At 40.6% G+C, this 72089-nt stretch overlaps 1 protein-coding gene and 1 non-coding gene across 2 annotated transcripts; one reads left to right on the top strand and one right to left on the bottom strand.

Moving 5' to 3' along the window:
• Window positions 1-33870: 33870 nt before the first annotated feature.
• Window positions 33871-50289, bottom strand: KRT23 (keratin 23). The gene is made up of 8 exons (XM_043469591.1): window positions 49759-50289; window positions 42331-42413; window positions 41508-41664; window positions 40062-40223; window positions 39852-39974; window positions 36645-36865; window positions 35796-35827; window positions 33871-34226 (listed from the first exon to the last, which is right to left on the bottom strand). The coding sequence occupies exons 1-8, from the start codon at window positions 50152-50154 to the stop codon at window positions 34153-34155; spliced, it is 1248 nt and encodes a 415-aa protein (XP_043325526.1). The 5' UTR covers window positions 50155-50289; the 3' UTR covers window positions 33871-34152.
• On the top strand, window positions 44125-44197 carry TRNAG-UCC. The gene has a single exon. It is a non-coding gene; the product is annotated as a tRNA-Gly (tRNA).
• Window positions 50290-72089: the final 21800 nt, after the last annotated feature.

Genomic DNA, 72089 nt, shown 5'->3' with positions numbered 1-72089 from the left:
TGTTATGTGTTCTTATATTCTTCATTATCCATTCATCCATTGATGGACACTTAGGTTTTTCCACATCTTGGCTGTTGTGAATAATGCTTCAATGAACATGAGAGGGCAGATATCCCTGAGACAGTGATTTCATTTCTTTTGATTATATACCCAGAAGTGAAATTGCTGGATCAGAGAGTAGTTTTATTTTTAATTTTTTTGAGGAACCTCCATATTGTTTTACACAGATGCTGTACCAACTTACATTCCCATCAATACAGCACCAGTGTTCTCTTTTCTCCACATCCTCACCAGCACTTGTCATCCTGTCTTTTTGATGATAACTATTCTAATAAGTATGAGATGATATCTCATTGTGGTTTTGATTTGCATGAGAACAATGGTATGGATAAGTCACTCTTCAGAATCTCTGTTCTATGCTTTTTGGGGGACTAAGTTTATCCTGTTAAAGGGTCATATTTTATAAGACAATTAAAATACTTCATACAACCACAAAATCTCAAATATTTAAAGCAGGAATAAGACACATACTTTTGGAGATATAATTTAGGGAAATGAATTAAATGAATGTAGGTGGATAGATGATTTTGAAGTCCCCCCCCCACCAATTGTAATGTCCTAAGACTAAACAAAGAGTTTAACTTTCTCTGTCATTGCCTGGGTTTAGGTCTTCTTCTCTAGAATAGAATAGATACTATAGAGTTTGCACCTGACCTGGTGAATGGGGACGTCTCTCTCCCTGGGTAAGGTCAGTGTGACACAGTGTGACAGACTCTGCTCCAGCCTTCCTAAAGCTACAGCTGCTCCCTCCTAAAATCCTCAGTGGATTTCACCTGCAGAAGCTTCCACAGAAGCCAGATCTTTCCCACATGTCTCCACACTGACAGCATGAGCAGAACAGTTCCAGGTGCAGGAAGGAGTATGTGCAATGCCTTGTGGCTGCACGCTGCCTCCACCGTTGGACTGGAAGCCACTGCAGGTGTGTTGACCTCCATACTCACTTGAGCTGGGGGTGTGGTCTCACCAGTGGGGATCTGAGGAACGGAATTTGTTTGCTCCACCTCATTCAAATTCCCTGACCAAAAAAAATTCATACCTCCCCTGAAGCATTTAGATTATTTCCTTCATCATGTTAAATCGAAGGGATTGGAAAAATCACGGAAAAATCTTCATTGATTCAATCTGGATCCTTGAATTGAACTGAGATTTGCATATGATTAAAGCAAGCAAACAAACAAAAAAATAAAAACCTAAGAACAGGCACATGCAAAGTCCCTGCACATTCTTTCTGAAGATTTTGGAATTTACTTGTATTAGTGGCTTGTTTTTGTTGTTGTTTTTTTTCTCTCTGAAACCAATAGATTTTTTACCTTTGAAGTTGAATTTTTTTTTTTGCAAATATCTAAAATAAGATGATACAATATTATTTCTCTCTTATAAACGGTAAACTGCGTTTGTTTTCATTGGAGTATAATGGCTTTACCATGCTGTGTTAGCTTCTGCTGTGCAGTGAAGTGCGTCGGCCGTATGTGTGTATATATAAATATGTATATATATACCCTCCCTCTTGGATCTTCCTCCCACCTCCACCCCCACCCCCACCCCACCCGTTTAGGTTATCACGGAGCACCAAGCTGAGCTTCCTGTGGTTTATAGCAAGTCCCCACTTTACACATGGTAGTGTTCGTGCATCAAACATGATCTCTCAGTTTGCCCTGCCCTGCCCCCACCCATGTCCACATCATGTCATTTTCACTGCATCTCTATTCCTGCCCTAGAAACAGGTTTATCTGTACCATTTTTCTAGATTCCACAAATATGTGTTAATATATATTTGTTTGTCTCTGACTTACTTAACTCTGTTATGACAGACTCTAGGTCCATCCACATCTCTACAAATAACCCAATTCCATTCCCTTTTCATGACTGAGTAATACTCCATTGTATATATATATATATATACACACACACATACATATATACATATAATTAATATATATTACATTATATATTATATAACATATTATATATTAATGTTATATAATATATATTATTATAATTAATAATATAATACATACATACATACATACATATATATACATATATATACCACATTTTAATCCATTCATCTGTCACTAGACATTTAGGTTCTTCCTGGCAATGATAAATAGCGCTGCAGTGAACACTGGGGTACATGTGTCAGTTTGAATTATGGTTTTCTCAGGGGATATGCCTAGTAGTGGGATTGCTGGGTCATATATTTTTAAATAATACTATGTATTAGACTTCAGTTATGAAAGTAAACATTACAAGACCAAGTTAAACCTAGTTCATGCACTTTATGGCATATGTATGGACAGTTCTTACTGATATTTTTATCCATTCAAATATGCATCAGTCAACACTCACTGAGAGTTCACCAAAAATGACTGCATACCCTGCTATTTATTATAGAGCTGAAAATGACCCTGTACACAGATGTCCCAGCTAAAATCTGCAGTGAGGAGCTTTCTATAAACTCATGAACTGGGTTCTTTTTATATATGTGTATTCACAAAAATAATGTGGTTTTTTGTTGTTGTTTCATGAGGGAAAGGGTTGTTTGACTGCAGTCATTGGGATAGCATACTGTTTAAATTGTGCAAGTTTTGCCCTGAGTTAGTTTCAGCTAAGAGTTTCATATACTAACATATGTGATAAAGGCAGACAGACACATTATTTAAATTGAGTTTTATAATTAGAAAGGAATATAAAGTACAGTTGTTAAACATGAAAATTTTGTTCTCTTCTTTAACACAATTCTTCCTTATGACTGGAACCAACTTAGTTTAAGTGAAAGAATTAAAATCTCATGAAAATTATTAAAATAATTTTTAATTTTTTGGAGAAATAGCTTTGTTTATGTGTTATTCCACAGATTTTTGGCTAGTATTTATAAGTTTTTGAGATTTTACATTTAAATTAAAATATGATACAGTAAGGTTATTAATATGGGTTCAGTTACCCAATCTACTTGTTTGTTGCAGTAGAAAAATTCATATTTAGAAGATTTCCACATGTTTGTGTAAGAACAGGAGCATTTGCTGTCTCTATTATACCAAGTTTTATGCTTTATATTGGCAGATTATTATATCTTATAATGCGACCATAGGAAATCTGGCTAGTATTTCACAACAATTAATTTTTCTGAATTATACTAAGGACTAGATACAGATCCTATTAACTCTTCTCAATATACAAATCATGAGTTTAGAGCCCTTGATATTCCAGTCTGTTGCATGACTGTATCTGTAAATAAATATTTTTAATATCCCAACTTTCTTGTAACTATTAGGAAGTAAAGTGCATTTTGCCCTCTGAGACAGACTTTGCTAAGGGCGTTAATGATTAATATTTAATTATGGCTGGTAATTTGGCAAGCTGTCATAAGTACGATAGTTTCCAGAGGACTTTTAATTTTTTTCCCATCATGGAGAAGCTATTGCAACCCTGATGTGGTAGGTATAGAGTCTGCAATCTTGGGGAGGTGTGTTGGTGGAGGGGGGAAGATGGAGACGTTCCCAGACCTCAGTTAGGATACATGCTTTCGCTGGTTGAGAAGGATGACGTATAGGAACTGTGGGTGTTTGTAGACACTGTGGTTCTAGACGCCACACGGAGTTAAGTCAGAAAAAAACTTGACCTTCGTGCTCGATGTACTTACAGAATTAAATACAAGTCAAATGATATGATGTCTTCAATAGAAAGGTTGGGAGTATAGATGAAGGAAGTTTGGGTATGACTTATTTGTTGAAGCTAGGAAATGGATATATGGGGATTTATTACGCTGTTCTAACTACTCTGGTATTTGTTTGAAAATTTCTCTAGGGAAACATTTTGAGATACTGAGGTAATAAACTTACATTATTGTATTTTACACAGTTAATCACTCATATTCAAGTTTTTTTTTTAACAAGCTACAAACAGGCTTTTTGGTTTTGTTTTTTAAAAATCTTTTTATTTTATATTGGAGTATAGCTGGTTAAAATGTTGTGATAGTTTCAGGTGGACAACAAAGGGACTGAGCCATACGTATACATGGATCCGTTCTCCCCCAAAGTGCTCTCCCATCCCGACTGCCACATAACACTGCACAGAGTTCCCTGTGCTAGACAGTAGGACCTGGCTGATTATCTATTTTAAATATAGCAGTGTGTGCATGTCGATCCCAAACTCCCTAACTATCCTTCCCCCTCCCATCCTCCCCATCCTGGAAACCATAAGTTCATTCTCTAAGTCTATGAGTCTCTAAGTCTATTTGTTGGAAGGACTGATGCTGAAGCTGAAACTCCAGTACTTTGGCCACCTCATGAGAAGAGTTGACTCATTGGAAAAGACCCTGATGCTTGGACGGATTGGGGGCAGGAGGAGAAGGGGACAACAGAGGATGAGATGGCTGGATGGCATCACCGACTCGATGGGCATGAGTTTGAGTAAACTCCAGGAGTTTGTGATGGACAGGGAGGCCTGACATGCTGCAATTCATGGGGTCGCAAAGAGTCGGACATGACTGAGCGACTGAACTGAACTGAACTGAACTGAAGTCTATTTGTATCATTTCTTTTTCGATTCCGCACATAAGATGTGTCATATGATAGTTTTTCTTCTCTGTATGACTTGCTTCACTCAGTATGACAGTCTCTAAGTCCATCCATGTTGCTAAAAAATGGCATTATTTCATTCTTTTTAATGGCTGAGTAATATTCCATTGTATATATGTACCATATCTTCTTTATCCATTCCTCTGTCTATGGACATTTAGGTTGCTTTCATGTCTTGGCTATTGTAAACGGTGCTGCAATGAACTTCGGGGTGCATGTATACTTTCGGATCATATTTTTCTCTAGATATATGCCCAGGAGTGGGATTGCTAGATCATGTGGTAGCTCTATTTTCAGTTTTTTAAGGAGCCTCCATACTGTTTTCCATAGTGGCTGTGTCAATTTACATTTCCACCAACAATGTAGGAGGGGTCCCTCGCCATATTCGGGTTTTTTAAAATTTTTACTTATTTGGTGATCTTGCCCTGCTGCGCTTCGATGAGTTATTGTCTCACAGTGGGTCAAACCTCGTAGGCACTCGATATAACTTGCCATGTAAATGGTGAACGAGTGAATGAATAAAAGTGCTGATGCCCACCTTGGAGGAGAGGAGAAGCATTTGCCAATATGGAGAGGTTCTTCTTGCTCATTGACTGCTGTTGCTGCTAGTCATGTTAAGAAAGTAAAAGAGTTGCTATCCAGGATGCATGTCACGGAGTATGGCAGACTGGATACATCTAATGCTCCTCTCCCAAGTGTTTTAATGAAATACCAAAGTGCATTACCCTGCTTCCTCCCTACCTTCATCCCTTCCCTCTCTCCTCTCTCTCCTCCTTCCCTCCCCTTTCCTTCTCTCCTCTCTACCTCCCTTCCCCCTCATTCCCTCCTTTCCTTTATCTATTTATTTTTCCAAGCCTATTAAAGACATATTATGAAAGGAAAGATTTTTCAGAGATCAAACAGAAAATGAAAACAGGAATCTTAGGGGAGATGTGAGTGAGAAAGTTGGCTTGCACACTGTGGGTTTCTGCTCAGTCAGAGAGAGATTGTTTTCTTGATGATGTCTATAAGAGCACAGCGGAGATAGAGTCCGACGCCTGCCCAAAGTGGGAATGCTAACAGGGAACATCCATGTAAACCCAGGATCCTGAAGTGGGTACTTGTTTTGTATTGGCCCAAGAGAAATCCCAACAAAATTCCTCCCCAAACGGAGGAATAATTTGTCCCCAGGACAAATTCCAGCTTCTGTCCTTAGACTCACAGTTAAGAAATTATTGACAGTTTAAAAATAGCAGCTTAGAACTTCCCTGGTGGCATGGTGGATAGGAAGCCACCTGCCAATGCAGGGACACGGATTCGATCCCTGGTCTGGGAAGATTCTGCATTCCTCGGAGCAACCAAGTCCTCAAGCTGCAACCACTGAGCCTGTGTGCCACAGCTTCCGAAACCTGCGCGCCTAGAGCCTGTGCTCCACAACAAGAGAAGCCGCTGCCATGAGAAGCCTGTCCGCTGCAATGAAGAGTAGCCTCTGCTCCCTGTGACTAGAGAAAGCCCGTGCACAGCAAGAAGACCCAGTGCAACCAAATATAAATAAATAAATAAAAACATAAAAGCTTCTCTGTTTACATCAGTGGTTCATCATTGTTGAGGTCCACTCTCAAAACACCTATCCACAAATGCACATCTGATTATTTCACTTCCCCGAACAACACTTGGCACTTATGTGGTCAAGTCCAATACGCAACTCTCCAAGACCTAGCCCTTTGCCTACCTGTCTAGAGTCCCCTTCTCACCCCTCAATGCCTCAAACTCTACTCTTCAGTAACACACGCCCCGATACTCCTGTATTCGGTCATTTTGCACACACTGTTCCCTTCCCTTTTTCTGGGTGTCCTTTCTCCCGGGTTTCTTTCTTCATCCCTGCACTCCCCAATTCCTTTCTTTCCAGGACTGCTTAGGACTCCCCTGGTTTTAACCCTGGCAGTCTCACATCCCAGAAAACCTCTCACACTTAGGCAAACAAAGACAGCTGGTCACCCTATTCATCTCTCCTGTGTCCTTGTCTCGAGGACAGCCTGTGTACTCTCCCTGTTGAATGAATGGGTGTGTGGCATGGGCAAAAGGGTAAGAATGATTCCCAGGATTCTGACCTGGTGACTGGGTAATGATGGTGTTAACGAGTCCAAGCTCACTCTGGTTTCCTGCACGACGGGCCAATGAATCTGAGATGAGGTGTTGAGGCAAGGAACATGACTTTATTCAGAGAGCTGGCAGACCAAGAAGATCACAGACTAACATCTCAAAATAACCATCTTATCTGGGTCTGGATGCCAGGTCCTTTTATAGATCAGAAATGGTGCGGGCGGGGGGGGGGGGGTAGTGAGAAAACAAAGTAAAAAAGGCCGTTAATCTCACAAATATCTTCTAGAATGGCAAGCCTCAGGGAGGGGGATGTGTTAATTTCTTCCTTCCTGCCATCTACAGGTGGACAGGGTTCTGAACAAAGGCACCTTAGTTAAATAGTTAGAAAGTGAAAGTGTTAATTGCTCAGTCTTGTCACACTCTTTGAGACCTCATGGACTGTAAACCTTCAGGCTCCTTTGTCCATGGAATTCTCCAGGCAAGAATACTGGAGTGGGTTGCCATTCCCTTCTCCAGGGAATCTTCCCAACCCAGGGGTTGAACCTGGGTCTCCTGCGCTGCACACAGATTCTTTACCATCTAAGTCACTATGGAACTTGAGCCAAGCCTCTGCGTTAACAAACCACAAGTGACTGGGAGAAGCTGCCTTGCGGAGACCTCATTGCTACCTCGAAGTTTTCTCTTTCTCTTGACTATTCTGCTGCATTACCACTTTAGTGAGCATTTCATTCATTGCAATAATGGAAAAAAATGTAGTATTTATGGTGCTTGGGTGTAATTTGTGACGGATCTAGATTTAGCTAGATTGCTGTGCCTAGATTTAGCTGAATGAATGGTAAGGACCAATAAACGTTGAACTTTTGGGACTATATTTTAAGGGAAAAAGTGATCAGTAATTCAGTTTTATGGATGTTGTTTGAACAACCCAAACTTAGTATATTTAGAAGACAAATAAGCACCATGTATTTTTACTATTCCTTGTGTTTATTTTTAAATACAAAGAACTATAAACTCTCACATCTTGAAGGGATCTTAACTGGAATGTCAGGCATCCTCCTCATTTTACAAACAAGGAAGGTGAGGTGTCCATAGATTAAATGATTTGCCTATAGCAACAGTACAAATATACAAAGTTAAGATTAATCAATATAATGTTGTCTCTCTAAATTGATTTTCAATAAGTTTGCCTGACCCAGGAAAGCTGTCTTGTAAACACCATGCTGATAAGCAAAACTGTCACCAATTAAACTACTGATTAAAAAGCTAACATAAGGTATATGCCCCACACATTCTAGTTTTCATCCGTGATCTAAAGATCTAATCTTTCACTGTCTTCCTTCATTTGTTCCTAATAGCACAAAATTGAAACAAGTACTTTAAAATATGCCTATGATCACTGGCTCCAGAATACTAGAGCAAGGCACAGTATACACAGATACATCAAACTAGATGAAGAGATATATTATTAATTAGTCTTTCAGAACATGAACAGTAGATGTATTCTCATTTGGGTGTTATGTCATTAGCTTTTAAAGTGCACACGGGGGAAAAAAGTGTACAAAGCCGGATATTGATTGAAAGAGAAGCTCTAGATGCTTGTATTGAAAATTTGTTGAGGATTCAGAATAGAACTTGAAATTGACACCGAGCAGGACCCTGTGGGGCTCCTGGGCACAAAAGTCTTTCTGGGTCTTCCACTTTTTCATTACAAGAAATGGGCTTCATTCAGCTTCCAAGGAGCAGGTTCAAACAATTGCTAATTAGGGAAGGGAGAGGATACCAGACACGAGAAACAGAAAATTAAGAGAAATAGCAGTGCAGCCCTGGGGCAAGGTCCTGGTTCCCCATCAAGGGATACACACAACAGTACCTTTGAGCTGTTTGCAGATACTGAACCCCCACCAGGTGGGAGAAGTATGCTGCTCATAAGCAGATCGACCCCAGACCAGTTGGAACCAGGAAGTTGATGATGCTAAGTCCCACTTACCTTACCACTATCCCATCAGAAGAATGTCCACAAGCTGATCATGCCCTCTTTGAACTATGAATGGAAAACATCTCACGACCTCCTTCAGGTTGGGACACACAGTTTTAAGGGCATTTGCCCACTGTGACCCCCTTTGTCTGGCAAAGTGATAAAGTTGTTCTTGTCTATTTCACCCCAGACTGTGTCTCTGAGATTTAATTTGGTGTCAGAGTACAGAGGCCAGGTTCAGCTTGAAAATGAGGGGTGTGGAAGGGAGACAGAAAGGGGAGGGGGATAGAGAGAGAGAGAGAGAAATGTTGAGAGAGAATAATCTTTTCCTCATGTCTAATTTTGGAAGAAGCGGTTATAAATAAGTTTGAGGGAAACTTGCCTATAAACATCAACATGCTCTGAACCAAGTAGTTGGAAAAGCATGAAATGACATTTTGAGAACTAGTTTTTGAAAGTAGAAAAATTAGTGTGTAAACGAGTCAGATCATTTATTTTTCAACAAGTATTTGTTGAATGCTTACTTGGTGATCAGACTCTGCTCTCAAGGAGCTTATGGTCTAGCAGAGGAAATACTTGGATTTTAATATTAATGTCAGTGGATAAGAAAGATGAGGAAATGTGGAATGTGACAGCAGAACACTGAGACCCAAGAGATTTTAAAGGTAAAGAATCGGATGAGTTTGGACAGTCTGCAGGCTCCAAAGTCCAGGTTTCAGATTAATTATAGACTTGGGTTGTCAGCATGGAATAAGGTAATAAATCCTCAGATAATCCTACTTGGTTGTCAGTGAGTCAGGAGGAAGCAGTCTCATTGTGAGGAACCCTGTTTAAGTTGATATAGAGAAATAAAGGTAGCAAACCACCATTATCACAACAAGATTCAGCAGTGACAATAACCATTGCAGATAGCATAGCTTTTTGCAGTTTTGCATATTGTTCCTGTGATATGTTTCCTACTCTTCTAACCTGGGGCTTTACACCTTTCTGGGGACCTACTAGGTGTCAGTGGAGACTTGTTTCATCAATATTTTTTTTTCTAAGAATGATATGCTACTACTCAACTCTCCTGATGCAAGTAATATTTTTGACACCTTGTGTTCCACAATAGCCTCTTTGTTTGGTGTTTTCTACCTTTTAAAGCAATGAACAGGTAGAAAAAACCTGGAGCAATTTCTTATGTGTTTGACACATATGTTGAGCGATACTTAATAATTGCTACCCAGGGCAAAATATAACCGAATTTTATGACCTAGTCTTCTGCTGATAGAGTGGACTGACTGGTAGCTACACACAGTTTTTCAAAATAAATGCATCTCTGTAAAATGAGCTGTCAAGAGGACTACAGGTTTTGAAAGTCTAGAGTAATTAAGGGGCAATGCATTGCTTCTGAGGAACTGACATTAAGGTTGACACATGATATTTCTGGGCAATTTGATCTGTACCAATAATTCACTTTGTTTCCTACTGCAGAAGTCATTCTGTTCCTAAGTCATTTGAGGATTTATTAAAAATTTACCCAGTAGCTTTTTAAAAGCACAGTATTTACTGTGGTATGTGTTCAGTTATCATTTATGTTTGTTGAACATTATAAGTATGACATTTGACTAGAGTTCAGGTTTTTAATCTCTAACTCAGATCTTTTCCCACTCCTAGATTACACTGACCTACAGCCTTAACATTGTCAAAATGGAAAACCGATATAGCAAAATTGATCCTAGAAGCAATGATCAACTAGTTGAAGAGTAAACACAAGAATTGATTATTCTGGCCTGCCACACATGTTAAAACTATGATGCTTAATCTGTTTTGTCACAATGATCATCATCACTTTGTCTTCATCATTTTGCATCTTAGTATTCCAGGAGTTTTATCCAAAATTTTTATGTGGAAACTTGAATGAAATATTATTTTGGTTTTAATTAAGATTAAAACCAAATTAAATAAATTAAGATTATTTTGGTTTTAAAATTAAGATTTTAAAAGATTTTGTCCTTTTTATAGTTCTGTCAAAGTGGATTTAACAAGTAGTTCGTATATTATTTCAAAGCTTTGATGTTTGAAAATTGTACTGCAATATTTATAAACATAGGCCATAATCCTCAAAGAAAAAGCTGTCATCACTGAAATCTTCCTTTCTGGATAAACCAGCTTTTTTGATGAGGAAGGAATAAAGTCGCTAGAAAAAAATGGCTTCAAAACTGAAACTGACTCAAAAATATAAAGTCTGTTTTTCAAAGACCATTCCAGTACAAGTGACTTTGCTGTAAAACAATTGAATGGTGTTTGATTTTGAATTATTCTTCCATTTTTTCCGTATAAGCCTATTTGTCCAACACACCACTCTGATATGATTCATATTAATAACTGAAATGCAGCATATGTACATACACACATATTTGTATCAATCCATATATATACATACATGTATGCATACACATGTTCACAACATTCTGGTGTAAAGGAAAAGTCAGATTCACATGCTTCTTGGAGAAAAAAAGATTGATGGCATTTCTCTATTTTCTTATTTACTGAGAAACATGTACATTAAAAAAATAGACTCAGAAAAAGAATTAAAGTATCTTTGCCTTGGTATGGACATGAAAAAGCACTATTCAAAACCATCCAACATCACTTTTGCTTCTTTGCTGCACAGACCATCCTGAACATGCAGCCAGTATTATAGATACCAAGAGTTGAAAGTACAGACTTTGGAGGTCTGGATTTGAATCCTGTCTCTGCTACTTGTTTGCCATGTGAGGTGAGCAAGGTTCTTAACCTCTCTGAGCCTCACTTTCTTCAAAGGAAGGTAGAGGGTGGGGATGTCAAGCAGCACAGTATTGTCATGAGGCTTAAACGAAATGACATTTTCCAAGTGCTCAGTCCAACCCCTGACATGTGGGAGGCACCCAGTGAATGTAGTGATCAGAGTAGAAGTGCAATAATTATACAGTTGGTGATGGTGACATGGGAAGAGCCGTTAAGGCTTACCATTCAATAAATACTAGACTAATAGCATTGTGAAATCGATGTTGATTGATGTAGCTAATACTAGATAAGCTGAAGGACAGATTTCTGGATTAAAATGTAATTGAGGAAGCATGTGCTATCTTTGAAATCTACACAGTGACCCAGAAGTACAATGTCATAAGCAGGGAGAGCTGTGAATGATTTACTAATACATGGAGCATCAATACATCAGACATCCACAGGTTACTTAGATAATAGGCCCTGTGCTGTGCTCTCAGTATAGATAAGGTCCTGTCCTTATGTATTCTCCACTCCCGTGTGTGTGTGTGTGTGTTGGTGTGCAGGGAACCAGGGAAGCAAGCTTGGTGTGGTGAGACCTTGAGAGATGAACTCAGCTATCAAGTTATTCCCTCCCTGTGGTTTCCAGGGCTGGTCTCATGTTCTCATCCCAAGTACAGTTTATAACCAAATGCAGAGGATGGATAAGTGAAGTTCCAACTAAGCTCCCAGAATTATGCTGTCCAATAGTGAGCCACGTAAGTCATTTAAAATTTTCTAGAAGTCACATTTAAAAATGTGAAAAAAGGTGACTTCCCTGGCGGTCTAGTGGCTGAGACTCCGTGCTCCTAATGCGGGGCACCTGAGTTTGATTCCTGGTAACATGCTGCATGCAGCAACCAAAAAAAAAAAAAAAAAAAGAGTTTAGAAAAAAACCCAGGTGAAAGTCTTTTTATTATATACTATACTTAAGCCAATATATCTAAAACAGACAATATAACTCTTCATGAGATATTTTATCTTTTTTATTTTGTGGGGGCTGTCTTTAAAATGTGGTGCTGTGAGGCGAGCAGAAGTAACGCAGCTTAGATTAGGAGGCGAGCAGAAGTAACGCAGCTTAGATTAGGAGTAGACCTTCCTACTTGGTACCACTGTTTGCCAATTAGGACCAATTAGCTTTCACTTAATACTGACCGCTGTTTGCCAATTAGGAAATTAGGAAAGGGGCGGAAACCCCCAGGAAAGCCCTGCGCTGCGAAAGTATTGACCAATGAAATTGCTTTGCAAACGTGTAACCAATCCGCTTCTCACCCTATAAATTTGTGTAACAGCTTGGGCTTGGGGCTCTCTGACTCGCACCACTGCGTTGGTTGCGGGCGGAGAGTCCTGGCTCCAGTCAGTAATAAACTTCCCTTCCTGCGAGTTGCATTGTCTTGGAGGCCTTCTCTCTTCCCGCTTGGGGATTCGGACATCGGGCATAACAGTGCATACTTCACACAGCACGTCTCTGTTTAGACGAGTCACAGGCCTGTGAGGTTAGTGGCTACCTTAGCGGATGGGACGATTCCAGAGCTCCCCTCTTCAGAGTGTGGTCCTCAGTCACATGCCATGGTGCCCCCCGGCCCCTTGAAGAAAAGTGAACGTGTTACTTGCTCAGTCATGCCCGACTCTGTGACCCCATGGAAGCTGACAGGCTCCTCTGGCCATGGGATTCTCCAGGCAAGAAAACTGGAGTGGGTTGCCATTCCCTTCTCCAGGAGATCTTCCCAACCCAGGGACTGAACCTGAGTCTCTCACACTGCAGGCAGATTCTTTACCGTCTGAGCCACCAGGGAAACCTCTGGGTCCCCTAACCACCCCCTTAATTCAGGATCTGCATTTTAACAAGGTCTTTGTGAGCCAATGAAGTTTGAGATGTGCTGCTTGATGACCTGAAAAGTTTGTTACTGGAGATTACACATCTCCTCCTCTAATTATATTTGTGCTGTGTGTTTCCCTATCATAGCTTAGGTAAATTAGCTTATCATAATCAACCAAAGGTAGGGTTCAGTGTAGCTCTTGTTGGAATCAGTAGCATCCAGTTAGGGCTTTCCTGGTGGCTCAGATGGTAAAGGATTTGCCTGCAATGCAAGAGGCCCAGGTTCAATCCCTGGGTTGGGACAGTCCTCTGGAGAATGGAATAGCAACCCACTCTGGTATTCTTGCCTGGACAGAGGAGCCTGGCAGGTTCCATGGGGTCGCAAAGAGTCAGACACGACTGAGCAACTAACTTTCACTTTGTTATATTTCAGCAAAAATGGAAGAAAAGGGAGGCCAAAGATGAGACAGGAATAATTTTTTATTCAATGATACAATGAATGACAACACTGTTCTCAGCAAACCTCTTCTTTTCTGGTACTTTTTAAGAGGGGGAAAGAAGGGAGGAGAGTGAGGGAGTCTGATTAGTTTCTCAGTTCAAGAGTTTTTCATTATGTCAGAGTCTCTTCATTCAGATAGCCTTAGAAGGGCCTGGTGCTTGTTTTAACGCTCAGCTGTTCCAATGTTGAAATTCTTAATAATTTTGAACAACTGCCCCACGTTTTCATTTTGCACTGGGCCCTGAAAATTATGTAGCATGCAATACCTGCAGCAGTAAAAAGGGCAAGTGGATGAGGTAGGTTTTGGGAGGAGCTATTGTTCTCTTTCACTTCCCCATCACCTCAGTCTCTTTATAACCTGAGAAATAAAAAAGCGATATCCCAGGACTTAGGGGGATTTGGATTCAATAGAGCATTAGATAATGGTGTTCTAAAGTTGGAAGCTGTAAACATGTAACAAGACACCATTCACCATGGAACCAAGAGTAAATTTCTCAACCAACATGTATAAGCAGCCCCACCCTCCCAGCCACCCCACCAGGGTTACTATCATCTACACTGTTTGCACAGAGCTTGGGTACATCTGGGAAGCGCCAGTGAGTCAGCTGGGCCTATTTATGTGGGAAGTTTTATATGGATGAGGGTTAAATGTTAACTTGCTTCGGTTTTGTCAAAAATCTTAACAAAAGGCAAAAGTGTACTGGTAACTCTAGTGCTCAGACCCGAAATCAAATGCTTTGAACCAACTCAAAATTTTGGGATCTACATTATTTAGTTTTATACTCTTCTACTTGGTAGAGTTTGTGATGCCTTAACCTCAGTTGGCTTCCTGCTCTAACACATTGGTTTTTTCCTGGGCACTGGCTAGAAATGCAGATTTGGGGCCGTACCTCAGACCTATTGAATAATAACCTGCCTTTTCAAAAGATGCTCGGGTAATTTGTGTGCATATAAAAGTTTGAGAGGGGCTGTAGTCATGGACTCAAAGCTGGTTAGCTTGGTTGGGATCGGGGGCAGGATATCTAACCTTTCACAGGTATGTGAACTCAGTGCCTGAGTCCTCTTGGAGGGTAATGGGGAAGCAGTGTTCTCAAAGTGTGGTCCCCAGATGGGCAGCATCAGCATCACCTGGGAACTTGTTACAAATAGAGATTCTCAGACCCTACCTGGTCCTCTGAGTTAGAGACCCTGGGGCCGGGGCCTTAATCCTCTTGGTGAGGATTAGAAAAGTCATCCTTTTAGGATGACTGCTAGAAAGTTATGGTAGTAGTGACATAACAAGATGTTTCAGTTGGTTGTACGTTTCAATTTCAAATGCTTTTATTTTGTTAAGCAGAGCCTAACGTTGAATCAGGCATTTCATAAAAGCCTGTTCTCTCCTCGAGGATTCACAGTCCAGGCAGAGAGGCTGGCTTAGGGCTTGCAGGTGGATGTGCGTGGAAGCACCTGGCGAAAGTGGAAAATAGGTGGGGACTGGAACAGACAACAGAATATTGCCCAACAGATGCCATCTGGCAGACATGGTATTCTCATCACAGCTGAGTGTTACTTAGTAGTGAAGCAGCTTTCATGTTGCTTAAAAAAATGCTTTTCAAGCCTATTTATAGCCTTTGCTTTTATTCCATGATCACTAAACAGTTTTCTGATATCTAATTTAGTTAGCACATTCATCATGAGACAAAGCTGCAATGGATAATGGAAAAGCACCAATACCAATTCCATTGTAAGTGAATAGGAAACAGTACTGAAACAAACTTGGATCTGTTTGCCCATAGGCAGTAAAGCCAATCTATGGACAGTGGGTTGTAGTGAAGGAAAGTGACCCTAATTCCCTGATGGCTTTCAGGAAAAAGTTTTTTAAAGACAGGGTGAAGGAGAGGGTTGTGGGGTACATGATCAACTTGTCATTTTGCTGACTGGTTGGTGGTGGTTTCTGACCGGGAATCAAAATCAACCTTCTGGTTCCAACCTGTCTGGGGTCTATTGTTTGTGGTCAATATGCTGTTAATTACTTCCACTCAGTGGGGGTTTCATATCCACAAAATAGCTTAAGTATATGGCTTGGAATATTATCTATAGCTCTTAAGGAGGAACTAAAAGTCCTTGACTTTAGTGGTTAAAGTATGGTTTTGTCTTGCTTGATTGTTTTCCTTTGTTTCTGTGTTTTTTTCACTCTCTGTAACTCAGGAAAGGCTGAGGAGGCTAAAGTTTTCCTACAAACAAGAAATAGACAGACATAGGGGAGTCTGTCCCAGGTAGGCCCCATAGGGTCCTGTTGGGTTACGGGATCTCTTGGTAATGGGATTTCTATGATTTCATCCCCTTAGCACCTATCAACCTTGAGCAAACTGATAAAGTCAAATATCTGAACCTTGACATTTGAGGACTGGACCTTTGCCTACAAATGTGTGTTGAATGAGTAAGCCTATAAAGTGCAGTGCCTTTGGAAAGCTCGTTCAGAAATATTCTGTTCTTATCTGCTGTAAATAATATCCTACAGCCACAGGTGTGTAAGACTGACAGCCACATAAGGAACCACAGCACAGTAATAGCCCGTATTGTGTCCCACGAAATATGCTATCTTAAGAAGGGGTTCAAACATCCCAAACTTCAATATAGGGCTATGAACTGTTTAAGGCTTAGGTGGTCTGGATACATTATTAACACAGTAAGTATACGATTGATGGTTAATAAAGGAATGAATGATTGAATGAGTGTGAGGGAATCTAATTTATCTGTTTTAAAGAGGAAGAAGTTTCTTGGCATTTTTCTTTTTTTAAATCTTGGTGCACTGGGCCTTCCTTGAAGCGCTTGGGCTTCCCTTGTTGTGGTGCAAGGGCTTCCTGCACAGGAAATGAGTTCCCTGATCACTGTTTGAACCTGCGTCCCCTGCACTGGCAGGCGGGTTTTTAACCGCTGGACTACCAGGGAAGTCCCTCTTTGTATTTTTCTTAGAAATCCTTCCTGTTTTTATGGTGTCTCTGTATGTGTGTTAGTTGTGTCCGACTCTTTGCGACCCCATGGACTGTAGCCCACCAGGCTTCTCTGTCCACGGGATTCTCCAGGCAAGAATACTGGAGTGGGTTGCTATTTCCTTCTCCAGGGGGTCTTCCCAACCCAGGGATTGAACCAGCATCTCATGTCTCCTGCATTAGCAGTTCTTTACCGCTAGCGCCACCTGGGAAGCTTGCTGTTGCTGCTAAGTCGCTTCAGTCGTGTCCGACTCTGTGCGACCCCATAGACGGCAGCCCACCAGGCTCCCCTGTCCCTGGGATTCTCCAGGCAAGAACACTGGAGTGGGTTGCCATTTCCTTCTCCAATGCGTGAAAGTGAAAAGTGAAAGTGAAGTCGCTCAGTCGTGTCCGACTCTTCGCGACCCCATGGACTGCAGCCCACCAGGCTCCTCTGTCCATGGGATTTTCCAGGCAAGAGTACTGGAGTGGGGTGCCATTGCCTTCTCCGACATGGGAAGCCTACTATCAATTAAAATGTGTTTTGCTATGTTCTCTCTTCTACATAAGGAATTTGATTGCATGTTTCTGTAGGTAAATGAACATAGAAGAATCATTTCATGTCAACTTTGTCCTGGGAGAGAATACAAGACCTGGAGTCAAGAGATGGAAGGTCTTATTCTCTGTGTTACTGCGGCCAAGTTTCTTTACCTTTCAGGAAATAATATCACTGAAGAGAATATGAATCATCTGGACTCTAAAGTCGTAAGATTCCATTTTATGACTTTGAAAGAAGCACTGTGTTTATTTATCTCTTGCTCCCTCTGCTGGATAATTGGCTTTCTACTGTGCTCTTATAACGAACATTCAATGTTAACCGTAAGATTTTCTTTTCTCTTTTTGTACTTGGAAATTTCCAAGCTTATACTGAATTATACCTAGACTCAAGAGAAACCCTTCGAGCCAGTGGTCCCCATCCTTAAGATGGACCTTGGAATCCCCTATTGACTTGATGCTATAGGCCAAGGATATCTTCAGGCTTTTACTGTATTCAGAGTTCCTGTCCTGGAGGCTGGCATTAGTTCCTTCAAATCTAACAACTCTGGGGACTTCCCTGGGGGTTCAGTGGTTAGGGGAACTTCCCTGGTGGCTCAGTGGTAAAGAATCCGCCTGCAATGCAGGGGACACGGGTCTAGTTCCTGGGTTGGTAGGATCCCCTGGAGAAGAAAATGACAACCCATTCCAATACTCTTGCCTCAGGAATCCTATGGACAGAAGAGCAGTCCATGGAGTCACAGAGTCGGACACGACTTAGCGACTAAACAACCAGTGATTAGGACTCCAAACTTCCACTTCAGGGGCCTAGGAGTCCAGTCCTTGGCTGGGGAACTAAGATCCTGCAAACTGTGCAGTGAGGCCAACAAAACAAAGCAAAACAAATCCAACAACTCAGAGACCATGACTCTGTGTGTGTGTGTGTGTGTGTGTGTGTGTGTGTGTGTGTGTTTAACCTGGGGACCACCGCCCAATGGACACTAAAGAAAGTATTGGATCAGCTCAGGATATGGGCACTCTACTTTCTCCAACTTGGTCCTTCAAATAAGTCTACTTGTGTAACAGGGAAGGGTTAATTTTAAATTTAAATTGGATCTGCTCCCACGACTTTAACCCTATTTTGTTATTATAAACATACATAACAGCCTGCCTCAGGGAGATAACCTGAGCCTCCCACCTGTGGGGAACTGTTAAGCAAATAAAACTAACATATTCCCTTGCCTGAGGCTTGCCATTCTAGGGGTTATTTGTAAAGACTGAACAGTCTTTTTACTTTGTTTGCTCACCTCCCCCCAATCCCTGATCCATAAAAGAACCTGGCAACCAGGCCCTGACAAGATGGTTATTTTGAGGCACTAGCCTGCCATCTTCTGGGGTCACCTGGCTCCTGAATAAAGTCTCTTCCTTGCCTCAACCCCTCACCTCTCAGATTTACTGGCCTGTCTTGGGGCAAGTAGAGTGAGCTTGGATTCCGTAACACTTGGAATTTGCTTTCTAAGGCCCTGCAGAGTTGTAAGACTGCTGTGTGACAGAGAATCAGGCAATGTGAGAACATGATGTTAAAAATCTCCTTTTTTCTGAAACTCCTTTATTAAGATGCTTGTGTTAAAAGGGGAAAAAAAAAAAACTAACTAAAAAATGTTTTGTGGAGCAGAGTTTTCTAAATTACCCAAAATACTTAAAAAATTTAGCCTCTACTTTTCATTGGTCAGAGGAATTCAGAGGCTGCCCTGGGGAAAATTGTGAGGCTGGAGGGTTTACGTCCTGCACCCCCAGTCCCGTCCAGAAGGGAAGCCTGCCCCCAGCTCCACACCTTCAGGCTTTCCTGTGTATCTTTGTCAATGGTTGATGAGCTAATTGTATTCAGGCTGTTTGTGCACAAAAGAGTGGAATACCTGCAATTTTATAGGGTTTGACCCACTTTAAACAAAACCGTTCATTAGTCAATATTTTATTTCAAATGAGGAAATAAGTTATTTTGCTCATTGTTAATGGAATTGCTGTTCAATGAGCTGTTGAAGAAGGCCGCAGTTTAGTTTTTATTTTTAGTGAGGAGACAGGCTTACAGGAATGGTAATTACATTTTGGTAGTCGTCCTTTGATACTGTACCTGTCATACAAATTACTGAGATTTGAAGTTGCTATCGTGCCTTGGGCATGAATTGTGAAGAAATTCATTTACTTCCTCAAGAGGCTGTATGGATACCGAATTCGCCTCAACCTGAGAGCCCTGATCACGTAGAATACTGAGTTCAGGCCTAAATTGCCTCTGTGGTCAGCAGGGGGCGCTCTTGCCCTTCATATCGCATCACGGCTAAAGCAACTCTTTCCAGCCCATCTAGGGAAACCTGTTTGTGAATCACCATTACTGCTCTTATTATTCGGTTCAAATTGGCATTTTGCAAAGAGCAGCATTACTTCTCGGTGAGCAACAGTTGGTCAGTCATCTCGAAAAGCATTTGGCAAACGTGACAATTTTAAAAGCAAAAAGCAAACTATGTCCTTTATCTTGTTTTTAATTTTTTTTTCCCACAAGCATGAAAGAACTACACGAAAAAAGCAAATCCGTTTCCATCTTTTATTTTTAAATTATTTATTATTTTTGGTTTTGATGAGTCTTCGTTGCTGCGTGTGGGCTTTCTCTAGTTGCGGTGAGCGGGGCCTATTTTTTTGTTGTGATGTGTGGGCTTCTCATTGGGGTGGCTTCTCTTGTTTCTGGCCACAGGCTCCAGGTGCATGGGCTTCAGTAGTCGCAGCATGTAGGTTCAGTAGTTGTGACTCATGGACCCTAGAAAGTGGGCTCAGTAGTTGTGGCCTGTGGGCTTTGCTGCTCTGCGACAAGTGGAATCTTCCCAGACTAAGGATCTTGTCTCCTGCATTGGCAGGCGGGTTCTCATTCACTGTACCACCAGGGAAGTCCCTGTTTCCATCTTTTAAATTATTACACTACACCAACTATCCGGGTGTTCTTTGAATTGGCCGTGCTTGTGTGCAAAAGAGTCAAAGCCCCTCTCAATTGTTTAGCTGCTAAGTCGTGTCCAACTCTTTGCCACCCCATGGACTGTATAGCCTGACAGGCTCTTCTTTCCATGGGATTTCCCAGGCAAGAATACTGGAGTGGATTGCTATTTCCTTTTCCAGGGGATCTTCCCAACCCAGGGATTGAACCTGGGTCTCCTGCATTGCAGGCAGATTCTTTACCACTGAGTCACCGGAGAAGACCCATGGTTAACAAGAAAATAGTCAGATCAGACTATCTATCTGGTTCAAGTCCTACTTGGAATTGAAATCTGGTTCCCCTTACAACATTCCTGCCAAACATAATTGCTCTCTGCTTTGTTTTCCCCATCTCAAAGCAGTGACCCTGAAGAGCAGAGAGGATGGTAAAAGTCCGTGGAACTTTTAAAGTAGATAGCACAGCAATTTAGAAACCAGTGCTGCTGGAATTGTGAACTTTTAATCTTTTCATTCATCACATCATTTAATCCATATTTTAAAAGAAAGAAGCCACAGAATAAAATAACAGGCACTGACTGGCCTGAAATATCCCAGGAAAATCTGGTTTGAGATTTTTCTGGGAGTTGATCCAAGAACATTTTTCTTTCTGCCTTTTGATCTGTCAAAAGATACACAAGATACTTGGATGCCTTGAAGACATAGATGCCAGTATGGAAATAATCCCTGACAAGTTCTCTTGCAAAGGGAGCCAGCACTTACAACAGGGGATAATTGTAAAGGCAGGAACTGGAAAAAATTTTTTTTCTGCTGCTTAACTTCAAACCCATTTTTGTACTTGTTTTGTAAATGGATTTTGTCTCCTACAAAATCCATTTTGTAGGTAGGTTTGAGGTGAAGAGAGGTAAAATGATTGCTGCCTGCAGGTCTAATTCCTCTTCCCCTCCTCCTAACTCCCCACCCCCCTAACTGCACTTCTGCTAGCCGAAGGTTACTTGCCCTGTCTGTGCCCTCAAAGAAACATTTAGCTGATCATGGGCGTGCGTGCTAAGCTGCTTTTATGACCCTATGGACTGTAGCCCGCCAGGCTCCGCTGTCCATGGGATTCTCCAGGCAAGGATACTGGAGTGGGTTGCCATGCCCTCCTCCAGGGGATCTCCCTGACCCAGAGACCAAACTTGCATCTCTTGTGGCTCCTGCATTGTAGGCAAATTCTTTGCCACTGAGCTGACTGCAGAGGAGTGGAAATGAGAAGAGACCAAGAGAGGGAGAACCTCTGGAGGTGCTTTTTATATTGAGATAATTTTGTATAAGTATATAAATGTCAGAAGTTACTTGCAGGTGCTGAAACAAAGCTTGGGTGGGGGCAGGCAGGATGTAGATATCTTCGGGCCTGAAGTCTCCCCTGCTCTGGGACCCAGACAAGCACAGCGGTGCCTTCCAGACATCATTTGGATCCTTTAAGTGTAGCAGAGACCACCTAGAAGGGGTATTTCTAAAGGGGTATGGAAATAAGCCCTGAATTCTCCCCCTTACATGTTCCTGGTGGGGGAGGTGAGGCAGACCCGATTCCAAGCACTACCAGGAAGATCCTGGAAGAGCACGTTTGTGCATCAAAGCCTTGCACTTCCGGCCCTGGCCGCCACTGTTCCCCCACTTCACATGTTTGTGTTTCCCTCTCTCCCAGCCTTTGCGTGTCTCGACACCCAAAGTGTCTCAGGCTGTGGTTTTAACCCTATTCCTGCTGTAGAAATACCCCGATGCTGGGGAAGATTGAAGGCAAAAGGAGAAGAGGGCGGCAGAGGATGAGTTGGTTGGGTAGCATCTCTGATTCAATGGACATGAATGCGGGCAAACTCCAGGAGATGGTGAGGGACAGGGAGACATGGCGTGCAGCAGTCCATGGGGTCGCAAAGAGTGAGACACGACTTAGCAACTGAATAGCAGCAACAAATGCTGTAAAAGTGGTTTGCGGGCCTGTGCTTGTCCCGGGGTCTTATTTCTTCCTTCTGGTTCCTGTGATTGGGGGAGGGACGTCTGCTCTTAGAAGGTAGCCCCACTGTGGCCTCACTCAGAACCTGATCCTGGTGCCTCTACCCTCTGGTTGGCCCAGGGACAGTGTGGCTGGGGTGGAAGACAGCAGACTCGAGTGCTGTCACCTCCTGCCTGGGGTCATATCGGCTCAGGTGCATCTACATGAGAGGTGGGGGCAGAGGAGGAAGATAGATGATACCTTGTTTCCTGTAGAGAGGTCTCTTCTAGAACCTTCTACCACACCCTTCTAATGTGGTAGAGGGAAGGAGAAAGGACAGAGTGAGAAATGGAATCACCCACATACCCACAATCAGGTCTCTTACCAGTGTTCCTGCCCCTTGTACATGCGGGAATGATTAAAGATGCTACCTCCTTCCCCGGAGCTGCTCATCCAACCCTTAGCACTGTAGCAAATGAAGTTCATAAACTTTTAGCTGACTATTGTCTTTGTGTGTATGTTAGATCTTTCCTTGGAGAACAAAAAGGTCAATAAATTTAGATTTTCCATGGCTTCCCCGAATGCTTGGATTAATGTTTTCTTGGAATGCCCTTATTTGGTCTGTCAGTTGATTATTATTTTTGGAGGACATTAATGACAACTCAGGCGTGATGTCTACAAAGCCCCACATTAAGGCAGCTTGCATGGCAAACCTGCCATTCAGGTAATGACGGCTGCCCTCTGGAAAAACAGGCTGGGGCCTGGTGGGGGAAGGTCGCGTGGTAATGCCTGGATGCTTGGGAAGGGTGTGAGGCCAGTTGTAGGACTTGACTTGGTGAAACTGGGCAGAAGGGTCAGGGATGGCTTTATGAAGTTTTTGTTGAGTGTGGGAGAAAATGCCAAGAGGGTGGAAAGAGATTTACTGAAGAGACTTGCTTTCTTTTTGTCTCTTAGCTCAAATCAATTTCCTTATCATAAAACCAGCAAAGGTAGTAATTATAATGACTACCTACCATGATTATGGGTGCCAGGAATGGCAGTTGGGCAAAAGGACTGTTTTGTATATCTTAATTTTCTTCTCTGAAGTTCTGACTTTACTAACTTCCTTGTTTTGTCTTCCTAATAGTGACTGGCTCCATAGTAGTCACATGTTAGGAATGTCATAAATATTTCTTGATTGGTTCTTATTCCAATTCCTGTGTGAGTTCTTGAAAACAGAGACAATCACGTCAATAACAATGAAAGCAACCAGTCCAGGCTGGGTTAGTTTAGTGTGGAACAGGACATCATTTCACAGAGTTGTTGGTTTCCTTGAAACTTCAGACATCATTTAGTTCTCTGAATCAAAAAATGGTCCTTGAAGATTATTTAGGAAGAATTTTGTAAGTGGATATTCATATGTAAATAGTGGCGTACTTGTTATTGCCATGTTCGCTAAAGCAATAGACAATGTTGACAAGGCATTTTGCATCCTCACCAATGATTCTGGATAGTGGTGAACCTTTCAGGTCCTGTGCTAATACATTGACACCAGAAATAATTTGGGACAAGGTGATGGATCTCCTTAAGTTTCCAGACTATTCTGTTTTCTACGCTTGACTAGAACCAAGAAACACCTTCTTTCAAGGCCTCACTTAGTGCTCCTGTAAGCTTCACTCACTTTGAGAAAGACAGTGCTAATGGGATTCTAATGGTGCCACCTTTCCTGCATGAACTCTGTTGAGACAGCTTAAAGATAAGACATCCAGTTTAGGGGATAGACTGACATGGATTGAATGCATATATGATCTTATGCCTCCAGGTGTGGTTGATAAGTCAGCAGCCTCAGCATCATCTGGGAGCTTGTGAAAATGCAGAATCTTAGGCCCCTAACCCAGACCTGCTAGAAACGCAGATCTGCATCTGTAATGAGTCCCATGTTATAGGTATGAACATTAAGATTTAAGAGGCACTGATATATATATATATATATACACAAAATACATATTATACATATATATTGTATATACATATATATGCATATGTATAATACATATACATGCATATATAATACAATATATGTATATAATACATCATTGTTATATATGTTATATATATATGTGTAAAACTTGGGATTAGATATTGACTCCCAAACTACTACTTCCTAGAGTGTTGAAAATCCTTACAGCATATTTTTGTGATGGGTCTCTGGATAAAATATTTCCAACAGATGACTCTTGAACATATTCTGACTATGGCCCAGCCATCATGACCATCTTCTCTTTATCCTTCTCTTTTTTTCTCATTCTCTGAAAATATGGAGAGAGATATTTTTGGTAGAAAGTAAGAGTGAGTATAAGGTCAGACTAGGGGGTGAGGTTCTCTGCTTTTGGAACTTGCTAAGCTTCTCTCTGGTGTTGACTAGTAGGGTTTTAGGCAAGTTAAGAGAATACCTCTAGTGCACAGAGGAGTGAATGCTTCAAGATTTGGGTAATAGGAAGGGAGTTCTCAGGTCAAAAACTGTTCCTGCCTAGTCCTGAGTATTTCTAACTCCTGTGTATTATTTTAGTACCATGCCCATTCAGATTTCTTATCCCTGGACCCTCACCTTAGATAAAAACCATCAGCAAGAGTTCATCAAAGCATGTTGCCTCTGTCTAGATTTTACATAGCTCTTTAGCAATAATTTTTGACTTTGTGCAACATGGTAGAAAGAATCCTGGGTACCAATGATGGTGTCATCATTTTTAGCTATGTGATCACAGGTCAACAAGTTCACTCCATTTGAGTCCCAGTTTCCTCAACTCTAAAATGAGGATAATAATACCTTACAGGGTTGTGATAAGAGTTAAATGAGGCTATGGGTGCAAAACTCAGTCAAGAAGAGTTGTTACTGTTAAAATTTTTTAAAATATATGTTTGTATGTATATCACATATATGAGTGTTGGGCATGCATACTTTAAAAATTAGCATAAAGCGACTTGTAGTTTTTAATCTTGGTGGCTCAGTGGTAAAGAATTTGCCTGCCAGTTCAATCCTTGGATCAGGAAGATTCCCCTGGAGGAGGAAATGGCAATCCATTCCTGTATTTTTGCCTGGAAAGTCCCATGGAGAGAGGAAGCTGGCAGGTACAGTCTATGGGGTCACAAAAGAGTTGGATATAACTTAGTGACTAAGTTTTTTAAATGGCTCGTAATTTAAATTTCAAAGAGAACTTATGGTGAGTAGGATAGCCCATGTACTGGTATGACTAACACAAACACACATATAAACTTCTTTCGTAAAAATTGTAAGTATGGTTAGGTCATCAGATTGTGAAGTATGTCAGAGACTGTCTTCTTTTCCTTTTTTGCATGACCTCACTGCAAATATATTTTAGAAACCCTCTAATCCTCTTCAGGAAGATGGTGACAAGTAGATGCTGTAATAGAGTAAGTGAGATGCAGAGTGAGTCACACACAGGAATGATCCCAGGCATCTAGGAAGTTGGAGAACCAATGTTGCTATGATACACAAATAACCAACAAAACACTTCAGGGTATCTATCTATCTATCCACCAAAAATCTTAAAAGTATTTAGTGATTAAAGGCCATGTATGAGTATAATATTTAATGTTCAGCATTGTGAAAAAAACATGCCTAGAATGAATGGACAATATTCTAGGGTCTTAATGATTTAAAAACTTAAACATTATAACAACTTGATGATCGTGATCATCTTATTCTGTGCAGGCCTTAATAGTTGTCGGTGAAGCAGGACTTTGCTTACCTACACTGAAAACAGGTCACCTTTCAGTGAAACTCTTGATCTGTGTCATACTTATTGTAATCATAAGTATTTAGAGAGACGTTGTTAATGTCTCTGGAATGAGGAACATAAACACAGAGTTAAAGGAACTGAAACTCAAAGATATGATGGAAAAGAATTTACTTGGGCATCCTGACATGCTCCTTTTTGGGTTGGACTTACATTGCTTGGTCCCCCATTTGTGAAGAGACGCAGAGGGAAGCTGTGAAGATACTTGAGCGTTAGCTTTACTCTGTCCCATCTTTGCAGAGTGAAGACTTTGGCTTTTTTTTGAAAGCTCTGGTGCTTCACCTATGGTTATTGGACCAGGACTTCTGTAGAGATCCATTTCAATGTTAAACTGATTAAAAAGCTTTGTAGAAAGTTGGATGGGATGCTAATAGACCAGTTTCATTTATTTATTTGTATTAAACTTTTTGTTGTGTATTGGAGGATAGCTGATTAACGGTGCTATGATAGTTTCAGGTAGATAGAACACGGATTCAGCCATTCATATACGTGTATCCATTTTTCCCCAAACTCCCCTTCCATCCAGGCTGCCACATAACATTGTTAATGGACTAGCTTTAAGTCAGCTATGTTACTGAGAAAATAATAGACTCTTCTATTTTAAATACTCTGTTTTGTTTGTCCACTGCTGCATGAAAAACTACCCCAACATATACTGGCTTTAAACAACAGCTGTTCTATCTTTTCATAATTCTATGGGTCACAGTTTCAGATTTAGCATACTAAAATGACTTATCTTTGCTCTATGGTATCTGGGCCCTCAGCTGGGTTGGCTTGAATGGCTGAGAACTAGCTGGAATGGCTTGATCTGAGTTATAGGTCTGGGGCTTCAGTTATGGCTTTTGATTGGTTTCTTCAGTTTTCCTTCATGTGGCCTCTCCAGGAGGCTGCTGCGGCTGCTGCTGCTAAGTCGCTTCAGTCGTGTCCGACTCTGTGCAACCCCATAGATGGCAGCCCATTAGGGTCCCTGGGATTCTCCAGGCAAGAACACTGGAGTGGGTTGCCATTTCCTTCTCCAATGCATGAAAATGAAAAGTGAAAGTGAAGTCGCTCAGTCGTGTCCGACTCTTCGCGACCCCATGGACTGCAGCCTCCCAGGCTCCTCTGTCCATGGGATTTTCCAGGCAAGAGTACTGGAGTGGGGTGCCATTGCCTTCTCCGCTCCAGGAGGCTAGCTTAGACTTATTCAGTGTGATAGTTTCAGGGTAAATGAACTTCTTACATGGTAGCTGGCTTTCTCGAAAGAGCAGTCCAAGGGGTAAGGCTAATGTGTAAGCATTTATCAAACCTCTGCTTCGTCATGCTTGCTGATGTTCTGTTGGTCAAATCAAGTCATGGCCCAGGACAAAGTAAATATGGGAGAAATTACAGAAAGGCATGAATCCCGGGGCAGGGCCTGTGTGGGGTAGGGTATTGATGGTGGTGGCATGGATTCATTGGGGCCACCAGTATCTACTGCATAATCAGAAAAAACTACCATTATTTAGTATCCAGTTTCTAAAGTGAAAGGCTAGATAGGTGTATATGTAACCATAATACGATATTACTTGATGTCCATAAAATGTAATTTTGGAATTACATTACTTTTTTCCCTGGAGAAATGGCATGCTATATCATCTGGCACAATATAAGCTTTAAAAAATGTCCATGTTACATATAGTCTATGTAAAAGAATTTATTTAAGACCATATATAGAGAAAATAAAAATATTCAATCTCTAGTACCTATCTTAGGCTTACTTTTTTCTTGCAGTTACTGGCATTTTTACAAATTGTTTCAGCTTAAGAGTTAATACCTTAATTATCTTGACTTTTCAATAGTTCATGTTTAGAATTGTTATTTTTAATTTGCTATGAGTTTGTGGTCACAAAGAGTCAGACACGACTTAGTGACTGAACAACAACGAGTGTTAAAAATTATGTGATGCTTTCTTCAGTTCTGATATTTCCATATGTCAGAGGTGCTATATGTAGGTAGGAATGAGATTTGAATCCCAGGAGGGCTTGGCTAACCTTTCTAGACTTTACCTTCCTCATCTCTTAAACAAGTGGATTCAAAATTGCTATGTTTTCTTCTAAAACTACTATTTTTTTATTTGAACTTATGCATGATGTCTAAGTAAGTGTTAGAGAAATAAAAAAATGTACATGTGGGAAATACTAAAACAATCTGATATTTCTTTAAGGAAAAATTGACTTAGGTGTTCCCAATACTAAACCTTTTCGTTGCTTGGCTTAGAGATGTTTTGCCTAAGGAGCCTCTTATCTGCATATGTTAATATTTTACTTTGCTCTGACAAAAATCTAAGAGGTAAAAGAAATGAAGAGGCTAAAATAACATGGCAAATTTTCATCATAGAATTCATTATAGGAGATTTGGGAAAATATTTGATTAGGCACCTGAAAAGGAAAGATATATCCATCTGAATGCAGATTTCCAAAAAATAGCAAGAAGAGATAAGAAAGCCTTCCTAAGTGATCAGTGCAAAGAAATAGAGGAAAACAATAGAATGGGAGAGACTAGAGATCTCTTCAAGAAAATTAGAGATACCAAGGGAACATTTCATGCAAAGATGGGCACAATAAAGGACAGAAATGGTATGGACCTAACAGAAGCAAAAGATATTAAGAAGAGGTGGCAGGAATACACAGAAGAACTATACAAAAGAGATCTTAATGACCCAGATAACCATGATGGTGTGATCACTCACCTAGAACCAGACATCCTGGAGTGTGAAGTCAAGTGGGCCTTAGGAAGCATCATTACAACAAAGCTAGTGGAGGTGATAGAATTCCAGCTGAGCTATTTCAAATCCTAAAAGATGATGCTGTGAAAGTGCTGCACTCTATATGCCAGCAAATTTGGAAAACTCAGCAGAGGCCACAGGACTGGAAAAGGTCAGTTTTCATTCTAATCCCAAAGAAAGGGCAATACCAAAGAATGTTCAAACTACCACACAATTGCACTCATCTCACATGCTAGCAAAGTAATGCTCAAAATTCTCCAAGCTAGGCTTCAACAGTAGGTGATCTGAGAACTTCCAGATGTTCAAGCTGCATTTGGAAAAGGCAGAGAAATCAGAGATCAAATTGTCAACATCCACTGGATCATAGAAATAGCAAGAGAATTCCATAAAAACATCTACTTCTGTTTCATTGACTATGCTAAAGCCTTTGACTGTGTAGATCACAACAAACTGTGGAAAATTCTGAAAAAGATGGGAATACCAGACCACCTTACCCACCTCCTGAGAAATCTGTATGCAGGTCCAGAAACAACAGTTAGAATCAGACATGGAACAACAGACTGGTTCCAAATTGGGAAAGGAGTATATCAAGGATGTATATTGTCACCCTACTTATTTAACTTATATGCAGAGTACATCATGAGAAATCCCAGGCTGATTGAAGCACAAGTTGGAATCAAGATTGCTGGGAGAAATATCAACCTCAGATATGCAGATCATACCATCCTATGGCAGAAAGCAAAGAGGAACTAAAGAGCCTCTTGATGAAAGTGGAGGAGGAGGTTGAAAAAGCTGGCTTAAAACTCAACATTCAAAAAATGTAGATTGTGGCATCCGGTCCCATCACTTCATGGCAAATAGATGAGGAAACAATGGAAACACTGAGAGACTTTATTTTCTTGGGCTCCAAAATCACTTCAGATGGTGACTGCAGTGATTAATGAAATTAAAAGATGCTTGCTTCTTAGAAGAAAAGCTATGACCAACCTAGACAGCATATTAACAAGCAGAGATATTACTTTGCCAACAAAGGTCTGTCTAGTCAAAGCTATGGTTTTTCCAGTAGTCACGTATGGATGTGAGAGTTGGACTATAAAGAAAGCTGAGCGCCGAAGAATTGATGCTTTTGAACTGTGGTATTGCAGAAGACTCTTGAGAGTCCCTTGGACTGCAAGGAGATTCAACAAGTCCTTCCTAAAGGAAATCAGTTCTGAATATTCATTGGAAGGACTGATGCTGAAGTTGAAGCTCCAATACTTTGGCTACCTGATGTGAAGAACTGACTCATTGGAAAAAACCCTGATGCTGGGAAAGATTGAAGGCAGAAGTGGATGATGGAGGATGAGATGGTTGGATGGCATCACCGACTCGATGGACATGAATTTGAGCAAGCTCTGGGAGTGGGTGATGGCCAGGGAAGCCTTGCGTGCTGCAGTCCATGTGGTTGACTGAGCGACTGAACTGAACTGAACAAGTAATTAATTCACATGAGAGTATTAAAAAATTAGAAATATGGGAAACAGACAAACAAATACAAAAGCACTTGAAGCTACTAAAGCCACAAGTTCTCAAACTTGATTGTACATTGTAATTACCTGGGAATCTTTAAAATATATGGATGCCTGTATTCTAACCTCCAAAAAACTTGATTTAACTGATCTATAAGTTGTCTGGGCATTAGAATTTTTTAATCTCCACAGTTTATCCTAAGGTGCAGCCAAGTTTGAGAACCTCTGTGCTAAAGTAACTTTCTCAGGTCCCTTTCTCTTACCTAGCTTTTCCCACCATAATTTGTGATTCATCTTCTTGTTTTTCTCTCAGCTTTATGACCTTTCTACCGACATAAAATTGCTACATTCCTTAATGATGAATTTTTATGAAGTTTAGTTTCCAATTTCACACATCATTAACAGGGTAGGTATATAAAAAGCATTAATGGGAAAATGAGCTTTTAGTCAAGGCATGCATTTGACTGGACTGAAAAATATTAATGGATCTATCCACTCAACCATGTTATTATGGTACGATTGGAAAATATGTTGACATAAATAGTCCAAAATAATACTTGATACATGATACATCTCTGGATTAGCCAAGTATTTCTTTAATTACATTTTGGGTAATGGAATAGCTGTTATTTACTTGAAGTGTTCCTGTAATGGAAACAATAGAATTTGTTACCAACTCCTTTATGTGGATTGGGTGTGTGTGGGTCAAAACCAAATACAAATGAAAACTTCTCAGTCGGCAACTTGCCTGAACCTACAGGCACTAATCAGTTTGTATTTTGGAATACAATAATCATGGGTATTTTGAAATATTTTTGGACTTACTCAGATGTGTGAGAGAGGTTATTCGATGTTGCCTAGAGTCTGAACTTGTGCAATTGTCTCTTTACTCAGGAAAATGGTTTAATTCCTCTCCACTTGTCTGAAAATTTATATGTTGAAATCTTACCTCCCAAAGGTGATGGTTTTAGAAGGTGAGGTCTTTGGGAGGCATTTAGTTCATGAGGGTGGAGGCTCTGTGAATGGGATTAACACTCTTAGACACTCCACAGAGCTCCCAAGTCCCTTCCATCATGGGAGGGTACAGGCTACGAACCAGGGAGTGAACCCCCCCCAGAATGCAACCCTGCTGGTGCCTTGGCCTTGGCCATCCCAGTGTCCAGAGCTGTGAGGAGTAAATTTCTGTTGTTTTTGCAAGCCACTCAATCTGTGGTATTCTGTTACAGCAGCCTGAATAGAGTAAGGTAAGAGCAATTCTTTATCAATAGGCTGGCCAAGCACTCCAGTTTGCCTGGGACTAAGGGCTTTCCTGAGCAAACCAGGATGAGTTGGTTCACCTTAACTGGTACAGAGAAAATGAATACTTTGGGAGTATTTTAGCTGCTTGACTGAAAATTATCCTTTTTTTTTTTAATTAGAAAATATTTATTTGTTTGGCTGTGTTGGATCTTAGTTGCAGCAGGTGGAATTTTTTTTGCATCATGTGCAATCTTTCATTGGGGTGTGTGGACTTTAGTGGTGGCTTGCAGGGTCAGCAGTTGCAGAGCACGCGGGCTTTAGTAGTTGTGCCGTGCGGGCTTAGTTGCTCAGCAGCACATGGGATCTTAGTTCTCTGACAGGGATCGAACCTGTGTCTCCTGCCTTGCAAGGAGGATTCTTAACCACTGGACCACCAGGGAAGTCCTGAAAAATTATTCTTATGTTTTGATTTATGACTGCCAAGTCTTATGTAAATGATAACAGTAAATGCAAGGTTAGTGGATTATTTTCTGGGGCTAGTATTAAAACTTTACCTTCAGCTTGTCATGTTGCTTTTTAAATATTTCTTCAAAAGATTTTGCTAGCACTGCTAAATTTCACCTTGAGAAGATAAGTATATTTTATGTCTAATATCTAGATTTAAAAAAAGAGATAATGTCTAAAATAGCAGAGTGAATTGCTAAAGTAGAGAAAAAATTAATTTTAAGATATTCCTTGAGACTATAGTACACTGTTAACATGAAGAACTTCTCCTAGTAAAATGAAATAGAAAAAGAGGGCTAATACAGGATCTTTTCTTGCACCCCCCCAAATCATCAAAATTTACACAGAGAAGTATTACACAAAAATTCATTGATGATTTTATAAATTGGTTATTTTTGAAATTCTTGGAAGTAATCACACAGTAAAGATAAATTTATAGTTTTACCCCAGGGAATTAACATATTTCATTTAAACCAATGATACATTTTTGCAATCATGTGAGTATCCTGGATTCCTTTTGCCTAATTTCAAATTGTTAAGGGTTGATTTTCTATTCTTTGGGTATTGAGAATCAGAAAATACCAATTATTGCCTTAAAGGGAAGACTAATCCAGTTTTAACACATGCCCAGGTCAGAAAAATATCAAAAGCACTCCTTTCCAAGGGAGTATTCAAACATAGAGACAAAAAGTATTCAGGGCATTGCCAATGTGTTAGACGAACATGGAACTAAATGTACTTTTAGGTTAACAACTGGACATGGAGTCTAGAGGCTTAGATCTAGATCCAACTGCAATAATCCAGTGAGTGTTTGGGTCCATGCCTTTATTGTCTGGGTCTCAGTTTATTTGCCTGTAAAGTGGGAGAGTTTGACTAGCCCATGCCTGTATAGTGCTGTGCTTAGTCACTCAGTCATGTCTGACTCTCTGTGACCACATGAACTGTACCCACCAGGCTCTTCTGTCCATGGGGAGTCTCTAGGCAAGAATACTGGAGTAGGTTGCCATGCCCCCCTCCAGGGGATCTTCCCAAGCCAGGGATCGAACCCAGGTCTCCTCCATTGCAGGCTGATTCTTTACCAGCTGAGTTTCCAGGGAAGGCTTCCCGGGTAGCTCAGATGGTAAAGCCCATGCCCATGGTCCATTGAATTGTTAATATCCTATTGTTTCATGTATGGCCTTCTGATGATGTCTTAGTGAATATGTGGGTTTCTGTCTTCCTTTTCTCCAGTGTTGCTCCTCTGTACCAGCCTTGGAGTAGCAGCTCACACAGCTAAAATCTGAGAAAAAGACATCTTCTTCAGGGGTAGAGGTGCCTAGTCTGTCTTCTTTAGTCTTTACGACACCTCAACATAATATTCTGGATCCTAATGTTTGCAACTCAGATTTTGGATGAGTTGTTTCCCCTTTTAGGGTCTCAGTATCTATCTGTAATGAGGATTTTCCCCCCTGAATTTCCTTTTCTAGTTTTAACTCTCTTTTAGGCACTGAAGTTGTTCATTTATTCATCTGTGAGATAGAATAGTTTTTGGTCATCTCAGTGAGGCCTTCCTGCGCATTCCTTTCTCTATCCCTGCCCCACCCCAACTTTCCTGCTGGAAGAAGTCTAGAGATCTTGGAGAGCCTTGTGAACCACATCTTGTCCCTAGTTGCATGGCTGCAGGTAACAATTCTGCCCAGTGTTTGCTGCAAACACCTTCAGAGCATTAAGGTCCCTGTCGCTCTTTCATGGACAATGCCCTGAGGATCCATTTTTAGGATAAAGAGGTCTTGTCAAGACAAGACTGACCTTATCTTGAAGTCTTGTCTTGCCTTATGATATTTTTTAAAAAAAGGACATGATGCAGCTGGTGTGGAGTTTTATTGGCTATAAAACATGTACAATGATGGGAATCTGACAACTGTAGTAGTAAAATAGAGCTTTAAGCTCATGAACTCATACTTTGATTGAAAAAGTGCAGCAATATATGAAGATTGTTATGGTGAGATTGTTACAGAGAAAAAAAGTTTCTGAGTTTGTTAACTCCAAGGAAACCTCTTAGAATTCACCTGGGCAAGGACTTTCCATTGAGGGGAAATAGTTTTTACAACAGGCAGAAATTTTTATTGGCCTCACTTGTACTTTCAGATCTCATTCACTTGAGAAAGAATTATTCTTCCATTGACGCTCTCCTGTGTGATGGCCTTGATCTTTGGAGCTGCAGATTTAAAAAAAAGCAACAAAGAGGTCACTGCCATGCTCTTCCCACCATCTGAACTACGCTCCTTTCCAGGTCCCTGTTCTCAGCACCCAAAGGCTCTCTGTGCTTTCCAAAATGATCACTAAGCAATATGGTGGGCTCTAATCGAGTGAAAAGAGATCTTACCAAGGAAGATTTTCCTCCCACCTTCTAGGAAATGAGGGTATCTGAACAGTGTCACTTTCTAGAGGTCAAAACCTTCACCTCAAGTGTTCCTGATACAGAATCTAGTATTTGACCACAAGTGCTGGAGGGGTCCTTTCTGCTTATATGGGCTTTGAGCACTTGCATCATAGACTCTATGAACTTACAGAGCCTTAAATGCCATTCTAGGGACCTCATTTTAAGATCTAGAGAGTATGCCATATGAAAGATTGTGAGAAGCCAGGAATGTTTATCATGGTCACTGTTTTCAAAGATAAGATTTATTTGAATAAGTGCTTTGTTGATGCATCAATACACCGATTCTAGACCAGAGGGAAGAATTGAAGCCAGTAATAGAGATCCAGGGAGAACTTTGTTAAAGTCAAGACTCTCCAATAGTAGATTGTCCACCCGCTCCAGTAATGGGTTCCCTGTCCCTGGACATGACCAAAGAGAGGCTGAAGGACCATGTGTTGGGATCTTGCAGAGGGATGGCAACGAGGCCAGCTGTTCTCTGATGGTTACTTGGACTCTCAGTCCCTGAACCTTTAATGCCTTAGAACATTTTATCACAAACTAATCAGAAAGTACCACCTGTCCCAGACTGTGACTTCTTAAACTTTTCTGTGAGATGTTAAATGTAATCTGAGAAAACAGGGTCCCCCGGTCAAAGGTGTTTGAGAACACTCTGCTAAACAAAATAAATTTTGTTGTGGTTTCTTTCTTTTTCTTCCCTGCAGCAGTATTTGTTCCACCTTCAATACTGAAACATAGCCTGATTCTTCACCAAGAGGATAGTGGTACATAGTATTCCCAGCCATACTGGGCCACAGAACACATCTTTTCATAATACACAGTTAAAATCTCATGGGATGCTAGTGTTCAACAGAATGTAGTTTGGGAAATAATGTGACATCATGTTTTTCTTAATTTCCTAGGATTTTGGCCAGCAGACTCCATAACTTAATTGTTGTTCAGTCATTAAGTTGTGTCTGACTCTTTGCAACCCCATGGACTGCAATGCGCCAGGCTCCCCTGTCCTTCATTACCTCCTAAAGTTTTTTCAGGTTTATGTCCATTGAGTCCATAATTTAATAGAGATATAATAATATCACTGATTATTTTTATCTACTTTACTGCTGGCAAAGAGCTCATATATATATGTATATATATATATAGTTTAGGACAATATTGAGAGCTCACTTGGTTCTGCCGTATCTAATTTAAGTTGATTCAATATTCCTGGCCATTTGGCAGTAAAGTAAAAACTGAGCAAAGAACATTCAGTAGTACACTAGAGGGTATGATTACTGAAGGATGGATAAATGTGTTGATTCATTAAAAAAAAAAAGGAGATTCAAACAATGAAACAGTAGTTTTTACCTTTGACGTTTGACTTAGATTCTTCCTTTGTCCTATAAAAGTGATAAAGGCTCATTTTAGTATTAGCAACGATCATAAAAACTTCTCAAGATGAACTAACTTCCTTTGTCTGCTGGTACATTCATAGCTCTTTAATGAGGATAATTGAGTTCTGTAGTTTCAAGGTCAGGAGTTCATGGGAGAACCCTCCTGGACCCAAGAGGCAATGAGTACTGCCTCCCACTATCCCTGGGGGGAGAAATCTGCTGAGTCACCTCCATCCTTTCAGCCAGCTGCAGGCTTTGCCTCCACTGGGATCCTTTCCAGGGTCTGCATCTGAAGTGTGAAACCCCTGGGCTTTTCAGACTGTTTTGAGTTTGGTCCAATAACATTTTATTTATGTACTAAAAAAATTCTAACTCTTTCCCTTGGGTCATAGAACATATGTGCCCTTTTGTGAACAGCTATACCAAAAATAGTCAGAGATTCCAGATAAAAAATCTGGACATCTCAATCTCTTATGAGTCTTTTCCTGCTGTTAGATTCCTCAATCATTTTTTCTTTTTTGAGCCAAAATTGGGTGCATTCTTATTGGGAAACACTGTAGCCAAACTTTCTTCATTGTTTCTAAAGATATAAAATATTAAGTGAAACTGTTGACTTCAAATCTTAGTGTCCTGGGAATAACAGTTGATGAATTCACACTTCCTTCTTAACAGAATACAGCCTGATCTAAGTAGCTACAGAAGAAATTCACCATAAACCTTTCTTTCTCTACACGGATGACGGCTAACAGGACCATAAGGTACATAAATGCACACAAGGGTGGATACACTTTTCATTGTCCTCCCCTGCCAATCTTTGCCTTACCCTCCATTCTCTCCCTCCAAGAGCTGGCGGTAGGTGGCGATTTCCTTCTCTAGGTGGGTTTTGATGCCCAGGAGGACCTTATATTCGTTGTTCTGACGCTCCAGGTCATGGCGTAGCTGTGTCAGTTCCTCCTCATAGTGGGAGATGATCCGTTGCATGTCCTGGAGCTGGTAGGTGTACCGAGACTGGGTCTCCGATAACATGTTTTCTAAAGCAGATTTCTGAAAGAGGAATGAGATTTCTTTCATCTACTGATTGATGGCTTGATTTAATAACCTGCTGAGTTGGGCTTCTCTGGTGGCACAATGGTAAAGAATCCACCTGCCAATGCAGGAGACTCAAAAGATGTGGGTTTGGTCTCTGGGTGGAGAAGATCTCCTGGAAGAGGAAATGGCAACCCACTCCAGTATTCTTGCCTGAAAAATTCCATGGACAGAGGAGCCTGGCGGGCTACAATCCATGGGCTCACAAAGAGCTGGACACAGCAGAGCATGCATGCTTGCTGAGTAGTGAGAATATACCAACTACTCTGCTGGGTATCTTGGTGGAGTTGGGGATGAGTAAGGAGGAGCAGGCTGACTTTTAGGTTTGGAGCCAGGCAATGAGGAGTCAGGGCTTTCTGAATCTCATTTTTCTGGGCATAAAGGCTTTGTGTCAGGGAGTTCTATGCAACTTAGCTGCACTCCTGTAGTATTTATTCTTGATGTAGCTTGTTTGGGAGTGAGCATACCCCACCTTGCCCTGATCTGTTCCTTACCTACTTCTGCTTACATTTTGTCTCTGGCCAGACTGAAAGCTCTTAGAAGGAAATAGCAGCCAAGACTGCTATCTTTTTGTATCTTCAGAGAAGGATCTCAAGTAAGGGTGCCAGATAAAATAGAGGGCACCTGATTAAGTATGAATTTCAGATGAGCAGTCAGTAATTTTTTTTTTTTAGTATAAATGTGTTCCAAATATTCCCTCAATATTGCACAAGGACTTACTTATACTGAAAAAAAAAAAGCACTTGTTCATCTGAAATTCAAATCTCACTGCGTGTCTTCCATTTCAATTTGGTGAATCTGGTAACACATTGTCAGTTTTGAGGAAATTCTGAAAGCTGCAAAATGAAGGAAGCAGAGAACTGAGTTCAAGTCCCTGTTCTGTTTGGATTTACCACCTACTTTTCTAGCACACATAACTTTAACCTTAAAGAGACATTCATAGCTAATAAAGCACCCTGCACTTCATCAGGGCTGCTAACTTCCAGGGGGTCCTTTATGCTGCCTGGCTATTACCCTACATGTCCCTGGTCTCGTCACTTTCTTGTTCTCCCAAAGAGATATTTTGTTCCTTCTCCTCTGTCTGCAAACTGCCCTTCTCCCTGTCCTTTCTCTTAGCCCATGATCTTGCTTCCTTTGTCGCTGAGGATATGAAAGCCCTCAGGGGAGGGCTCCCACCAGCTCTGCCAGCTTCCACCCACAGACATGAGTCTGTGTCGACACTCATTCCCCTCCTGTTATGAGGGGAATAACCGTCCCTGTCTGTGCCACGGTTATTTCAGCAATTACCCACCGTCTTGCAACATGAATGTTTTCCTCCCTCCTAGATTATTCCCACCAGCTTTCACACAGAATTTCTTCCACCTTAAAATTTGTTCTCTTGAGACCGTAACTACCTTCAGTGATCAGCCAATTCCTCTGCTCGCCTTTGCTTACTGCAGAGCTCCTCAAAGAGTTGTCTCTACCCTCTGTTTCAAACTCCCCTTGACCAAGGGGAATCTGGTGCCACTGTTAACCCTAGGGTCGCCTCTTCTCCCCTTTCTTCTTCCTTCTGTTGACTCACTGCATCCATGTTGGCTTCCCGGCTGTTCCTCCAACCTGTCCGACACACCCACGCCTCAGAGCTTGTGCATTTGCTATTCCCTCCACCTGGAGCTCCCTCCCCATAACCATGTAATGTATCTTCGTATCACTTTGAGGGTTTTGCTCAACTCTTACCTTAACAGTAAAGCCTCTCCCTACCACCTGGTTTTAAAATGACAGCTCTTCTCCTGGCAAACCTAACTTCTCCCTCATGTTTCATTTCTTTGCAGCATTTTCCTCCATCTGGCATATTATTAATTTTGGTGATTTGTGCCTTTATTGTCTATCATCTACAGTTGTATACAAACTCCTTTGTTATCAAATCCTGTTACTTAGAATAGTGTCAGGTAGTAGAAAGCTTGAAACTGAATATAAATGTCAAGCTGACCTTGCAGGGTTGTCGTGAAATTTCTAATGCTAAAATGTTCTGAAAGCTACAAAACTATTTAGATAAGTTTTAAATATGTTAATTTATTTGTATTTAAATAATATAAAATACTGTAATTATTTCTGTGTTCATTATCATCACCTTAACTGTGTACATTTTAAATGTCTGTCCATCGTCACTGATTCCTAAAATGTAACAGTAATTTACCAGGTGCACCTGCAACAAAATGAACTAATTATTTCTCCTCAAGACTGAGAGCAGAGAAGCACTGGGGAATGGTATTGATGCATGATTAGAATATTCAGATAGGCTAAGAAGGAAATTTAATGATGGATTTTATTTAATGAATTTTAAGTGCCTATAACACTCCTAAAAGCATTTTTACTGAAAACCATGATGATCAAAGGAATGACTTAGACACAAGAACTTACTGCTCACTGGGTATAAGGCTGTTCACTGTATAAGACACATAACAGTAATAGAGCCGTACTTTGGAGTCAGCCAAGCCTGGATTTGCCACTTGCTCATGTTGGCACCAGAATTTCTCTTTCTTGAAACTGGAAGGGGGCGGCATGGTTGTAAGGGGGAGAGCACTGATAGAGGTTTTGAGAGTGTAGAACTGCCCCCCGCCCCAAACCACCATGTGGCTTCACCATTGGCCACTTATTAACTGTGTGACCCTGGTCAATTCACTAAACTGTTTGGGGCTTTGGTTTCCTTATCTCCAAAATGGGGACACCAGCCTTATCTGGAAAGGTTAATATGAGGATTGATGACATTGAATATGATGAATGTGGCACAGCATTGACTCCTCAATAAATGATAACTCTTATCATCCTCATTGCAGACAATTTGGATGGAAAGTGGGAGTTTGGATGGAGAAGTGCCCCAAGGGAGTTGGAGAGACGGGCCTCGGAGAGAAGGTTTTGTGGAGGATGTGGTACCTGACCTGAGATTTTTCCAGCTCAAACTCACCTTGTTGCACTGTGCCTGCAGATCAATCTCCAGGGCCTGGAAAGTGCGCTTCAGTTCATGAAGGTCACTTTGGCTGCTCTGCACACCTTTTGGACTGGCTGCCTCCTGGGCCACGGCTGCTGACTGTGAGACCAAGCCCAGAAGAGAGGCGTTGGCATTGGGACCACTTGTAAGTGGAAACTTTGGCAAGTTTGGGCATCTTTCTTTTACCTGCTCTTTGTACCAAGTGTCCAAGTCTTGATGCTTCTTTTTAATTATAAACTCATATTCCTGCCTCATATCCTCCAGGACCTTAATCAGGTCTTCTCCTGGGGTTGTATCCACCTTCACGTTGACCTTGAAGTCATTTGGCACACGGTTTTCCTCTATTTCCTGTTTAACCACAGAGAGAGAAAAGGAATCAGTTTGACAATCAGAAGGCCAGAAGTGTGTTGATGGGCAGCAGCACACAGATCTCTTAAAAATTCAGCTTATGTGTTTGCCACTTCTTCATTGGCTTGGTTTGGTTTCTCAGTTTTTATTTGTTGTTGACAAAACATATGTTTTTTTCCCCCTTGCTTATGTGTGTGTATACATATATATGTATATATATATATATTTTTGGCCACACCACACTGCATGTGGGATCTTAATTCCTTGAACAGGAATTGGACCCAGGGCCCCTGCAGTGGAAAAAATGAGGAGTCTTAGTCAATGGACTTGCAGGGAAGTCCCTCTTTTATAATTTTATGAAGTAAAGAATAGCACCAGACAGGTAATCAAATGGCCCCTGTGATTACTGACTTAAGCCCTGGTTGAAAACATTTTACAAGGAATTTTGCTTACATACAGTATAAAGTACTCTTCAACAAATGTTCATGAGTGAAATGCTGACACAGTGAAACACTTGAACATTTCAGGTTATAGGCCAAAGCTTTGGGGAAGCAGTTCAGTAACCCAAAGCTAAATGGTGTAGAGACTTTCAAAATCTTGTCAATGTATTATGACTCTGTAGGCAAGAGACCCATGAGGTATCATGAAACCAAGAAACCACAGGATAGGTTTCATTAACCATCACGTCTCACCAGCTGTGCAGAAGGTGAGTTTCCTTGATAAGCAGTTTTGTTTGCCTAAAATGGGGATTGTTTTTTATCTTTTCATCAGAGTCTCAGGGATTTTAAATGGATGCTAACTTTTAAAGTCAGTTAAATGATTTTGGCAATTGAGCTGCAATTTTGGCCAATAGTTATATCAAATATAACTAGTGACTGTAACTATGTAGTTACTATAGAATATAACTGTATTGAATATAATCTGGACCAGTGGCAGAGTCTATTCTGTCGTTCTCCAACTTGCTGCACATTGGGTTAATGAAAGAAGTTCGATCCTAAACATTTATTTTTCTCACATCATATTAATAATCAGGTCTAGATAAACATTGTATATTAACAAAATTGTTGACTGATGTCATAGTTAATTGGAATTGTGTTTTGGCTGTTGTATTTGGCATAGCTGTGAATGTGGAAAAATTAGATATGTATATGGTTCCTTATGATTATTTAGGTTGAAGACAATAGAGCTGGCATTCAGGTGGTGGTTTCTTTTGGAGCGACTGAGTCACCTGAAATGTGCAGACTAAGAGCTGTGCTGGTTGCCTGGGGATCCTGGGAGTCCTACCTGCTCATGACGCTTCTTCATGAGGATGAGCTCTTTCCTCATCCCCTCAACCTCCTGTTCTAGGTCTGTGGTGACAATGGTCAGATCATCCAAGGTCTTTCGGAGACCTTCAACTTCAATTTCCAAGTCTTTCTTGAAGGAGTGTTCATTTTCATACCTTTGGTTAGAAGGAAGAGAACAGAACACTTGTTATTGGAAGGATTCATCTTAGTTTTAGGCTGAATTTCTTACTTTTCACATTTCATGCAGGTTTTTCTATGATGGTGATCCAATTTTATTTTTTTCATTAGAGAGAATGGCATAATAAACAGCCATATGTCCATCACTTAGATTTAGCAGCTATTAACATTTTGCCATGTTTGTTTCATCTATAGTCTATCTTGTCTTTTAAAGTAAATTATAGACATTATGTCCTCTCAAACCCTAAATACTTCAGAATGTATCTTTTAAGAAAAGAGAGTTTTCTAAATAAGCATAGTAACATTATCACACCTAAAAATCAATAATAAGTTTTTAATATCATCTAAGGATTTGTATTCAAATTTCCCCATACCAAAAAGTGTATTTTATATCTGATTTTTTAACAAATCTTGTTATGACAAGAACAAATATCTGTCTGGACCCTAGTGACTGAAGTGACTTAGCAGCAGCAGCAGCAGCAGCATGCCTTTACATTATAACTTAGTAAGATTTTACATGTGGGTAATGGTGAGATACATTTTCTTTCTGCAAAACAGAAACAGAAACAAGAATAATTCCAAAAACCAAACCAACCCCCGTCCCCTCCCCTCCCCAAACACAACACTGTGAAGAAGGAACTTACTTAAGGCTGAAGTCATCCACTGCCATCCTGGCGTTGTCAATGAGAAGGATGATCTGAGCGTTGTTCACCTTGCCATCTGCTATCTGTAAAGCACACACCAAGAGTCACTTCAGTCGCATGCAAATCCACAGGACAACTGCATTTCTGCCCAGTTTCTGAGAATCTGACTTATCAGCAGATAAGGCTTTATTTTCTAGCAGTGGAATAATGAGCAGTCAAGTCAATTAATATTTATTGAGAACTTACTAAGCTCAAAGCACAAGAGTGGTTTTGTAGTAAGGGTATGGTCTGCAGTCACTTTCACTGTCTTTTTTATATTGACTTTTGATAGGATTGATGCAATTGCTCAAAGAATGATATAGACGGGGGAAGGAGAGTAATTGTGGAAAATACCTTTTAACTATCTAGTAAGATTCACACAAAGTGAAAGTGAAAGTCATTCAGTCGTGTCTGACTCGGTTTTTTCGACTTGTTTTTGTTTTGTCCTTTCAAACCCTAAATACTTCAGAATGTATCTTTTAAGAAAAGAGAGTTTTCTTGTTTTTCGACAAGGCTATGGTTTTTCCAGAGTTTTTCCAGAGTTTTCTTGTTTTTCGATAAGGCTATGGTTTTTCCAGTAGTCATGTATGGATGTGAGAGTTGGACTATAAAGAAAGCTGAGCGCCAAAGAATTGATGCTTTTGAACTGTGGTGTTGGAGAAGACTCTTGAGAGTCCCTTGGACTGCAAGGAGATCCAACCAGTCAATCCTAAAGGAAATCAGTCCTGGGTGTTCATTGGAAGGACTGATGTTGAAGCTGAAACTCCAATACTTTGGCCACCTGATGCGAAGAGCTGACTCATTTGAAAAGACCGTGATGATGGGAAAGATTGAAGGCAGGAGGAGAAGGGGACGACAGAGGATGAGATGGTTGGATGGCATCACTGACGCGATAGACATGAGTTTGAGCAGGCTCTGGGAGTTGGTGATGGACAGGGAGGCCTGGTGTGCTGCAGTCCATGGGGTTGCAAAGAGTCAGACACAACTGAGTGACTGAACTGAACTAACCATAATTATTTTTTGCCCTAAATGACCATAGCCATATGCATAACTTACAGTTATGTATATGTGTTTGTAAAGTATTCAATGATGAGAATGCCCCAGTTGTAGCTATTAAAATATTAACTGAAAGGGGAGAAGGATGAGTTGGGAATTTGGGATTAACAGATACACACTACTATATATTAAATAAATAACAAAGAGCTACTGTATAGCATGGGCTTCCCTGGTGGGTCAGATGGTAAAGAATCTGCCTGCAATGCAGGAGACACAGGTTTGATTCCTGGGCCAGGAAGATCCTGTGGAGATAGGAGTGGCAACCCACTCCAGCATTCTTGTCTAGAGAATTCTATGGACAGAGGAGTCTGGTGGGCTACAATCCATGGATCACAAAGGTCAGACATGATTAAGCAACTATGTCACACACACACATACTGTATAGCATAGGGAACTATATTCAATTTCTTGTAATAACTTATAATGGAAAAGAATCTGAAAAAGGATATATATATATATATATATATATACACACATATATATATATATAATTGAATCATCGTGCTGTACACTTGAAACATTGTATATCAGCTATACTTAATTAAAAAACAAAAATTAAATATATTAACTGTAACAATTCTCTATCATAAATTAAGTAGATTAATAAACTTCATGTTAAAACTTTAATTTTGTAACTGCCTCTAGTGAAAGACTTTCACTAGATGTGTATATATTTTTTATTTAAAAAGAGAGGGGACTTCCCTGGTGGTTCAGTGGCTAGGACTCTGTGCTTCCAATGCAGGGGGCCCAGGTTCATACCCTGGTCAGGGAACAAGATCTCATGTGCTGTAACTAAGACCTCATGCAGTCAAATAAATAAATATATATTTTAAAAAGAGAATGATTTTTTGAGAATCCACCTGAGAAATTGGGTATATAAATGTTTGATTTGTAAATACTTCTAGGTAGTTGTAATCATAGAAATACACATATCAGAGAAATAATATATGACACGCAATTTTAATGTATGTCATTGTCTTGGGGAAAATTGGATGGAAGATATCTCAGTGTCAAAAGTACCAAGCATTGCGCTGAACTGGGAACCAGCAGATTTTCCTTTTATTTCCTGTTACTGACTATTGGTATGAACTTGGGTCAGTTATCCAACTCCGTGGACTTCAGTTTCAACAACGCTCTTTACAAATAAGGAGCTTTTCCTGAAAACATGTGACCTTAGGGGTCCTAGCTCCAAATTTCTGTAACTTACTTGGAGCCAAAGAATCTGTGACATTCCCATTGTATTTATACAGATAATTGCTTTAATTAGAGAGGATTTTCTTAGGACAAACTTATACTTCGACACAAAGACATCTTTCAAAAATCTGGCCCTGTTCTAAGCTCCACTGATTACTTGGAATTTTGTGTCATGAATACACAATAGCAGGATTCAGAGGTGTCCAGGGCACTGGGTCTGGAACTCCCAGAGCAGGCGGGCCTGGGGTCCTGCTCCAGCACCCACCTGCTGAGTGAGCTCTGCCAAGTCTTGGCTTCTTCATCCATAAAATGGCAATAATAACAACCATAGAGTTAGGAGAATTAGATTAGAAGAGATTAAATAAAATAATGCAAAATAGCATTTCTGGGCACAGTGTAGACACTCTGAAAACAATCGGTTGAAGCTAAATTAGTTCAGAAAAATGTAAAGTGTTTAATTTTCTTTTAAAAAAGCTAGCACTTTTGTAACTAGAGCCAGTGTCTGCACTGGATAAATCCAAGGATTTCAATGTTGAGATGCATTGTCTGCTTTGCTGTTCATGATGGGAGATAACCAGACTGGCTGCCCATGCCCAACTTCTTAATTCCCTTAGTGGATTCCAAATGGCATCATGATGACTTTCATGATTCTGAAAAGGGATTCTGTAGACATTTCCTTGTCTTTCCTCTACAGTGCTGCTTAGGGACTTCATACCAATGTTTTCCCCTCCAGGCTGTTTAGTCTTTGCATGATCTAAGCTCATGGGAGATGAAAAGTAACTCCATCCAAAATGGCCTGGGGATCCCTGCAGTTAGCCTCAGCTGTTCCCTGAGGTTTTGCTTGACATTCAGAGAAACCATGCCCTGAACTCTCCATGAAATCAGAAAATAAAACATACCACCTGTGTTGGAAACACCACAGTTTTCCAATGAAGTACCTTATGTATAATATACTTCTAATTGGAAGACCATGGAGTAATCATTAAGAGCATCACTTCCATATAGAATGGATAAACAATATTCTGTGCTATACAGAATGTATAGTAGATGGAACTATATCCAATATTCTGTGATTAAACCGTAATGGAAAAGAATATAAAAAAAAGAAGTTGCCTCAGTCGTGTCCGACTCTTTGTGACCCCATGGACTGTAGCCCACTGGGCTCCTCTGTCCATGGGATTCTCCAAGCAAGAACACTGGAGTGGGTTGCCATGCCCTCCTCCAGAGTATCTTCCCAACCCAGGGATCAAACCCACGTCTCTTATGTCTCCTGCATTGGCAGGCGGGTTCTTTACCACTAGCAACACCTGGGATATCTATACATCTACATGTAGATATATATAAAACTGATCTATTTTGCTGCACAGCTGAAATGAACACAAAGTTGTAAATCAACTCTATTTCAATTAAAAAATAATGTCACTTTCTCTATTCTGATACAGATATTAAATTTGAGACAAAGGTGAATTTATTTAACAGAAGTGTACTGATGTTGCTTTGTTAGTTGTGACAAATGCCATGGTGATGGAAGATTTTAATGATGAGGGGAGCTGGGTGAGAGATTTATGGAAAGTTTCTGTATCATGTAAATCTAAAAATACTCCACATGAAAAGTTTATTTAAAATAATAAGAAGGATGCAAAGCAGTGTGTATAGTTAAAAAATCATCTGTGAATTTATTTGGTTTTTCTGAATTAAATTGATAATTTATCCATGGCAAAACCCACATCAAAAGTCTGATTTCCGCATTTGGCATTCTCAGAGTACATGAGTTGATAAAGAAGAAATTTAAAAACCGAAACTATTTCTTCCTCGTTGGGTTACCTGATACAGTATTATGATACAACCACTATTTCTGAGCCATCCTTCACGGTAATGAATGAATAAGAATGGGTTGAGAAATAATATATGAGGCATAGGTATTGCATTGTGTTGTAACTAATCACCTGGATTCTCCCCAAGGACCTGAGTTCATTCTTTTAAAATAATCTAGTTTGTGTATTAGTGTAGTATCACTGCTTCAGGGTATGTAATCTACCAGGGAGAGGAGAACAGAACTAGTGACTGTAAACCAACGAGCCAAATATAGTACTATTGAGAGCCATTCTGCACCCTAATATTTGCATGACGACGTCCAACTCTGTGTTTCAAAGGAATGGATTAATTTTTGAAATCATTTTCTTTTCTTTCTTTCTTTCTTTCTCTTTTTGGTCATGAGGTTTGTGGGGTCTTAGTTTCCTGACCTGAGATTGAACCCAGGCCCACAGCAGCGAAAGCTTCAAGTCCTAACCACTCGTACCAGGGAGTTCCTGAAATATTTTCTCACAGACTTTTGGAGTAACATTTAACATCCCTAAAGTGGGGGTGTTGTTCAATCACTAAGTCATGTCCGACTCTTTGTGACCCCATGGATTGCAGCACGCCAGGTTCTCCTGTCCTTCACTGTCTCCTGGAGTTTGCTCAGATTCATGTCCATTGAGTTGGTGATACTAAGTGGGGGTGGGAGAGTGCTATATCTACTCAGAACATTTCATGAGTCTTGAAAGGCCCAGGAAGGGGTAAGTCCTGGGCATGGTGGGACATCTTTGGGCCTCTGTTTGTCACCTACAAACAGGGAAGGTCTGATAGACCATCTGAACTTCAAAGAGCTGTTTTCTTTCAAACACAGAGAAAAACAACTGAAGTAAGAAATCCAGAAGTGAATGTAGTTTGAAGCTGAAGGAGCTTCCTATTTAGTGTCAGAACCGAGAACCTGGGGTTTCCTGGAGAGTGGGCCAGCCACCTGCTCCTTGTAATTGTCCCCACTTGCTTTTCTCAATTCCGTTCCAAAGAATTTTGGCTTCAGTCTCCTCAACCATAAATTGGGGAAAAAAAACACCTGCTTCACAGAACAAGATAATCGGTATGAAATATGTGTTGCATGATTAATAGTGCAAATGGAATGCATTATCTTTATTAACAAATAGCATCATTTTTGATGAGGCAGACTGGCCAGCACCATGCTGTGTGGAAATTACAAGGCCATTAGAAAGAGACCTGGGTTAGAATCCCAGCTCTGGCTCTTCCTGGTGGCTTTGGATGGCTGCTTCACTTCTCTGAGCTTCAATTTCTTTCCAGGGTTGTGATGAGAAATAAATCAGTTGATATAGAATGTTTCCATCATTGCAGAAAGCTCTTGGACCATGCTGATGAGTGTATTCAGTACCTGACATGATGCCTGGCATATAATAATCACTCGATAAATTTTTCTGTCCCCTTTCCTCCATCTTTCTGCTGTCAGTTGATACATTATTTGACCAGGTCTAACCTCACATTTCTTTAGGGAGTTATGTTCTTAGCTTCCCATTTGCAAAAAACCTCCTGTCCTCTCCATTCTAAAACCAGAGCAACTTTACTAATAAAAACAGTATGGTAAGGTTTGTTGAGTCACCTTGTTTTTTTGGTAAAGACAACCATGTCCTATATAGTTAAGACAATTACACAGTCAGCTATTAGGTTGATTATTCAATAATTAGGGTTCATTATGAGGACAGATTTCTATTATCTTGATTCAAGCAGGGACAACTGAGTGTTGAGAAATAGTATCTTAGAAATATTGGAAACCCGTGATGCTCTTTCTAGGATAGGTTCAATCATGATCTTACAGGAAATTTTCTGGGACTACTTTACTTAAGAGAATTTACATAGCTTTAAAATATAACCTAGATGACTGGATTCCCTGTACTTCTAGTCAATGTTGTGAGACATCTCAGAAGGTATAATGGTGTAGGAAATGGCAACCCACTCCTGTATTCTTGCCTGGAAAATCCCATGGGCAGAGGAGCCTGGTGGACTATAGTCCACAGGGTCAAAAAGAGTTGGACACTACTGAGTGACTGAGCAGAAAGCATAAGGTTAGGTTTTAAAATGTTTGGTTGAAAAGCTATTCATATTTTGAAGAAGTCTCCATAAGCTATCCTAACTCTAAGATTCTAAAAATCAGACCCATTTTTATTATTTTTTTCCCTAGCAATATGCCATTTTCAGAACTGTGAGTGGCTAGAATTCGGAACTTCTGGCAGTCCCCAAAAGGAAGCACCCAGGGAAATCATAAAAATGTATCTGCTGGTGGAGTGACAGCTTTTACGTGTGATCTCCAGAACAGTACAACTCAGCCTTTTTTGATGGGTAAGCACACTGCCCTCAGGACCTCGTGGTGGAGAGGAGCTGATGTAATGAGACGTCAATGCTTTCTTGTGCCTTGTGCACTGAGCATGAGGAATGAAGACCAGCCCTGATCATTATGATTATGTTGTCGGATCACAAGTGGTACCAGACAGCACCTGCTTTCCTTCCATTTTTTTCTATATAATTCATGTGCAGAAGATTAAATACACAAAACAGACTTTCCTGACTCCATGTTTAAGGTATGATAAGAAAATGTCCCTGGGCTTCCCAGGTGGCACTGGTGCTAAAGAACCCGCCTGCCCACGCAAGAGACATAAGAGATGAGGGTTTGATCCCTGGTTGGGAAGATGCCCTGGAGAAGGAAATGGCAAACCATTCCAGTCCTTTTGCCTAGAGAATCTCATGGACAGAGGAGTCCAGTGGGCTACAGTCCACAGGGTTGCAAAGAGTTGGACGTGACTGAAGAGACTCCACATGCACAAGAAAATATCCTTGGGTTTCCCTGGTGGCTTAGTGGTAAAGAATCTGCCTGCTGATGCAGGAGACATGGGTTCGACCCCTGTTCCAGGAAGATTAAACATGCTATCTAAGCCTGTCACAACTGTTGAGCCTGTGTTCTGGAGCCTGGGAGCTGCAACTACTGAAGCCTGCATGCCCTAGAGCTCATGCTCCCCAACAAGAGAAGCCCACATTCCGCAACTAGAGAGAAGCCCCCGCTCTACACAATTAGAGAAAAGCTCAGAACTTCAGCAACAAAGGCCTAGGCCAGCAATAAATAAATAAATGAAAAAACTCTTTACCATCTGAGCCACTGGGGAAAAGAAAGAAAATATCCTTGAATACTTTTTTCATGATTATTTGAAGCTCCTTTTGTCATTTTCCTGGAAATTATCTTTTCTACTGATTTCTCCTCTCATGGGTCTCCTGGAAATGCAGTCCCCTCTCAAGTTCCAGGGTTACCCAGGATCTTACCTGCTCCTGCAGGTGGCTGATGCTTTCCTCATATTGGGAGTAGTCTTGCTTATTGCCTGAATCTCTTTGCTGATGCCACTTCAGAATGCAGCTTTCTAGTTTCACGTTGGCCTCCTCCAGGGCACGCACCTTTTCCAGGTAGGTGGCCAGGCGGTCATTGAGGTTCTGCATCATCTCCTTCCCATTTCCGCCTAGGAGAGAACTGCCTCTTCCAGACCTCCAAGACCCTTCAGGGAGTGGACAGCTCGGTGAGGAGAAGGAAAGTGAGATGCGGACACCCCCGGCACCTCCATGGACACTGGGAGCCCGGGGGAAGCTCCCTGGCTGGCCCCAGCCGCCTCCTGTGGCATAGAGGGAAACTGAGGGGTTCTGGCTGAAGCTCTGGTTGGAATTCATGGTCCCATCTGTGTCTGGGGCAGGACTGGGCTCTGGTCCACTCCCTGGCACCACAAAACTGAGCCTCCCCAGACTGCCCCAGATGGCTTTATGCCCTTTGCTGTGGGAGTTCCCTCTTCTGACAGCTGTACCGACAAGATCCTATCATTGTGCAACACGTGTTTCCTCTTGGTCAATCCCAAAGCGCCCCCGGGCCTTCACACACGGGGCTGTTGTTTTGAGTCGCATCGATATACCAGGTTGTTTCTCCCTTCCAGTGGTAACCTGGAGGTGTGGCCCACGACCTTAGGTGGGTATTAGTCTCAGGTGTCTTTCTAGTCTGTCTGTGGGTTTTTTCCATTGTCCATTTATCTGGAAAAGGTCTGATTGAAGTTCACAGAAAGGTGATTTGGGGTGGCATAGATTTCCTTTTAAAAAGTAGACATTAAACACACAGACACACACCTGCCCCTACCCAATCCCCAAATAAACACACCCCAGCTCTAAAGCAAGGATGGGAGGGACTCACAATGCAAGAGCCAGATCAGGGCAGAATCTCAGGTCCCGGAATGAAAATACTTGTGCAGAGGAAATGGAGACAGTTCTGAATATCTGATCCTCTGTCGCAGCCGCTGTTGGATGGAAAGTAATTTCAAAGGAATCATTCTTAAGAACAAACCCACAATTATAATTAATTAATGAATGACCGAATCTTCCACTTCCAGGCTGCCTTTCATCCCAGCACACCTCAAAACCAAACAACCCCAGCCTGTGCCCAGGACTTTCCTCAGCCCCTGGGAGGCAGGGAGCCTTTGTTAAATGGCCAGCAGCCCTGATCTCGCTGAGCCCTGGAAAGGCTCAGTGCTGTGCGTCTATGACCTGCGGAGCGAACAGAGGGAAACAGGAAGTGTGCCATGGGTTGTCGAACACGCTTGATGAATCTTATGCTTTGGCTGCCAAGGTAAATGTTAGGAATGAATAAAGAAATAGTCTGGGGGCGGAGAGCCACGTGCTGCTTACTGGCAACTAGATTTAAAGGAGAATTAAGAATAAAATGGCAGCATCTTGAAGGGACAGAAGTGTTCCTTAGTCCAAGCCACTGATTTTACAGATGAGGAAAACTGAGGCCCGTTGGGTGGGGTGGGCAGGATGGCAGAGGACAGATTGTGGGTTAGTGGCAAAGCCAGGGCGCGGCTCCTTCTGCCACATAGCGTGGTTATCATTGAGTTGAATCTTGACGGAGCCCTGGATCACACTTCTCTTTCATAATGGTGATAATGGGACTTCCAAGTTTACATAGCCCTTTGATATTCTGTATTTAATCCACATAGCAACTCTTGATGTAGCCAGGCAGGAGTTATTGTTCCCGTTTTCCTCCTAGAGGTGAAAGATGGGAAGCTGATTTGCATGTAATGTAAATCAACACAGGAATTTGCAATTGTTTTGGCCTTGGTCTGTGCTGTTTCCTCTGCTTGGAAAATCATTGCTTGTGCTGCCTAGGCCTGCTCTCCTGCCTTCCAGATGTAGTTTGAGGGTTAACTGCTTTCATCGCAATCGTTATCTGAATCTTCTTGCATGAGTTGGGTGCTCCTTCTTTGAGGAAAATGCCTTTTCTAGATCCCAAGATCTTCCAGAGGAGCAGACAGCTTGGTATCCCTACCCCAGAGCAGAAGGGTGGGAACTGGGAACCGCCTGCCCTGAGCTGGGTCCAGCCACCACCCGGGCCTGAGTTCACCCCTATTCCTTCACTCACCACATTGCATTGCATTTGTTATACTCCTTGGGGACTACAGGCTTCTTGAAAACAAGGATTATGTCTTTCATCTTTAAAGCATCAAAGTCTGGCTTCTTATAGGCGTTTCATAAACAGTGCATGTTAACTCAATAGTTAGCCAGGATTTTAACTCAGGACCTCTGACGCTGTCACCTCCTGCCTCTTTTAGGAGTGTGAGTTGTAAAATCAGAGAGTAAGAAAAAGCCTCTGCCAGCTGTCAACCAGCTAGCTACAAAAGCAAAATCATTCCTATTAAAATAAAATCAACTAAAGCACACAGCTCAGCTAGTCTGCCCTGGCAACAAGACCTTGCAAAAAGTCCTCTGGACTTTCCCCATCTCACTGTGTGCAGGATGGAAAAACTTTGCTAAGACTTACAGGGAGTGCCCTTCGCAAGTGTTCTACAGTCACTTACATCTCTAAACATGAGAGAAAGACGAAGGGAGAGATGATGAACATAGAGCGAATAAGGGAAACATAGAGACTTGTTCAGACATGTGGTGGCAAGCTGTGTTCTGATGGATGTGAATGGTTCTGGATCATTTGTTTGGCTCAGGTTTGTGTTCTCATGGACCGAGCTTCACATCTGGGTGTAGGATGCGCTAGGGCCAGGCTGTGCTCCGTTTCCCTAAAGTCTGTCACAATCATCTACAATGGAATTGACCGTTACCTACTCATTTCAGGTGTGTATAACTGGCAATGACTTCTTAGCCCCATGAATCTGGCACATTTTACATTAGTATGTGGGGTTTGGATTTATAAGAGTTAACCTCGAGCAAAGTATTTCTGGCATTGGAGCAGGACCCAGAGGAGGGAAATTTGATGGTGAGACTTGAGAGGACTTGGTAGAAGTCACTTCTTCTAGGAGCATCATATGATGACTTTCCTTGTAACCCCCGATGTGTGGAGTTCCACTGGATTTTAGAAACACTTCAGATCCTATCCATCTGTGTACATTGCTAGACATATGGACGGCTAGAATAATTTTAGAAAAATGACTTCATATGGTTTATTTTAATTTAGAAGAATTAGGTTAATTAAAAAATTAGCTGACAAGAAACTAAAGCGAATTCACTTTAGTTACAAATTTTCTATAGGGTTTTAAAAATAGTCATACTATTTTTTTAATTGACAACTTTTAAGGAGAGTGAAATGGCCTGTAAGTGCCAATATATGAGAATCACAGAACTAAAAAAGGGCCAGCAAGTAGTCATTTGGTGCAGATTTTTGCTTTTAGTAGGTCGACCTCAAATTTCTGAGCTTATTTTTAAACTATTTTTTAAAGAACTCAAGAGATAAAAGGCTCAGTTGCGCTCTCAATACATGTCCTACATTTATTCATCCTTTTGGTCACTAAGAACTTCCCTTGTGGCTCAGACGGTAAAGCATCTGCCTACAATGCGGGAGACCCAGGTTCGATTCCTAGGGATCCTCTGGAGAAGGAAATGGCAACTCACTCCAGTACTCTTGTCTGGAAAATCCCATGGTTGGAGGAACGTGGTAGGCTACAGTTCATGGGGTCGCAAAGAGTCGGACATGACTGAGTGACTTCACTTGGTCACTAAGCCTTTCACCTGTAAAAGGGTTTCATGAATTTTGGGGGGAAGGGGTATTTCTATGGAGTTCAAATTGTTTAACATCTTAATTATTCTTCTTTGTATGACTTCCCAGGTAAAAGACTTGTAATTTTCACATTAAGTTCATCTTTCTGATAACCTGAAATGTTGTCTTAAAAGGGAATGGATATTTTGCAGGAGAGGTTGGTGGTGAGTGGATGAATGGGATTGCCCGTGGGTGTATCCGGCATCAGAAGAGAGCCCTGTCAACAGTTAGCTGTCATTAACTGGGAGCAATGTGTTCGTGCCTTTCAAAGATAGCCATTCATCACTGAAGCATTCCCTGGGCACCATCTTCTTTATAGTGAGAGAAGAATGGTCAAAACAATCCCCAAATAGATCTTTACTATGCATCACATTTCAGAACAGATGAGTAGTAGATCTTCAGGCAAAATTGCTATGTCATTATCCTATGATTTAGAGGGTTAAAAAAGATAAAACATTTATAGAAATAAAACATAGCTTCTACAGTGATGCCAGAGCAGGGATTTTATAAGTGCCTAAGTTTATCAAACTGTGGCCAAAAAATAAACTTTTCTTGTATTTTGATTTTTCCTGGAAGAGGGGCTGACAGCTAGAAGGTTTAATTAAGAAGTATTCAATGTTGTATTTCAGACTAGGAGAGGAAAGCAAACTAACTTAAAGTTGCTTCCAAATATACCTGTCTAGATTGACTGACAAAACAGGAAAAATAATAAACACACACATAGGCAAAAAGAGTTTTAAGATCACGGAAGGAAAGTTTCTCAAATGGAAGATAATGAGACAACTATGTTGGAAACCTTTCTTTCTAAAATTTTTATTTTCTGTTTTGAGTATAGTTGATTAACAATGTTGTGTTACTCTCAGGTGTATCTCTAAGTGATTCAGTTGTACATATGTTTAATACATATACCTATTCCTTTTCCTTCTTTTCCCATTTAGGTCATTACAGAGTATTGAATAGAGTTTCCTATACTCTACAGTAGGTTCTTGTTGCTTATCTATTTTAAATATGCCCTTCTTAATTTGATTTTTCAAAGCAGGAGAGAATTAGGTAACGATGCAGAGGTGGATAGAGCCTTGTAAGTGACTACAAATGAATAGTATCAGGGACTTGAAGAGAAGAGTTAGGGGGATGTCCTTGGTGCTCCAGTGGTTAAGAATCCACCTTCTAATGCAGGGGTTGTGGGTTCAATTCCTGGTTGGGGAACTAAGATCCCACATGCCTTGAGGCAATGAAGCCTGAGTGCCCCAACTAAGTCTCGACACAGACAAAAATAAATAAGTAAATATTAGAAAAAAGAGAGAAGAGTTAAAAAAAAGGGAAGAGTTAGGAGCTTTGAAGTAGATAAGATATGAGACTACAGAAATAGGAAGGAGATTTTAATTCAATAAGATCTGTATTGATAGAAATCTAAGTAATTATTTATTTAAGTCCTAATCTTATTAGCATATTTCTGAGCAATTGCAAACACATAAAAAGGTGAACGACATATTTGCTGCATATACTCTATGGTAAAGAATCTGCCTTCAGTGCAGGAGACGTGGGTTCGATTCCTGGGTTGGGAAGATCCCCTGGAGAAGGGAATGACTCCCCACTCCAGTGTTCTTGCCTGGAGAATTCCATGGACAGAGGAGCCTGGTGGGTTACAGTTCATGGAGTTGCAAAGAATTGGACATGACTAAGTGTACTCTTGCCTGGAAAATCCCATGGACGGAGGAGCCTAGTAGGCTTCCTTCCATGGGATCGCTAAGGGTCGGACACGACTGAGTGACTTCACTTTCACTTTTCACTTTCATGCACTGGAGAAGGAAATGGCAACCTACTCCAGTGTTCTTGCCTGGAGAATCCCAGGGACAGGGGAGCCTGGTGGGCTGCCGTCTATGGAGTCACACAAAGTCTGACATGACTGAAGCAACTTAGCAGCAGCAGCAGCAGCAAGTGACTAATACACACACACACTATATGTCAAGCAACTGTCTAGTTATCCCAGCTCTTAATTTCTTAATCCTTCCAGTTTATAGAGGGCTGTGGCAGGCCCTCCATAAATGTTTCTTAATTTTGGTCTTGGGAAGAATAGAAAGCAGTGGCTTTTGTAGAATAGAGAGAGGGAGAAATGAGAGGAAAAGAAAAATGACTGTGCAGGTGTAGTTAAAAAAAATATAAGCTCTCCAATAGAATGAATACTTAAGGGACTCTCATAATTGGAAAGGAGGAGAAGGTCCCAGGTAATAGAGTCAGAAAGACTGAATGGAAAGGAAGATGAGTCCTGTAGAGTTTCCCAAAGGCTGGATTTTGCTGATTGCATCCCTGTGTTTTATTTTTGGCAAAACCAATACAATGTTGCGAAGTAAAATAAATAAATAATTAAAAAAAATAAAGTTACTCTGCCCCCTGTTTTTCTTGTTAGGTGGTAGTTAGATGTAATGACTTTGTTAGATTCAAGTTTGGCATTTTTGGCATGAATAATACTTCATAGGGAGTGTTACATAGTTCTATCACACATAACGAAATGTCTTATAGTGACCTTACTTGACCTTGGATGTTAAGCTCTTGAAGCGTCTGTATCCATGGGGAAGATTTCCCACCTGAAAAACAAGACAATGCTTAATTTTAAGCTGAGATTTTTAACTCGGAATTCAGTGGGTAGACTTCAGGAAGTTAGTAAGGTCTCTAAAGTGATATGCAAGATTTTTTCCACGTGTTCTTATGCTTACATTTTTAAGGGGAGATTATAACTTCCATGAACTTTTCCAAGGAGTATATAAATAGAAAAAGTTAGGATCCAATGATGTAAAACTTTAAAAGCTCCTTCTTTCTGTTGGCCTCTAGTTACCAATAAAATGTTTAGGATTTTCATGTTTTATAGGAACATACTATTAGACTTTGAAATGAGCCCTATTTATCATCTGCCTCATGCCCATCATTTTACAGACAGGAAACTAAAGAAGGGAAGTACCTCTGGCGAGAGCCCATGGCTAGTTAATAAGAGCAAGGACTGGCAGCAGTATTCCATTATATTCTTTTAGATTTCCTTATTCTTTATGGCTTATTATTTACAAGTGGCTAGCAACAGCAGCAGCTATGTTTAAGTGTTACTATTCAGTTCAGTCACTCTGTTGTGTCTGACTCTGCGACCCCATGAACCGCAGCACGCCAGGCCTCCCTGTCCATCACCAACTCCCGGAGTTTACTCAAACTCAAGTTCATCGAGTTGGTGATGCCATCCAACCATCTCATCTTCTGTCATCCCCTTCTCCTCCTGCCTTCAGTCTTTCCCAGCATCAGGTTCTTCTCCAGTGAGTCAGTTCTTTGTATCAAGAGTCCAAAGTATTGGAAGTTTCAGCTTCAGCGTCAGTCCTTCCAATGAATATTCAGGATTGATTTCTTTTAGTATTGACTGGTTTGATCTCCTTGCAGTCCAAGGGCCTCTCAAGGGTCTTCCTCAACACCACAGTTCAAAAGCATCAATTCTTCGGCACTCAGCTTTCTTTATAGTCCAAGTCTCACATCCACACACGACTACTGGAAAAACCATAGCTTTGACTAGACGGGCTTTTGTTGGCAGGGTAATGTCTCTGCTTTTTAATATGCTGTCTATTACTAAGCCTTTTAATTTAATTCACTTATTTACTTATTTAAAAATTTTTAATTTATTTTTTCATTGTAATTGCTTTACAATGTTGCATTGGTTTTTGCAGTACAGCAACATAAATCATTCATAATTATATATATACCCCTCCCTCTTGAGCCTCCCCCCTCCTATATCCCCTCCCTCTTGAGTGTCCCCGCTCCTCCCATCGCATCCCTCTAGGGTCATCACAGAGTGCCAGGCTGAGCTCCCTGTAATTCACCTAATTATTTCATTGAAAATTTACTTTACATAAGCACTTTTTGTTATTGATTTGACTGTGTTGGGCCTACCTTGCAGCATGTGAGATACTTTGTCTATTCGCTGCAGCACTCAGGCCCTCTAGTTGGAGCTGTGGGCTCAGCAGTTTCGTGCTCGGGTTCAGTTGCCCTGCAGTATTTGGGACACGGCCCCATCACTTCATGGCAAATAGTTGAGGAAAGAATGGAAACAATGGCAGATTTATTTTCCTGGGCTCCAAAATCACTGTGGACAGTGACTGGAATCATGAAGTTAAAAGATGCTGGCTCCTTGTAAGAAAAGCTGTGACAAACCTAGAAAACACACTAAAGTGCCGAGACGTCACTTTGCCGACAGAAGTCTGTACAGTCAAAGCTGATTTTTCCAGTAGTCACAGATGGATGTGAGGGTTGCACCATGAAGAAGGCTGAGAGCTGAAGAATTGAAGTTTTTGAACTGTGTTGCTGGAGAAGGAAATCCTGAAAGTTGACTTCAGAATTGCTCTGATTCTGAGACTAAGACACAGTCCCTGCCTTCAAGGATCCTTCAGCCTGTGGATGTAGGCTTTGTTTTGTTTTTCACAAATTCAGTTCCTCTGCCAAATGACAGAACCTGTTCCGTGAGGGTCTGTTCTGGGTGTTTAGGAGCAGCTACTGATCTTTATCTATTTGTACCTTGGACTCAGTTTTAGTTTTCAGGGAGAAAATTTAGCATTATCACCAGCAGAGAAAGCCTCATCTTCCTGTTTGTCAGGATCTTTCCCCCTTTTATCGATGAAGTCATCATCATTGGAGTGACATGTTTGTTGTTAAGCACCTTAGTGTGAAGGCTGGGAAGAATCAGTCAGCTTCTCCCATGATGCTGGGAGTTGAATCTCATTTATCACCATCACCTTCAAAAAAGGAGGCCCATCTCTGCCCCTTTATTAGCTTCCTTTTCCAGCTGACATCAAACCTATCAGAGAAGGTAAATGATGTGTCAGCCAGATAACTTCTTTGAAGGGAGTGCTGGGACAATCTGGTTTAAACATGACTTTAGAAAGATCCTTTAGTCCTTTTGAACTCCCTTTGGCATGTCACCAGGCCTGTTGGGTGATTTTGTGTGTTTAAGGCTACAGAAGAAAAACAGATCCTCACTGGTGGGTGGGGAGTGATAGCACAAGACTAAAATGATTTCATTCATCTTGTTTTCTCCTTATTATCATCTTAATCCAAAGAATAGGATAGATAATCAAATAAATCCCTTGTACAGTGGCTGTTGTCACTGATAATCCTTGTATTAAACCACACATTAGCTTTGGTGCCACTTAGGTATGATTTTCTTTTGCCATTTAAGGAGGCATTTTGAGTAACTGTGGTGTTGGTTTGCTGAGACATCATCTCATGCAATTTGCTGAAATCTTTTTTTTTTTTTAATTGAGGTGTAGCTGACTTATAATATGATATTAGTTTTAGGTGTACAACACAGTGATTGGATATTTTTATAGATTATGCACCACACAAAGTTATTACAACATTGACTATATTCCCTGTGCTCTACACTACATCTCCATGACTTGTTTATGTCTGGTAGTTTGTGTCTCTTACTCCCCTTCAGATATTTTGCACATTCTCTGATTCCCCACCCCTCTGGTAACCACTAGTTTGTTCTCTGTATCTATGAGTTTGTTTCTGTTTGTTATGCTTGTTTTTTAAGATTCTGCATAGAAGTGAAATATAGAGCATTTATCTTTCTTTAACGTCTCTCACTTTGCATAATATTCTCTGGGTCCATCCATGCTGTGGCAAATAGCAATGTTTCATTTTTTATGGCTGAGTAATCCAACCAGTCCATCCTAAAGGGGATTAGTCCTGGGTGTTCATTGGAAGGACTGATGCTGAAGCTGAAGCTCCAATACTTTGGCCACCTCATGCAAAGAGTTGACTCATTGGAAAAGGCCCTGATGCTGGGAGGGACTGGGGGCAGGAGGAGAAGGGGACGACAGAGGATGAGGTGGCTGGATGGTATCACCGACTCGATGGACATGAGTTTGAGTAAACTCCAGGAGTTGGTGATGGATAGGGAGGCCTGGCGTGCTGCGATTCATGGGGTAGCAAAGGGTCAGACACAACTGAGCGACTGAACTGAACTGAACTGAATATTTCATCGTATATTGGGTTGGCCAAAAAGTTTGTTTGAATTTTTCTGTACTGTCTTTTGGAAAAACTCAAATGAACTTTTTGGCCAACCCCGTATATACTATATGGCACATCTTATCCACTCTCCTGTGGTGGGCACTTCAGTTTCTTCCATATCTTGGCTATTATAAATAATTCTACAATAAATATTGGGGTTCATATATCTTTTCAAATCAGTGTTTTCATTTTCTTTGGATAAACACCCAGGAGAAGAATTGCTAGATCATATGGTGACTGAATTTTTAACTTTTTGGAGAAACTCCATACTCTTTTACTAGTGGCTGAACCAATTCACATTTCCACAAACAGTGCATGAGGATGCCCTTTTCTCTACATCCTCTCCAACACTGTTATTTCTTGTCCTTTTGATAATAGCCATCTGAAAGGTCTGAGGCGATATTTCATTGTGGTTTTGATTTGTATTTCTTTGATGATTAGTGATGTTGAACATCTTTTCATGTATCCGTTGGTCATCTGTATTGTCTTCTTTGGAGAAATGTCTATTCAGGTCCTCTGCTCATTTAATTGGATTCTTTGTTTTCTGATGTTGAGTGGTATGGGTTCTTTACATATTTTGGATATTAACCCCTTATCAGACATATCATTTGCAAATATCTTCTCCCATTCAGTGAGTTGACTTTTTGTTTTGTTGATTGTTTCCTTCACTGTGCAAAAGCTTTTTAGTTTAATGTAGTCTCTTTCTATATTTCTGCTTTTGTTGCTCTTACCCAAGGAGACAGATCCAAAAAAATTATTTCTTAGACCAATGTTAAAGTGAGTACTGCATATGTTTTCTTCTAAGAGTTTTCAGGTCTTACATTTAAGTCTTTAGTCCATTTTGAGTTTATTTTTGTATGTGGTGTGAGAAAATGTTCTAGTTTCATTGTTTTATATGTAACTGTCCAGTTTTCCCAATATCACTTATTGAAGAGATTTCCCCTCCCCCCAAGGCATATTCTTGGCTCCTTTGTTGTAGAATAACTAATCAGAAGTGCATGGATTTATTTCTGGGTTCTCTACCCTGGATCTATGTGTCTGTTTTTGTGCCAGAACCGTGCTGTTTTGTTTATTGTAGCTTTGTAGTAATAGTTTGAAGTCAAGGAGTATGATACCTCCTGCTTTGTTCTTTCTCAAGATTACTTTGGCTGTTTGGGGTCTTTTGTGTTTCCATACAAATTTTGGGATTATTTATTAGAATCTTGTTTGGATAGCTTTTACTTTTAGTTCAGTGTGGTTCATGTTGTAGCAGAATCAGTGTATGGAAGACTATGGGAAAGTCCTTACACGCCAGGATTCTTCCCCATTTGGCAGTTGTCAGTGCCTGAAATTCAACCATTTATTGTGTTTGGTTCACCAAAATATTGTTTCTTATTAAAAAAAAAATTTATTGTGTTGTTTGCTTTTTTATTCACTCACCCACTCATTGAACAAATATTTATTGAATCTAAATGACTGGAGCACAAAAAGCAAGGGAGAAAGTAGAATGAGATGAGCTGGCAGTACATATGGGTGCTGGATTGTTCTGGGATTTCTCAACTCTGCTATTTTGATCTTCAGCATGAGAGACATGGAAAATGACAGGAAAATTTTAATCAGGGGAGTGCCATGTAGTGGTCATATTTGTGTTTTAAAAAGATAACCCCTTCCTTGTAGAGAATGAATGAGAACAAAAGTAAATTATGGGGATCAGCTGGTAGGCTATTACAATTGTGCAGAAGAGAGAAAATGGTAGGTTATTATTTATTTTTTGTGAAAGAATGATTTAGAGAAATGTACAGAGATATTAGAGTAGTAGCATAGCATTTATTAGTTTTCTACCCCGAAGAGGATATTGCAATAAAATTCAGCTTATTACAGACTCTTATGGCATCTATTGTATGTGTAGGCTGCATTCATCTATTCTATAGGATTATATAATAAACAATATTTATTGTGCTATCTTAAACTCTACATGCTTGATAATATTCTAATCAGTATGCTTTTAGATAGGAAGTAGTCATATATCCAAAGAGCTGACTCATTGGAAAAGGCACTGATGCTGGAAAAGATTGAAGGCAAAAGGAGAAGAGGGTGACAGAGGATGAGACGGCTAGGTAGAATCACCGACTCAATGGACATGAACTTGAGCAAACTCTGGGAGATGGTGGAGGACAGGGAAGCCTGGAATGCTTCAGTCCATGGGGTTTCAAAGAGTCGGACATGACTTAGCGACTTAACAGCAACAATCACAGTCATATATTTTGGTGAAGTGTTTTTTGTTCAAGGCTCTTGTTTCATGGACAGATTACTATGATGGACTAAATGAAAGAATCAAAGCAGTGAAAAGAGAAAGACCTGCCTAAAGTTGTCCCGTGAGTCAGTGGCGGAGGTGCCATGGAGCCCAACGCCCCATGTAACCACTGGCTTCATACTTCAGCTGTGTGTTTACAGCCACTTCTTGTGCGTTTATAGTATCTTTGCAGATTTACTTCTAGGTAGCTCCTTTCTACATTTGTGGATGATGTTCTCCTTACCTAATTTCCTGCCTATTAATACGTTCCATGATTTGACTTTTGACAAAATTAAACTTATTCTTTCCCCTTTCTCTCCGTTTTTTTTTTTTTTTTTGGTTACAGAGGATTGCTTTTTCTATGCTTCTAGTTTCAAAGATCTCTCCGTGGCCTTTAAAAAGTCTTGATGATACTGTAGCTCTTCTATATCTCTGTTACAGTGTGGATTAGTGGAAAAGGCTTTGGGCTGGGGGTTAAGTCTCTGCTCTACTATTAGGTTAAAAGCGCTGGGTGATCTTAACTTCTCTACTCCCAGCTTTTTCTTATCATTAAAATAGGACTAATAATTTCCCTTGTAATTAATAGGGCTGTTATAAGGAGTGAATGTATATGAGGTCTGTGATAAATGTATAAGGTATATACATGAGTGTTGTAATCTGTAAACTGCAGTGTGCAGATGAGGGCAGAAGATGGTGATAATTGTATAATCTTTTGTCTGGCCTGCAGCCATGACCCCACAGGTCTGGGAAGAGGGGTCAATAAAGTTGTCAGGCGGTACACGAGCCAGATAAAAACTCCAATATGAAAGGCATGGCTAATTCACTTTGCTGTAGAGCAGAAACTAACACAACATTGTTAAACGACTATACTCCAATTTACAAAAGGCATACTTCTGTCTCCAGGTGAATTAAAAATGAAACGTTAGTTGCAAGAGTTTATATTTTATCAATAAAGTTCATGGAAAGGTCAGCCTAAGTTTATGCTGATGAATGTTCTGGTTACTAGCTTTAAGTTTAAATTCTGACTTTGCTATTTGCTACCCAACCCCTTCAGACCTCAATATCCACAAACGTGAACTTAGATTAATACTCACCTCTGATTGATGAGGTTATTGTGGAAATTAAATTAGATAATCCATTGCATATAAAAGTGCTTAGTGGTCCTGTTTTGTTATATTTGTTCATTTGTTTTGTTTTTTAGATTCCACATATAAGTGGAAACACAGAGTATTTGTCCTTCTTTGATTTATCTCTTTAAGTGGGATACCTTCCAGGTCTATCCATGTTGTGGCAAATGGCAAGATTTCATTCTTTTTTATGGCTAAGTAATATTCCATGGTATACCACATCTTCTTTAGCCATTCATCAGTTGGTAAGCACTAAGATACAAATGACAAGTTATAAAATGAATAAATTGCATGGATGTACAGCACAAAGAATGTAATCAGTAACTTTGTATAGAGTATACTCTATAAAGTATTGAATTACTATGTTGTACACCTGAAACTAATACAATATTGTAATCAACTATTCTTAAATTAAAAAAAAAAGAAAGAAGAAAAATATGGACAGAGGAAAAAAGGCTCCATGTTTCTATTATTAAAACACATTTGTAGTGCATGTGTGTGTATGTGTGTGTGTAATAGCATACTCTATTTTGCACCACTCAACAACATAAAAAAAAACATCCTGATTAAAAAGAAAGCAGAGGAACTGAAAGTTTTCCAAAGAAGACATACAGATGGCCAACAAACCCATGAAAAGATGCTCAGATTTACTAATTATCAGGGAAATGTAAATCAAAATCACACTGAGATTATCACCTCCCCCCTGTTAGAATGGCAATTATCAAAAAGATAAGAAATAACAAGTGTTGAAGAGTATGTGGAGAAAGGGAAGCCTCATACATTGTGGGTGGGGATGTAAACTGATGCAGCCACTATAGAAAATTGAATGGAGATTCCTCAAAAAACTAAGACTACAGCTGCCATGGGCTCAGTTGCTCAGCTGTGGCCGACTCTGTGACCCCATCGATTGTAGTCCTCCAGGCTCCTCTGTCGATTGAATTTTCCAGGCAAGAATACTGGAGTGGGTCAGCACTTCCTTTTCCAGGGGACAGCTGCCATATGATCCAGCTATTCCACTTCTGGGTATTTCTCCAAAGAAAATGATAACACTGATTTGAAAAAGATATACAAACCCCAATATTCATTCATTACAGTATTGTTTACAACAGTCAAGATGTGGAAACAACTTGTGTCTATCAATGAATGGATCAATAAAGATGATATGATACACACACACACACACACACACACACAAACAGTAGAATACTGCTCAGCTGCATAAAAAAGAATTCTTGATGCATGTGACAACATGGATGGACCTCGAGGGTATTATGCTAGTTGAAATAAGTCAGGTGGAGAAAGACAAATATTGTATGATTTCACTTATTTGTGAAATCTAAAAAAAACAAAATGAATAAACGAAATGGAAACACACTCATAGAGAATAGATTCATGGTTACTGGGAGAAAGCAAGTTGCAGGGAGGATGAAATAGGTTAAGAGAACCAGTTGCATGATGATGAATGGTAAATAGACTTGCGGTGCTAATCACTTTGTAGTGCATACAAACATCCAAATTAGTTATGACATTGTACACATTAAATTTATATAATATTATGTGTCAATTTTGCATCCATAGAATATTAAACTACCAAGTACCAATTTTATCCAAATTTTAGATGTGGTTTTGACAAACATGAATTTGAAGCATAAAAGTAATAATTTCACAACTTGAAGGCACTTTGGAGACTATTGCAGATATTGCTCACTATTTACCAAAATCCAATATTTCTTCAGCCATAGAAATGGAATTTTGGCCAAGCACATGCTTATCTAACCATACTAGTTTTCTTCAGTTCAGTTCAGTTCAGTTCAGTTCAGTTATTCAGTCGTGTCCGACTCTTTGCGACCCCATGAATCGCAGCACACCAGGCCTCCCTATCCATCACCAACTCCCGGAGTTCACCCAAACTCACGTGCATCAAGTGGTGATGCCATCCAGCCATCTCATCCTCTGTCGTCCCCTTCTTTTCCTGGCCCCAATCCCTCCCAGCATCAGGGTCTTTTCCAATGAGTCAACTCTTCACATGAGGTGGCCAAAGTATTGGAGTTTCAGCTTCAGCATCAGTCCTTCCAATGAACACCCAGGACTGATCTCCTTTAGGATGGACTGGTTGGATCTCCTTGGAGACCAAGGGACTCTCAAGAGTCTTCTCCAACACCACAGTTCAAAAGCATCAATTCTTCAGCCCTCAGCTTTCTTCACAGTCCAACTCTCATATCCATACATGACCACAGGAAAAATCATAGCCTTGACTAGACGGACCTTTGTTGGCAAAGTAATGTCTCTGCGCTTTAATATGCTATCCAGGTTGGTCATGACTTTCCTTCCAAGGAGTAAGCGTCTTTTAATTTCATGTCTTGTTTGTTTAAATTTAGCCATGGCGGTATATCTAAGTTCTTTCCAGTGGAGTACAGTCAGAAGGATGGGCACCAACTTAAAGGCTGTGGCTTTGTTCCTGAGGGTGTGCCTCCTCCATGTTCTCTTTCTTCTTCCCACCAGCTGGAATCCAAGAGAACATCTGTGATTTATGCAGACTACATCAATGCCTAGGGCTGGAGTTATGATACAGAAGGATAAACGTGGGTCCTTCAATCAACAATGGAGAGCAGATGTGTCTGCCAACCTGGAATGCTCACCTTGGACTATTACAAAGGGAACAATAAACTTCTGTGATTTTGTCTCTTAAAAAGAGAATACTCTCTTTTGGTCAGGTAAAATGAGTCTAAATCACACTATGTTCTGGCTTTGGATCCAGTTTGCTGGGAAATTATATATTTTTTTTAAATAGAATGCTCTAAATTTATGGACTTTACTTCAATATTCCGGGTGCCTTTATTTTTTTGGCTGCACCTTGCACCATGCAGGATCTTAGTTCCCCAACCAGAGACCGAACCCATGCTTCCTGCAGTGGAAGCACAAAATCTTAACCACTGGACCACCAGGGAAGTCCCAGTCTGAGTGAATTTTAAAGTTTCACTTCTTTTTTTTACATAGATTATATCCTAAATATAATTCCCAGTTTCTTTATTTGGTATATTTTATTCTTACTCCTACTGTGTTATCTGTTTAAAGTTATTTATACTTTAGGATGGATGCTATTTCCATTCTCATGTTTCCAGAGCATTCCATATGTTACAATGTGTTATAATAACTGGGGTTTAAAAGGTAAGGTGGAGCAGTGTGCCAGTCTTTGCTAGGGAGGCTTTGCCTGTGCCTATTTCTTTGGAGCAGGTGAAAGTCATCCCCAAATGCCTCTTGTGATATCCCACTAGCATTCTTTCCCTACCCTCTCTCTGTCTTCCTCATTTCTTGCATGAACTATGACTCTTTCTCTCCTGCTTTTTCTTTCATTTCTCTCCTAGAATTAGAGGAGAGATCAGGGGAGAGTGGTCAAGTTGGCCAGAGGGACAGAATCTTTCCAGTTAGTTGTCCTTTTTCTTTAATATCGAGATCATAACAAGTCGGGCTTCCCTGGAAACTCAGCTGGTAAACAATCCGCCTGCAATGCTGGAGACCCCGGTTTGATTTCTGGGTTGGGAAGATCCGCTGGAGAAGGGATAGGCTACTGACTCCAACACTCTTGGGCTTCCTTGGTGGCTCAACTGGTAAAGAATCTGCTTTCAACGTGGGAGACCTGGGTTTGATCCCTGGGTTGGTAAGATGCCCTGGAAAGGGGAAAGGCTACCCACTTCAGTACATGGGGTCGCAAAGAGTCAGACATGACTGAGTGACTTTCACTTTCTTTTCACAACAAGTCGATTAGGGAATAAATTCTTGCGAAGTGTATATTGCTTTAGAAAGAAGAGGTGGTTTTGCATGATGGTTTAACGTGCAGGATCTGGAATCATGCAGTCCTGGGTTTGAATCCCAGCTCTGATACTAGCTATGCATGTGACCCTGCTAAATTTTGAATGATTCATGCCCCAGGCTCCTCATTTGTAAAGTGAGCAGTGTAGTAAAAGCACCTGGAGAACACTAAACACTTTGTCTGGCACATAGGAAGTGCTCAGTAAATGTTACTTGTTATTATTGTTGCTATAAAAAGATGACCCATAGAAGGTTATGGAGCATGTTTACATCTTCAAATTATTAGTTAAGGTAGAAATCTAAATATATACTATCATTACATCAATTGTGTTCCCTGAGGCTCAAGTACAGCAGGGAAACATGATTTCATGTTGAAACGATTTAAACACTCATGACTTTATATGCACCAATCTCCAGTTTTGGCTTTGGTGTTCTATGGAGATAATACATGAGACTCCCCTCTCCAGGTTTACCTTTGATTCAGTTGTTAGATAAGTGTAGCAGACAGTAATGCCCCTCTAAAGATGTCCATTAATACCTAGAAGCTGTGAACATGTATGCTACGTGGCAAAGTGGAATTAAGGATGCAGACGGAATTAAGGATGCAGACAGAATTAAGCTTGCAAACAAGACGGCCTTAAAATAGGGAGGTTTTCTAGAATTATTCAGTTGGACTTGATGTAGTCTCATGTGTCTGTAAAAATGGAAGAGGGAGGTAGAAGAGTTAGTCAGAGAAGGGTTCAGAGTGATGAGATAGCTGACTTTGAAGATGGAAGGGGCACACAAGTCAAGGAATGTGGGAAACTGGAAAAGGCAAGGGAACAGATTCTCCTCTGGGACTTCCAGGAAGGAAAATGGTCCTGCCAACACCTTTTTTTTTTTTTTTTAGCCCAGTGAGATCCATGTCAGACATCAGACTTCTGAAATAGAGAACTGTGAGACAAGTTTATGTTGTTTTGAGCCACTAGGTTTGTGGTAATTTGTTACAGAGGCAATAGAAAATTAATACAGCATGTGTGTATGGGTGTATGACACTACAAACAGGTATTCTAGCAATTGATTTTGGCTGAAGATTAAATTAAGACCGATAGACTATTTTTCTAAGTCACTTATAAAACATATATTTTTAATACACATATATAATATGGACTTAAAATTATTACCAGGGCAGCAAAGATGATTGCAGTGACTGCTTCATAAACTCTACATTATTCAAATTATAGGCAAAAGTTTAAATTTACAAATTAATTTATGTACTATACCTCACAGAATTAGGATTTAAATCACGCTAATTAATGAACATTTCACAAGTGAGTTTATTGAAAAGTATTAACTTGATAAAAATCAAGGTTTTTCTTGAAGATGCGAGGTATACGTGGGTACCGTGATTAGGGTGGATGCAAATTTTTTTTCTTTACACCCAAGTCCATCTCCCTCCTGATCTCATTCTCTGTCCACAGTTTTTTAACTCCTCTGTGGATTTGGCTCTCAGACAAACCTGAACTGTGGGTTTCTTGGTCACTAATTACTGTTTACTGCATAAGCTTCATATCATTAGTATGAAGGATGGTTCACTAACTGGGGCAGTGGACATAATACCTGCATTCTACTCCCATTGAATATTCAGTTGTGTTTGGACGAGCTCCAAATGATCTCTTGGATTATCTCACTCTGTGGCCACCAGACCATACATTTTCCTTCCTTCTTATTTTTTCCTGTTTCTCCTGATTTCTCCCCTGAAGTCACAAACATAGCATCTTCTACTTTTACTGTCTGAACCCAATATTACACTTGATTTCTTTTCTGATAACTAATGCCCCCAAATTTGTAGCCTTCATTAAACGTGATTCTGGGGATGGATTTTCGATATCCTATCCTATCTCTCCTTTCCCTGTTAATCTCAGGATGGATCAGAACTAGCTTCAGCGGCCCCTGACTGCTGATGAAGCCATAGTCATCTGTTGGAAACATAAGTATCTTGTAGCCATTGTTTCAACCCTGTGTTTGTCATGAATATGAAAAGGATTAGAGTGAGATTTAGTTTTGACATGCACTTCTCTAATAATTAGTGATGTTGAGCATCTTTTCATGTGCCTCTCGGCGATCTGTCTACTTTGGAGAAATGTCTATTTAGATCTTTGGCTCATTTTTTGATTGAGTTGTTTTTTTTTTTTTTTTTTCTCTTGATATTGGGTTGCATGAGCTGTTTGTATGTTTTGAGATTAATCCCTCATTCGTTGCAAATAGTTTCCTCTTATTCTGAGGGTTGTCTTTTCATCTTGTTTATGGTTGTCTTTGCTGTGCAAAAGCTTTTAAGTTTAATTAGGTCCCATTTGTTTATTTTTGTTTTTATTTTCATTACCCTAGCAGGTGAGTCAAAAAAGATCTTGTAGCTTGGTGCTCTGTGGTCCCCTAGATGGGTGGGATGGAGGAGGGTGGAGGGGGGTCCAAGAGGGAGGAAATATATGTATAATACAAACAGCTGATTCACTTTGTTGCACAGCCGAAACCAGAACAACATTGTAAAGCAACTATACCCCAATTAAAAAAAAAAGAAATGAGATTTTCCTGATATTTCTCCAATCGAGACCTCTTGGTTTATGTCTGGTGGAGTTGAACCACTGCATGCCAATCTTCAAACAATAAACTTTACATGAACCCAGCAAACTTAACTGCTGTGATTAGAATGAGACGAGATGAAGATGCTATTTAGAAAGGCTGTCTGATTACCAAGGCAAAGCATTTCCATGGAGACACTCCTCTGAGCAGTCACAGTGGCCCATCTCTGTTCTCAAGCTGGTGGGTCCAGAAGCATCATTATTATTAGTGTACCAGAACCAGAGGGATGCTCAAAAGCTGATTCGTAGTAACCTAACTATTAAGTGACAGTTGAATGAGCTAGAATGCAAATGTAATTAATTTAACATTGAGAGATGATCCATTCTGCAGCCAGAAAATTCCCATCTACACCTTCTTTATTGTATCTGAGTTTTGGAGAAACCAAATTGTGGTATGGAGGTTGTTCAGCAAAATGGACCCAGATGAGAGATGTTGGGTTTTCATAATGAAGCCTCGGGAACCCCCCCGACTCTCCATGTGCTGTGATTGTGTTCAGTGTTGGTCTTTCATGGATTGGGCTGGTTGTGAACACCATTGATTTGCTTTTAGGGGTCCCCTTCTTCAGACCTCTATGACACATACACATTATTTCTTTAAACATTTATGCCTTTGATTGGGCCACAGATACTGTATTGTCAAACTTGACTGATTAAGCTCAGGTCTTTTGGCATATATTAATGGAAGACTTGAATTTATTCCAATTTTAACTTGAGTGATTATAACCGTATGACACTGAGTGAGTTGAATTCTGTAAGCCTTGGTTCACTTATCAGTAAGGTGAGAATGATAATAATGATAATAGTATTACAGGTTTGTTTTAAGATTGAGAGACAAAATTCATGTAAAGCTCTTAGCACAGTTATGCTAGGAGAGTGGTCACCAGTCCTATCTGAACTGCTCTGTCATATCCATTTTCCACAACAGTAATCCTATTTACAGGGCTGGCTTCAAACTATTTTCCATCCTCTTCCTGGGCCATCTTCCTCCTATTGACTGCCAAAGACTGTGAAGGTTGACATATTAAGGAGAGATCCTTTCCATCTGAGTTCCATAACATTCTGGAAAATAGAAGAGTTAGACCTATATGTGGCAATCATTCACTATGTGTGTGTAATATGTAAAAACAACTTAAATGTATGTAATGTTCATTAAAAAAAAATAAAAATTTCATCTTAAATCTAGAGCTTTCATTAGTTATCAGGATGGCTTTCCATGTCTGTACCACTGTCAGATTGACTGAAATACTTCATTAGCTCAAATGTGGGTATTTTGCCCATTGAATGTACACTTCTCAAAGCAACGCAATGAAGTCATACTCACAGTGTTACCAGGTACTAGGCATGCTTTCAGAGCTTTGCATGCATTAATTAGTTTCATCATCTCAACCCTATGACGTCGAAGCTATTAATAGGCAGTGGAGATAGAGAAGTTAGGTAAGTTGCCCAAGATCTCATAGTAGGTGGCAGGGCAGGGCTGGGAATCAGATCTAGCTAGTCTAACTTCAAGTATCTGTTCTTAATCGGCGTGTGACTCTGCTTCTTAGCTAGAGATGGCCAGTGTTCTCTTCTGGCTTTTTCTGATGCTTTGGTAGGGGTCATGGGTTCTGAATTTTCATTCTAGTCTCTTTTTCTTGATCAAGTTACAGAGTCTTCCTGAATGCTGTAATTTTTATTTGCCTTCTACTGTGAGACTTTTCTCTGCACCCACAAAGCTATGCCGAGGGATGGGGAGGGGTGGTCTCTTGGACTGTGGTGGTGAAGGAGGAAGGCATAGTTAGTTTTTTCAGATGGGTCAGTAGAAAATTAGTTGACAAACATTTGAGATGCAGAGAGAAGACCTTTCTATTGTTACATACAAGTTAGGGACAGGCGGTTCTCTATAACCAAATACATGGCTTTGGAGAAATTCAGTCCCAAGTGGGTCTTCTGGGCCTGGAGAGTTAAGTTGCTTCTCCAAGGGCTACACATGTCAAGTTAGTAGGTATAATCCTCTCCAGTGTAACTCACAAGCACCTGCTAGGTCCACTGGGACACCACGAGGAGGTGTAATACCAGAGATCTTTGCCCCTAGCTTAGAATAAAGGCCTTCTTATTTTTTTCAGGGTACCAGTAGTATGTCCAAGTTGATTGTTAGCATTGTTCTAGGAAGAGAGGGAAGAGAGAGAGAGAAAAAGAGGAAGAAGTGGAAAGGAGAGAAGGAGGAGAAGACAGGTGGAGAGGAAGAGAAGGGGCAAGAGAAGAAGAGGTGGAGGAATAGGAGGAGGAGGAGAATATGAAGAAGAGAACAGTGGGAGGGCCAAGAAAATACGTTCAGAAACTTGGCTATTGGTGACATCACCGTAATTAGAATATTTAGGAACATTGGCATATTATGTATTTTCTTATGTGCATGTAAATGGTGGTCTATGTCTTAAATGCATCACCGAAGAAAGAACTGCATATATGATGTTCAGCCCAAAATGATAATTCAATCAAATAAACCTTTTCAATGTTGCCAAATAAGGCTGTTCCCATTTGAACTGGGTGCGTGGGTTGTTCCCATGAAGCTTGTGAATCATGCGTGAACACACTGGCCAGGTATTTCTAGCCAGCCAAATAGCCAAAGGATTTGTTTCCTACAAAGTCATTTGATCACAGTGTCGAAACGATGTATCCCAGACTTGCTTGACTGATACTAACCCATGGCACTGTCTCATGGATGCTGGATGCCT

The sequence above is a fragment of the Cervus canadensis genome, chromosome 1, assembly GCF_019320065.1.
Source record: "Cervus canadensis isolate Bull #8, Minnesota chromosome 1, ASM1932006v1, whole genome shotgun sequence".
Taxonomy (NCBI): domain Eukaryota; kingdom Metazoa; phylum Chordata; class Mammalia; order Artiodactyla; family Cervidae; genus Cervus; species Cervus canadensis.
The sequence above is the reverse complement of the archived record's forward strand: the minus strand, read 5'-3'. Positions and strand labels throughout refer to the sequence as shown.

What these genes read in the sequence shown, in the direction of transcription:
- KRT23 (XM_043469591.1), bottom strand. Translation starts at nt 50,154, where the DNA reads ATGAATTCCAACCAGAGCTTCAGCCAGAACCCCTCAGTTTCCCTCTAT. An exon ending in TGAAGAAGCGTCATGAGCAG is followed by an intron (nt 40,224 to 41,507) that starts GTAGGACTCCCA and finishes GTGGTTAAACAG; the next exon opens with GAAATAGAGGAAAACCGTGT. An exon ending in ATCTAAGTCAAACGTCAAAG is followed by an intron (nt 34,227 to 35,795) that starts GTAAAAACTACT and finishes TTAAATCTGCAG; the next exon opens with CTCCAAAGATCAAGGCCATC.